The sequence below is a fragment of the Salmo salar genome, chromosome ssa25 (genome assembly GCF_905237065.1).
Source record: "Salmo salar chromosome ssa25, Ssal_v3.1, whole genome shotgun sequence".
Classification (NCBI taxonomy): domain Eukaryota; kingdom Metazoa; phylum Chordata; class Actinopteri; order Salmoniformes; family Salmonidae; genus Salmo; species Salmo salar.
In genome coordinates, this window is record NC_059466.1 from 53,525,847 (window position 1) to 53,597,071 (window position 71,225).

Genomic DNA, 71,225 nt, shown 5'->3' on the forward strand with positions numbered 1-71,225 from the left:
TCCCCCTCCCCCCCTCCTCCCTCTCTGCAGATGACTTCGTCAACCATTTTGAAAAGATGGTCGACGACATCCGATCCTCGTTTGCTAAGTCAAACGACACCACTGGTCCTGCTCACACTGCCCTACCCTGTGCTTTGACCTCTTTCTCCCCTCTCTCTCCAGATGAAATCTCGCGTCTTGTGACGGCCGGCCGCCCAACAACCTGCCCGCTTGACCCTATCCCCTCCTCTCTTCTCCAGACCATTTCCGGAGACCTTCTCCCTTACCTCACCTCGCTCATCAATTCATCCTTGACCGCTGGCTACGTCCCTTCCGTCTTCAAGAGATCGAGAGTTGCACCCCTTCTGAAAAAACCTACACTCGATCCCTCCGAAGTCAACAACTACAGACCAGTATCCCTTCTTTCTTTTCTCTCAAACTCTTGAACGTGCCGTCCTTGGCCAGCTCTCCTGCTATCTCTCTCAGAATGACCTTCTTTATCCAAATCAGTCAGGTTTCAAGACTGGTCATTCAACTGAGACTGCTCTTCTCTGTGTCACGGAGGCTCTCCGCACTGCTAAAGCTAACTCTCTCTCCTCTGCTCTCATCCTTCTAGACCTATCTGCTGCCTTTGATACGGTGAACCATCAGATCCTCCTCTCCACCCTCTCCGAGTTGGGTATCTCCGGCGCAGCCCACGCTTGGATTGCGTCCTACCTGACAGATCGCTCCTACCAGGTGGCGTGGCGAGAATCTGTCTCCGCACCACGTGCTCTCACCACTGGTGTCCCCCAGGGCTCTGTTCTAGGCCCTCTCCTATTCTCGCTATACACCAAGTCACTTGGCTCTGTCATATCCTCACATGGTCTCTCCTATCATTGCTATGCAGACGACACACAATTAATCTTCTCCTTTCCCCCTTCTGATAACCAGGTGGCGAATCGCATCTCTGCATGTCTGGCAGACATATCAGTGTGGATGACGGATCACCACCTCAAGCTGAATCCTCGGCAAGACGGAGCTGCTCTTCCTCCCGGGGAAGGACTGCCCATTCCATGATCTCGCCATCACGGTTGACAACTCCATTGTGTCCTCCTCCCAGAGTGCTAAGAACCTTGGCGTGACCCTGGACAACACCCTGTCGTTCTCTACCAACATCAAGGCGGTGACCCGATCCTGTAGGTTCATGCTCTACAACATTCGCAGAGTACGACCCTGCCTCACACAGGAAGCGGCGCAGGTCCTAATCCAGGCACTTGTCATCTCCCGTCTGGATTACTGCAACTCGCTGTTGGCTGGGCTCCCTGCCTGTGCCATTAAACCCCTACAACTCATCCAGAACGCCGCAGCCCGTCTGGTGTTTAACCTTCCCAAGTTCTCTCACGTCACCCCGCTCCTCCGCTCTCTCCACTGGCTTCCTGTTGAAGCTCGCATCCGCTACAAGACCATGGTGCTTGCCTACGGAGCTGTGAGGGGGAACGGCACCTCCGTACCTTCAGGCTCTGATCAGGCCCTACACCCAAACAAGGGCACTGCGTTCATCCACCTCTGGCCTGCTCGCCTCCCTACCTCTGAGGAAGCACAGTTCCCGCTCAGCCCAGTCAAAACTGTTCGCTGCTCTGGCACCCCAATGGTGGAACAAGCTCCCTCACGACGCCAGGACAGCGGAGTCAATCACCACCTTCCGGAGACACCTGAAACCCCACCTCTTTAAGGAATACCTGGGATAGGATAAAGTAATCCTTCTAACCCCCCCCCCTAAAAGATTTAGATGCACTATTGTAAAGTGGTTGTTCCACTGGATATCATAAGGTGAATCCACCAATTTGTAAGTCGCTCTGGATAAGAGCGTCTGCTAAATGACTTAAATGTAAATGTAAGAGGAAGAGGTCGGCATACCCCCAAATGTTTGTCCGCTGCTGTCTCCATACCTGGAAAAGAGCCCGGTCGGCTCTTCTCAAGACCTCCAGGTATCGACAACAAGCAGATCGTCTCAGGCAGAGGGTATGGCTGTCCCTCCGGTATCGTCTCAGGCAGAGGGTATGGCTGTCCCTCCGGTATCGTCTCAGGCAGAGGGTGTGGATGTCCCTCCGGTATCGTCTCAGGCAGAGGGTATGGCCGTCCCTCCGGTATCGTCTCAAGCAGAGGGTGTGGCCGTCCCTCCGGTATTGTCTCAGGCAGAGGGTATGGCCGTCCCTCCGGTATCGTCTCAGGCAGAGGGTATGGCCGGCCCTCCGGTATCGTCTCAGGCAGAGGGTATGGCTGTCCACCCGTTATCTGACCCTCCGTGTGGAGTCCCACAAACTTCCCCACTGCTTTATCGGCCCAAGATCTCCAAGATCATTTGCCCGTCTGTTGTCCGTATTCTGTTGCCCCGTACCCTCCGTATTCATCCCACTTTTGTGTGTCATTCTATGTCTGACAGCCCTTTGTCTCCTTTTTCCAGGCCCACCCCTCTCCTCCGTTTCATCGACGGCAAACCGGCGTACACAGTGAGGCGCCTCCTGAAGGTTTGACCGCTGGGCAGGGGATTCCAGTACCTGGTTGACTGGAAGGGGGTTATGGCCCAGAGGAGAGGTGCTGGGTCCCCGCTGGGGACATCCTGGACCAGGCCTCATCGCTGAGTTCCAACGCCGGCACCCCGGTCAACCAGGTATGCGCCAAGGGTAGGATGCCAGGTGGCGCCCCTGGGGGGGTACTGTCACACCATGATCTGTTTCACCTGTCTTTGTGCTTGTCTCCACCACTAGATGGAAGAACAAGAGACAGAACCACCCCTAGATGGAACTACAAGAGACAGAACCACCCCTAGATGGAACTACAAGAGACAGAACCACCACTAGATGGGACAACAAGAGACAGAACCACCACTAGATGAGAGAACAAGAGACAGAACCACCACTAGATGGAACAACAAGAGACAGAACCACCACTAGATGAGAGAACAAGAGACAGAACCACCACTAGATGGAACAACAAGAGACAGAACCACCACTAGATGGAACAACAAGAGACAGAACCACCACTAGATGAGAGAACAAGAGACAGAACCACCACTAGATGGACCAACAAGAGACAGAACCACCACTAGATGGACCAACAAGAGACAGAACCACCACTAGATGAGAGAACAAGAGACAGAACCACCACTAGATGGACCAACAAGAGACAGAACCACCACTAGATGGAACAACAAGAGACAGAACCACCACTAGATGGGACAACAAGAGACAGAACCACCACTAGATGGGACAACAAATCAAATCAAATGTATTTATATAGCCCTTCGTACATCAGCTGATATCTCAAAGTGCTGTACAGAAACCCAGCCTAAAACCCCAAACAGCAAGCAAAGCATGTGAAAGAAGCACGGTGGCTAGGAAAAACTCCCTAGGAAAAACTCCCTAGAAAGGCCAAAAACCTAGGAAGAAACCTAGAGAGGAACCAGGCTATGAGGGGTGGTCAGTCCTCTTCTGGCTGTGCAGGGTGGATATTATAACAGAACATGGTCAAGATATTAAAATGTTCATAAATGACCAGCATGGTAAAATAATAATAATCATAGTAGTTGTCGAGGGTGCAACAAGCACGTCCGGTGAACAGGTCAGGGTTCCATAGCCGCAGGCAGAACAGTTGAAACTGGAGCAGCAGCACGGCCAGGTGGACTGGGGACAGCAAGGAGTCATCATACCAGGTAGTCCTGAGGCATGGTCCTAGGGCTCAGGTCCTCCGAGAGAAAGACAGAAAGAGAGAACCACCACTAGATGGAACAACAAGAGACAGAACCACCACTAGATGGAACAACAAGAGACAGAACCACCACTAGATGGGACAACAAGAGACAGAACCACCACTAGATGGGACAACAAGAGACAGAACCACCACTAGATGGAACAACAAGAGACAGAACCACCACTAGATGGAACAACAAGAGACAGAACCACCACTAGATGGAACAACGAGACAGAACCACCACATCTGATTCAGGTCTCCTCAGGTTCCTGTGGTATTGGGATTCTCTTGGCTCCAGCGACACATCCCATCATAGACTGGACTGCTGGTGCCATTATGGGCTGGAGCCCATTCTGCCACGCCCATTGTCTGAAGTCAGCGCAGCCTGCCCCGGGACGTCTGCCTGTGGGCTCAGAGGTTGCCCCGGACCTCTCAGCCATTCCCGCAGAGTACCAGGACCTCCGGGAGGTTTTCAGTAAGGCCCGGGCCACGTCACTTCCTCTGCACCGACCCTATGACTGCGGGATCGACCTTCTCCCAGCACCACACCGCCCCGTGGACAACTGTACTCTCTGTCGGGTCCATAGACCAAGGCTATGGAGGCCTACAGGACTCCCTAGCTGCAGGGTGTATCCGTCCGCCTCCTCCGCCGGCGCAGGGTCCTTCTTTATGGAGAAGAAGGACAAAACCTTGCGCCCTGTGCATCAACTACCGGGGCCTCAATGACATCATGGGGAAGTTTCGCTACCGCTACTTCCTTCGAGCCGCTCCAGGGGGCCACCATTTTCTCTAAGTTGGACCTGCGGAAAGCCTACCATCTGGTGCGGATATGGGAAGAGGACGAGTGGAAGACTGCCTTCAACACGGCCAGCGGTCACTACGAATACCTGGTCATGCCATTTGGACTTACCAACACCCCTGCTGTGTTCCAGGCCCTGGTTAATGACGTTCTCCGTGACATGAAACGGTTTGTTTTTGTTCACCTCGATGACATCCTCGTTTTCTCCTGCTCCACCCAAGAACACGTCTGACAGGTCCTCCAGCGACTCATGGAGACCCAGATTTTTATGAAAGCAGAGAAGTGCGAATTCCATCGCTTCACCATCCCCTTCCTTGGTTACATCATCGCTGCAGGAGTGTACAGATCAATCGGAACAATCTCGGGAAGGTGAGAGCGGTGGTGGATTGGCCCCAGCCTACGTCCAGAGTGCAGCTGCAATGTTTCCTGGGATTTGCCAACTTCTATCGCCGCTTTAGCCGGGGTTACAGCACACCCCTGTCTGCACTCACCTCTCCCAAGGTTCCGTTCACGTGGTCCCCAGCTGCTGACCGGGTGTTCCGGGACCTCAAGCACCTCTTCACCACTGCTCCCATATTGGTTCATCCTGACCCGTCCCGTCAGTTCGTGGTGGAGGCCGATGCTTCGGATGTCGGAGTGGGAGCTGTCCTGTCCCAGCAATCTGCCCTGGACCTCAAGTTACATCCCTGCGCTTTCTCCCATCGCCTCAACGCCACAGAGAGGAACTGCGATTTGCTTTTCACCGGGTTTAACTTCTCCCTCTCCAACCGATCTAAGAATATCAAGCCGGATGCGCTGTCACACCCCGCGGCTACACCCTCGGACCCCAAGACCATCCTTCCCACCTTGTGTCTGGTGACGGCCCTCAGCTGGGGAAATAGGCAAGCAGGTACGTACGTGAGGCGCAGAGTTCCCAGTTCCCAGCCGAACCCTGGGGGGGCCCAGATAACCGGATGTTTGTGCCTGACGCTGTCCACTCCTCGGTCCTGGAGTGGGCCCACTCCTCCAGGCTTGCCTGTCACCTGGGCTCCAGTTGAACCCTGGCCTTTGTGCAACAATGCTTTTGGTGGCCTACCATGTTTCCGGACATCTCCGCGTTCGTCGCCGCCTGCGCGGTCTGTGTGCAGAACAAGACTCCTCTGCAAGCTCTGGCTGGTCTTCTTCAACCACTGCCTGTCCCTCACCGTCCCTAGTCTCACATATACCTGGACTTCGTCATGGTTCTTCCCCATGGTTCTTCCCCAGTCTGATGGCAACACCATCATCCTGTTTAAGACGGTCCCCTTTTCTAATAGAGGCCGGGATATGATCAATACCCATAGCTTGTAGGGAGGCAGGGTTGCCATGGTGTAAGGACTTGTAGTGCCTTGCCATGGGGTAGTCTTCATTGCCTACCCGTATAGCGTACTTGTGTTCCGCTAGGCGATCTTGAAGGCGTCTCTTGGTCCGTCCAATGTAGAACACCTTGCACTGTGGACATTCCAATCTATAGAAGACATGAGTGGTTTTGCAGTTAATGAAATGCTTGACGTAATACTCCATTTTGGAAGCTGTATCAACAAAGTACTTTTTCTGTGCAATATTTCTACAATGGTTGCACTGGTTACATTTAAAAGAGCACTTGGGTTTGTGGTCAAGCCACGTTTTTTTGAGAGTCACCCGGAAGATAACTGTGGACTAATTTGTCCTTTAGGGTAGGACATCTCTTAAAGCTTATGACTGGTGGCTCAGGGAAGACTTGGCGTAGTAGCGTATCACTTTGGATGATTCCTCAATTATTTTGAATTATTCTTTTAATGTTCTCTGCTTCAGTACTGTATTTTGTAACAAAATACACACTCTCTCTCTTCATGTATCACGAGGCACTCCCCTTCGCAACAAGTTCTCTCTGTCAAGTAATCCAGCCCTTATACCTGCGGTCTTTCAGGACCTGGACGCTGTAGCCCCGATTCAAGAAACGATTCTCCAATTCAGCAGATTTGACACTATAGTCTGTTTCCTGATCGCAAATGAGATCCCCTGTAATACATTAGGTTCTATAAATTGTTTGCTTTTCGAATGAACTTTGAGCTCTCTTCTCTCCCATGTTTCATTTGGGCATTCTGTACCTATTTGTTTTGTAAACAAAAGCCAGGAATGTTTTGGTACAGAGATTGTAGTTCAGCAGCTTCGATGTACCGTATGTGTTTTACTCTGCAATAAACAAACTGCTTCTTTAAACATGTTGTCCTATCATCAATACTTGATTTTTAAATTAAGATGAGAATTTTCCTTTATTTTCAAATGTCCTGTTATATTCATTGATATGAGTATTTTGGTAATACGTTTAGTTATTTGGGTGCTTAGCATTGTGTGGTAATGGTACAAGAGATATATATATATATATATATATACCAGTCATTACTTTACATTATATTTTCAATCATACTTATCATTCTGCAATTCTGTACCATATACATTTTGTACTCGAGAGTCATTACTATGCATGCGTTATCTACTCATTGATCCGGGTCACAGCACCAATGTAACAGTGTAGGTTCCGTCCCTCTCTTCGCCCCAACCTGGGCTCGAACCAGGGACCCTCTGCACACATCAACAACTGACACCCCACGAAGCATCGTTACCCATCGCGCCACAAAAGCCGCGGCCCTTTGCAACGCAAGTCTCAGAGCGAGTGACGTCACCGATTGAAACGCTATTAGCGCGCACCACCTGCTAACTGACTAGCCATTTCACATCGGTTACATTTGCATGCGTTATATCTACTCATTGGACAACATTAACATTATCCTGTGCACTGCTTCCCATTACAGTACATGACAGCATGTGCAGTAGCATGCACAACAAGCTTGTTACTCATTGGACAACATTAACATTCTCCTGTGTATTGCTTCCCCATACAGTACATGACATGAAGTACATGACAGGAAGTCCCTGTGCTTCCAAACCAGCCAATCCAAGGCCTGCAATACCTTGAGCATAGGTGTTACAATGTTTCCACACATTGTGATAAAGATTAGCGCAGTAATCATTAAATGCAATGATTCCATCATCATTTCACCATTATGCTTTCTCTGAAATCATTGTAGAAATTGAAGAACAATCCATTCTAATGAAAACATTAATCAGCATAATGACAGAGGTAGGGCTGATCAATATTTCCCAATTAAAAAATAAATAAAATACATCGTAGAGTACAACTGATAATTGAAAAACTATTTCAATCTAAAAAATGTTTAAAAAAACTGAAGACCTGAAACTGAAAGACGAGTGTTCATCCAATTGAACTATAGACCTTCACAGACCAGTGTTTGGGCCTAGCCAGTGTACATTAATCCACCTGGAATATCTGAAATACTTCCATAAACATGTCAGTGTAAAGGTGTAAGCTCCGTCCCTCTCTTCGCCCTTTACCATGCGTGTTCCTCTGTAAAGGAGAGTCGCCGTGCTTGGCTGTTCAGCGCCATGCAGCCTCTTGTGACTGTCCGGAGAGATTTCAGTAAAGGCTAGGGGCAAGCAGCTCAAATCCCTTCTCCTGTGCCTTCATCAATAGGACCGCTCGAACCAGGGATTATTCATTTATGGATTGAATGGTCCAGATTATCCCACATCCGGCCAGGTGTGAACATTTAATACAAACCATCTCCAGACAACGTCCATCAGAGGAATACTTTTTGGAGGACACGTTTTGTAGTGAAATCCATTTGTTTGTGATTTAAGTAATTTTACTTTTTTTTTTTAAATGTCCCTCTGCTCCTCTCATGGGGAGTCAGTGTCATAATGTGACGTATGTTATTAATCAAGGACTGATTGTTTTGGTAGCCTACCGTACCTGCCACGTTTCACTATATCCCAGACGTAGCAGTTCAGTAAAACCCTCCAGGTTTAACCTTCCATATGGTACTGATGCCACCGTTATACCTGCCTGCCGGCCATGATGTGGAAGCGCTGATGCTCCCGTCCAACAAACATCTCCAAACAATAGTTTTTATATTTCCAGTCAGATTCTATTTAGAGGCGGCGCTTGTTGGCTCCAGAGTGGCGTCGTAACGACACTTTTTCAACCCCAGTAAAAAAATTGTTTGTCCAGGAGCACATTTCGAGCTGGGGGTCGACTGCATCTTGGGGGGGGTTGAATGCTTATTTCTGCCAGATTTTTCTATTTTGTATTTTCTTATATATATAAAAAATAAATTTTTAAAATACTTTACAGTTGAATTTTATTTCCCTGTGATTTGATTCCATATCAAAGATTTGCCTTAAGATCATGAACAAACTATATGTGGGCAATTTGCAAGCAGCTCTTTGGCGAGAAGAAGCTTCCTGGGGCCGAGCAGGTTCTGCTCAAATCCGGCTATGCTTTTGTGGACTTCCCCGACCAAAACTGGGCCATAAAAGCTATTGAGACACTCTCTGGTAAGTGTCTATCTGCAGGGGCTGATGCAGGAATGTCTCCGCGACTGGGCTGAAACGCTCAAAACAATTATTTAGGGAAAAAAGAAATGATAAATTATTATTATTACCTTACCAGTTTCTGTTTCGGGAGGTATATTGGATACAGCGCTGTTACATCAGTGCCAGAGTTGACTCACACTCAACTCCGTCATTGTCAAACAAATATATCGCAAATTACAGATCATATACACTCACCAATGTCATCCCTGTATGCGTAACTAAAACAGGACAGGATTGTAACCTAATTATCGCATAATAGTTCTATTTGGTAAATTACAGATGAGCGCTACTTATTGAATGTACGGGATGCTCGGATGTTTCGAGTAGGCATCATTATATTTCACTATATTTTTCTTGATTTTATTGAAAAGAACCGACCGAAGTAACCGTAGAGAATGTGTCAAAGCCATGTTCCTATGATGCCTGGGTATGTTTTTACGAGGTGTCTTAAAGGTAGTTGACGGGGGTCCGGAGATAAGAAGGAATGAACAGGTAGCTGGAGGGGGACGAGGTGAGAGGTTTATTCTGAGCTGCGCCAGGCCACTGAGAGAGACAACGCTGCTGGAAGAGGGAAACATGTGGAGGGTTTAGTACTTGTACACATAGTTCTACACAGAATCACAACAGATTTATGGACCTAAAGAAAACATAGCCAAGAGAGCAAGGCATTCCTCTCTCTCTCTCTAAGGCTCACCTCTAATCTTGTAGCCATATGCATTATTACATTGTTAACAATGCCATATTCGTCTCATCCTTACAGGTAAAGTTGAATTACATGGGAAGGTGCTTGAGGTAGACTACTCTGTTCCCAAAAAGCTAAGGTAATTATTATTTTTTAATTAATGTTTCTTCATATCTGATTTCCTGGTTTATCTGTCTGTTGTCTCTGTCCGTTTAATTTTTTATTGAAACTTTATTTAACTGGGCAAGTCAGTTAAGAACAAACCCTAACCAGGATGACTCTGTCCTCAAACCTGTAGCGTAGCTGTCCAGGACGACGCTGTCCTCAAACCTGTAGCGTAGCTGTCCAGGACGACGCTGTCCTCAAACCTGTAGCGTAGCTGTCCAGGACGACGCTGTCCTCAAACCTGTAGCGTAGCTGTCCAGGACGACGCTGTCCTCAAACCTGTAGCGTAGCTGTCCAGGACGACGCTGTCCTCAAACCTGTAGCGTAGCTGTCCAGGACGACGCTGTCCTCAAACCTGTAGCGTAGCTGTCCAGGACGACGCTGTCCTCAAACCTGTAGCGTAGCTGTCCAGGACGACGCTGTCCTCAAACCTGTAGCGTAGCTGTCCAGGACGACGCTGTCCTCAAACCTGTAGCGTAGCTGTCCAGGACGACGCTGTCCTCAAACCTGTAGCGTAGCTGTCCAGGACGACGCTGTCCTCAAACCTGTAGCGTAGCTGTCCAGGACGACGCTGTCCTCAAACCTGTAGCGTAGCTGTCCAGGACGACGCTGTCCTCAAACCTGTAGCGTAGCTGTCCAGGACGACGCTGTCCTCAAACCTGTAGCGTAGCTGTCCAGGACGACGCTGTCCTCAAACCTGTAGCGTAGCTGTCCAGGACGACGCTGTCCTCATCCTGTAGCGTAGCTGTCCAGGACGACGCTGTCCTCAAACCTGTAGCGTAGCTGTCCAGGACGACGCTGTCCTCAAACCTGTAGCGTAGCTGTCCAGGACGACGCTGTCCTCAAACCTGTAGCGTAGCTGTCCAGGACGACGCTGTCCTCAAACCTGTAGCGTAGCTGTCCAGGACGACGGAGTGACATGTTGTGTTGTTTTGTTTGTAAAATGCATATATTATCTAAGTATTTGTATCAGTCCAGAAGTTATTTTATACTTAACGTTTTTGATGTAAATGCAAATGGAGTAACACTTTATACATTTATTATATATAAAATGGGCGAAGTGTAACACTTCCTGTTTCAATGGCCTCAGTGAGTTATGTAATCCATGTTCAGAGCCAACTCCTGCTTTTAGGTGGCCCGTACAAATACTAGATGATACACACATGTGCATACATTTGTCAACTTTTTGTAGTTCATTTTGTGTGCTGGTTTTTCGGAGTTGGTTTTGATTCATCGGCTCAGAAACACTTGATTGATTCATTGGCTCAGAAACACTTGATTGATTCATCGGCTCAGAAACACTGATTGATTCATCGGCTCAGAAACACTTGATTGATTCATCGGCTCAGAAACACTTGATTGATTCATCGGCTCAGAAACACTTGATTGATTCATCGGCTCAGAAACACTGATTGATTCATCAGCTCAGAAACACTTGATTGATTCATCGGCTCAGAAACACTTGATTGATTCATCGGCTCAGAAACACTTGATTGATTCATCGGCTCAGAAACACTTGATTGATTCATTGGCTCAGAAACACTTGATTGATTCATCGGCTCAGAAACACTTGATTGATTCATCGGCTCAGAAACACTTGATTGATTCATCGGCTCAGAAACACTTGATTGATTCATCGGCTCAGAAACACTTGATTGATTCATCAGCTCAGAAACACTTGATTGATTCATCAGCTCAGAAACACTTGATTGATTCATCGGCTCAGAAACACTTGATTGATTCATCGGCTCAGAAACACTTGATTGATTCATCGGCTCAGAAACACTTGATTGATTCATCGGCTCAGAAACACTTGATTGATTCATCGGCTCAGAAACACTTGATTGATTCATCAGCTCAGAAACACTTGATTGATTCATTGGCTCAGAAACACTTGATTGATTCATCGGCTCAGAAACACTGATTGATTCATCAGCTCAGGAACATTTAGTTGATAGCTGATGGTGTATAGTTAGATATAACAGTGGAATGCCTGTAGACCGATTCGCTTGGGCCTGTTGGAATGAATGATCATGTAAAGCAACAATTCCCTTCCTCATGCACATTACATTACATTTTACATTTTAGTCATTTTAGCAGACGCTCTTATCCAGAGCGACTTACAGTAGTGAATGCATACATTTCATTTCATGCATTTTTTTTTTAACGTCCTGGCCCCCCCGTGTCCCACCTCAGGGATTTCCAAAAGACTGCAATGTTTGACATGAAGGTAAATATTCAAACCCCTTGTGTGGGAAGGATACGTGACCTCTGCTTTATGTGTTTCTTCCCGCATCTCCCCCTCTCGCCAATGCTGGTAGCCTCTCCTGCATGCAGAATACCCCACTCACAGGGACAGGGACAGGGACAGGGCCAGGGACAGGGCCAACGCAGGGACAGGGCCAGGGACAGGGACAGGGCCAGGGACAGGGACAGGGCCAAGGACAGGGACAGGGCCAAGGACAGGGCCAGGGACAGGGCCAAGGACAGGGCCAGGGCAGGGCCAGGGCCAAGGCAGGGACAGGGACAGAGCCAAGGCAGGGACAGGGCCAAGGCAGGGACAGAGCCAAGGCAGGGACAGAGCCAAGGCAGGGACAGAGCCAAGGCAGGGACAGAGCCAAGGCAGGGACAGGGACAGGGCCAAGACAGGGACAGAGCCAAGGCAGGGACAGGGCCAGGGACAGACCTTTTTGGGAGCAGGTTAAAAAATAAATACATTTTTTAAAATAAAAGTAACAAATAATTACAGAGCAGCAGTAAAATAACAATAGCGAGGCTATATACGGGGTACCGGTACAGAGTCAATGTGCGGGGGCACCGGTTAGTCGAGGTAATTGAGGTAATATGTACATGTAGGTAGAGTTAAAGTTACTATGCAATGATAATAAACAGAGAGTAGCAGCAGCGTAAAAAGAGGGGGGGGGCAATGCAAATAGTCTGGGTAGCCATTTGATTAGCTGTTCAGGAGTCTTATGGCTTGGGGGTAGAAGCTGTTTAGAAGCCTCTTGGTCCTAGACTTGGAGCTCCAGTACCGCTTGCCGTGTGGTAGCAGAGAGAACAGTCTATGACTTTGGGTGGCTGGAGTCTCTGACAATTTTTAGGGCCTTCCTCTGACACCGCCTGGTATAGAGGTCCTGGATGGCAGGAAGCTTGGCCCAGGTGATGTACTGGGCCGTTTGCACTACCCTCTGTAGTGCCTTGCGGTCGGAGGCCGAGCAGTTGCCATACCAGGCAGTGATGCAACCAGTCAGGATGCTCTCGATGGCGCAGCTGTAGAACTTTTTGAGGATCTGAGGTCAAAAGTTTGGACCTACTCATTCAAGGGTTTTTCTTTATTTGTACTATTTTCTACATAGTAGAATAATAGTGAAGACGTCAACTATGAAATAACAAATATGGAATCATGTAGTAACCAAATAAGTGTTAAATCAAAATCTATTTTATATTTTAGATTCTTCAAAGTAGCCCCCCTAAGCGCGTTAGGCCAGTAACCAAAAGGTTGCTGGATCGAATCCCCGAGCTGAGATGGTACAAATCTGTTGTTCTGCCCCTGAGCAAGGCAGTTAACCCACTGTTCCCCGGGCCCTGAGCTAGGCAGTTAACCCACTGTTCCCCGGGCCCTGAGCAAGGCAGTTAACCCACTGTTCCCCGGGCCCTGAGCAAGGCAGTTAACCCACTGTTCCCCGGGCCCTGAGCAAGGCAGTTAACCCACTGTTCCCCGGGCCCTGAGCAAGGCAGTTAACCCACTGTTCCCCTGGCCCTGAGCAAGGCAGTTAACCCACTGTTCCCCGGGCCCTGAGCAAGGCAGTTCCTGTCAGTGTGTAGAGTCCTGTCAGAGTCCTGTCAGTGTGTAGAGTCCTGTCAGTGTGTAGAGTCCTGTCAGTGTGTAGAGTCCTGTCAGTGTGTAGAGTCCTGTCAGTGTGTAGAGTCCTGTCAGAGTCCTGTCAGTGTGTAGAGTCCTGTCAGTGTGTAGAGTCCTGTCAGAGTCCTGTCAGTGTGTAGAGTCCTGTTAGAGTCCTGTCAGAGTGTAGAGTCCTGTCGGTGTGTAGAGTCCTGTCGGTGTGTAGAGTCCTGTCAGAGTCCTGTCAGTGTGTAGAGTCCTGTGTGTGTAGAGTCCTGTCAGAGTCCTGTCGGTGTGTAGAGTCCTGTCAGTGTGTAGAGTCCTGCCAGAGTGTAGAGTCCTGCCAGAGTGTAGAGTCCTGCCAGAGTGTAGAGTCCTGTCAGTGTGTAGAGTCCTGTCAGTGTGTAGAGTCCTGTCTGTGTGTAGAGTCCTGTCAGAGTCCTGTCGGTGTGTAGAGTCCTGTCAGTGTGTAGAGTCATGTCAGAGTGTAGAGTCCTCTCAGTGTGTAGAGTCCTCTCAGTGTGTAGAGTCCTGTCAGAGTGTAGAGTCCTGTCAGAGTCCTGTCGGTGTATAGAGTCCTGTCAGTGTGTAGAGTCCTGTCTGTGTGTAGAGTCCTGTCAGTGTGTAGAGTCCTGTCAGAGTGTAGAGTCCTCTCAGTGTGTAGAGTCCTGTCAGAGTGTAGAGTCCTGTCAGAGTCCTGTCAGAGTCCTGTCAGAGTCCTGTCAGTGTGTAGAGTCCTGTCAGAGTGTAGAGTCCTGTCAGAGTCCTGCCAGTGTGTAGAGTCCTGTCAGAGTCCTGTCAGAGTGTAGAGTCCTGTCAGAGTGTAGAGTCCTGTCAGTGTGTAGAGTCATGTCAGTGTGTAGAGTCATGTCAGTGTGTAGAGTCCTGTCAGTGTGTAGAGTCCTGTCAGAGTCCTGTCAGAGTGTAGAGTCCCGTCAGAGTGTAGAGTCCCGTCAGAGTGTAGAGTCCCGTCAGAGTGTAGAGTCCCGTCAGAGTGTAGAGTCCCGTCAGAGTGTAGAGTCCCGTCAGAGTGTAGAGTCCCGTCAGAGTGTAGAGTCCCGTCAGAGTGTAGAGTCCCGTCAGTGTGTAGAGTCCCGTCAGTGTGTAGAGTCCCGTCAGAGTGTAGAGTCCCGTCAGAGTTCTGTCGGTGTGTAGAGTCCTGTCAGTGTGTAGAGTCCTGTCAGAGTCCTGTCAGTGTGTAGAGTCCTGTCAGAGTGTAGAGTCCTGTCAGAGTGTAGAGTCCTGTCAGAGTGTAGAGTCCTGTCAGAGTGTAGAGTCCCGTCAGTGTGTAGAGTCCTGTCAGAGTGTAGAGTCCTGTCAGAGTTCTGTCGGTGTGTAGAGTCCTGTCGGTGTGTAGAGTCCTGTCAGTGTGTAGAGTCCTGTCAGAGTCCTGTCTGTGTGTAGAGTCCTGTCTGTGTGTAGAGTCCCGTCAGTGTGTAGAGTCCTGTCAGAGTGTAGAGTCCTGTCAGAGTTCTGTCGGTGTGTAGAGTTCTGTCGGTGTGTAGAGTTCTGTCGGTGTGTAGAGTTCTGTCGGTGTGTAGAGTCCTGTCAGTGTGTAGAGTCCTGTCAGAGTGTAGAGTCCTGTCAGAGTGTAGAGTCCTGTCAGAGTGTAGAGTCCTGTCAGAGTGTAGAGTCCTGTCAGAGTCCTGTCTGTGTGTAGAGTCCCGTCAGAGTGTAGAGTCCTGTCAGAGTGCTGTCAGTGTGTAGAGTCCTGTCAGTGTGTAGAGTCCTGTCAGTGTGTAGAGTCCTGTCAGAGTGTAGAGTCCTGTCAGAGTCCTGTCAGAGTCCTGTCAGTGTGTAGAGTCCTGTCAGTGTGTAGAGTCCTGTCAGAGTCCTGTCAGTGTGTAGAGTCCTGTCAGTGTGTAGAGTCCTGTCAGAGTCCTGTCAGTGTGTAGAGTCCCGTCAGTGTGTAGAGTCCTGTCAGAGTTCTGTCGGTGTGTAGAGTCCTGTCAGTGTGTAGAGTCCTGTCAGTGTGTAGAGTCCTGTCAGAGTGTAGAGTCCTGTCAGAGTCCTGTCAGAGTGTAGAGTCCTGTCAGTGTGTAGAGTCCTGTCAGAGTGTAGAGTCCTGTCAGTGTGTAGAATCCTGTCAGAGTGTAGAGCCCTCTCAGTGTTCATAGAGAAAATAAAAGGTCAATAAAGATACAAGGTTAACTCAGATAGTCCGTGTTGCTGTATTGTAGCTATTTATCAGTCGTATTGCTTAGGGGGTAGAAGCTGTTCAAGAGCCTGTTGGTGCCAGACCTGATGCACCGGTACCGCCTGCCCTGCGGAAGCAGAGAGAACAGTCTAACAGTCTCCAGCTTGGGTGGCTGGTTTCCTGGCCTTCCTTTCACACCGCCTGGTATAGAGGTCCTGGATGGCAGGGAGCTCGGCCCCAGTGATATACTGGGCTGTCCTCACCACCGCCTGGTATAGAGGTCCTGGATGGCAGGGAGCTCGGCCCCACTGATATACTGGGCTGTCCTCACCACTGGGCTGTCCTCACCACCGCCTGGTATAGAGGTCCTGGATGGCAGGGAGCTCGGCCCCACTGATATACTGGGCTGTCCTCACCACCGCCTGGTATAGAGGTCCTGAATGGCAGGGAGCTCGGCCCCAGTGATATACTGGGCTGTCCTCACCACCGCCTGGTATAGAGGTCCTGGATGGCAGGGAGCTCGGCCCCACTGATATACTGGGCTGTCCTCACCACCGCCTGGTATAGAGGTCCTGGATGGCAGGGAGCTCGGCCCCACTGATATAGTGGGCTGTCCTCACCACCACCTGGTATAGAGGTCCTGGATGGCAGGGAGCTCGGCCCCACTGATATACTGGGCTGTCCTCACCACCGCCTGGTATAGAGGTCCTGGATGGCAGTGAGCTCGGCCCCACTGATATAGTGGGCTGTCCTCACCACCGCCTGGTATAGAGGTCCTGGATGGCAGTGAGCTCGGCCCCACTGATATAGTGGGCTGTCCTCACCACCGCCTGGTATAGAGGTCCTGGATGGCAGGGAGCTCGGCCCCACTGATATACTGGGCTGTCCTCACCACCGCCTGGTATAGAGGTCCTGGATGGCAGGGAGCTTGGCCCCACTGATAAACTGGGCTTAACTACACATTTTAGAGTGGCCTTTTTTTGTCACCAGCACAAGGTGCACCTGTGTAATGATCATGCTGTTTAATCAGCTAATTGATATGCCACATCTGTCAGGTGGATGGATTATCTTGGCAAAGGAGAAATGCTCACTAACTAGGATGTAAACTAATCTGTGCACAAAATGAGAGAAATTCATTTTTGTGGGTATGGAACATTTCTGGGATCTTTTATTTCAGTTCATGAAACATGGACCAACACTTTACATGTTGCGTTTTATATTTTTGTTCAGTGTAGTAAACTTGTTCTTCATATTTCTTCTTATTTCTAGTTTTTTTCCCTAGTATTACATTGTTATTTATCGCATTGTTGGGTTTTGAGTTTGAAAGAAAGGCATTTCACTGCACTTGGTCTTGTGACGTTAAGAACTTGAAAATAAATCGGTCCTTAGAATGTCCCCACGCGTGTGTTTGTTTATACTGTAAATATTACCCAACATGCCCTCACCTGGGATTTGAACTCACAACCTCTTGGTTCACAGTGTTACAATCTTCCTGCTAAACCACCACGTCTGTGTCAATGACTGATTTCACTTTGAACTTTAAAAGTAAATCTCAGCTTTGTTAAAAAAAAATACACTCACGAAAAACAATATATATCATAGTGATTCAGTAGTAACATTAAAACAGAACGATATGTCCCATTAACATTAGACAACTGTATAGAAAACCCTCAAATTGCTGAAATAAGTAATTGATCTCCATGATGACAGAACAGTCTGATCAAATGATAATATATATCAAATATTAGTACAGATGGAACTCTGTTGCTAAATGCAGAGATGTATTGTAAGTAATGAATCTGTAGGAGAGTTTTGAAAATGCTACAGACACAAATCCAGAGGTTGTGAGTTCAAATCCCAGACGGGGTCATATTGAAGGGTCGGTACGGGGTCATATTGAAGGGTCGGTACTATCCCAGACGGGGTCATATTGAAGGGTCGGTACTATCCCAGACGGGGTCATATTGAAGGGTCGGTATTATCCCAGACGGGGTCGTATTGAAGGGTCAGTACTCTCCCAGACGGGGTCGTATTGAAGGGTCAGTACTCTCCCAGACGGGGTCGTATTGAAGGGTCAGTACTATCCCAGACGGGGTCGTATTGAAGGGTCAGTACTATCCCAGACGGGGTCGTATTGAAGGGTCAGTACTATCCCAGACGGGGTCATATTGAAGGGTCAGTACTATCCCAGACGGGGTCATATTGAAGGGTCAGTACTATCCCAGACGGGGTCATATTGAAGGGTCAGTACTATCAAAGTCCATCAGTCTAACATCTGCTACTGAAAATTGTATTTGGTTATTGTACGTAAGAACAATGGTGCAACACAAATAAACATTTGTATTATTTTATAACAAATGCGCAAACTGGCTCTAACCAGAATAGAAAGTGGAGTGGGAGGCCCCGGTGCACAACTGAGCAAGAGGACCAGTACATTAGTGTCTAGTTTGAGAAACAGACGGCTCACAAGTCCTCAACTGCCAGCTTCATTAAATAGTACCCGCAAAACACCAGTCTCAACGTCAACAGTGTAGAGGCGACTCCGGGATGCTAAGAAAAAGCCATGTCTCAGACTGGCCAATAAAAAGAAAAGATTAAGATGGGCAAAAGAACACAGACACTGGACAGAGGAACTCTGCCTAGAAGGCCGGCATCCCGGAGTCGCCTCTTCACTGTTGACATAGAGACTGGTGTTTTGCCGTTACTATTTAATGAAGCTGCCGGTTGAGGACTTGAGAGGCGTCTGCTTCTCAATGGCCTTTAGTTTGTTTTGTTTTTAAATGTGAATCGTATTTGGCATACCCCCGACGGCGCACCTCCGTTTGGGAATACCTGGTGGAGACAACCGAGCACTGAAGATGATCCTTGGTAAAGATTGCCACTCCACAACCTTTTGAAGATCTATCTTGACAAAAAAGGTTATTTAACAGAAAGGTTAACATTAGTATTCAAAACACTCTTCCTGAACCACGCCTCAGTAATAAGCAACACATCTGGATTGGAGCTGTGAACCCACACTTTCAGTTGACACATTTTAGGTAATAAGCTTCTAGTGTTAATGTGCAGAAAACCCAGGCTTTTACGAGAGCAGAAATCAGTGAAACAGATATCAGAGCACAAGTCAGAATTGTTGCTAGCAACAGTAGATGGGCCAGGGTGTTCATGCACATTTCCAGATATCATCAGCAGTAATACAATCAGGGCCCGGCAGAGGACAGGGAGAGCTCTGCAGTGCTGATTTATTATTCCATTTGAATGTGCATCAGATGGCTACAAGATCATATTGTAACAGCAATTTCATCAGGTAACATGAACACAACGCCGCCTAGAGGTGGTTAGAATAGGATGGGAGGCCAAGAGTCTGTGTAACCAATAGAGTCACAGTGTGGGAACAAACATAGTCTGTCCCACGGTTGGGTAAACAAGCAAGTTCATAGTCAACAAAGCACGCAGGAGTCTTGAAGCAAATAGCATAAAACACAAGTAAAAAATATTACGACTTGGAGCTAGCCATTGTAAGTTCAAAGAGTCACTCGCCCCAACAAGATAACTTGAGAGAGTAGGCTATAAAAATCCAGTAGGCTAGTCGGTTATAAAAGTACAAGATAAAATAAATAAATAGTAGGCCTATACTAGTTAATTAAAGTGTTTCTGAGTAAGCGCACATAATACCCAGCTAGCACAGTGGGTCTGGGCCAATCCCGTCGGGGCACTCGGCCGGGGTCATGTGGTCCAAGACCGAGCCGCCTTCGGCAGTATTACTTATGGCTAGGATGCGGGGATTGAGCTCGGGCCGATTACGGTGTGAGTTATCTGGCCCAAATGTATTACTTGGGGCTCGGGTCGATTGGGGCTACTCTCTGGCAGATGATTGCTTTATATTATGGAAAGCCGCACACTCTAAGGGCTCAGATGCAAAAATGTAATAAACCAACGTTTCGACAGCGAAGCTGTCTTCATCAGGTTATCATCACAAACACTGCGAGATGAGTCGTTTATATAGTGTCAAGAGACACACAGGTGTTTGTAATCATGGCCAAGTATGGCCTAATATCATTGGTTAACTCAAATATTTTTTTAAAATGGCATACAAAGAACATACTTTTTCAAGGTCAGTCTCGCAAAAAGTCGCATTCTTGCGTTCTCACTGCCCGCTATTCAAAGTGCTCTGAACAAATTAAAGGAATCGTTCACAAACATTGGCACATTCTGAAATATGATGATAGTCTCGTTAATGTGTTTTCTGATCTTCCCCTGGTCGTATTCTCGCGGGGAAGAAATCTCAGAGACCAATTGGTACACTCTGATTTACCACCCCAAGATATTCCTGAACAACGTCTATGTGCGCCCTCTACTGGATGGAAATTACAAGTGTAATGGCTGTGCTCAATGCAATGGCACTTATAAATGTAGATCCTTCAAACACCCCCAAACAGGGAAAGGCAGATTTTCTGGAGGCAGATTCCTTGTGGAAAATCCCAGCTAGCTAGCTAACGTAGCTAAATCCCAGCTAGCTAGCTAACGTAGCTAAATCCCAGCTAGCTAGCTAACGTAGCTAAAGCCTCAGCTAGCTAGCTAACGTAGCTAAATCCCAGCTAGCTAGCTAACGTAGCTAGCAAGTCTCTGTCCTCTGTTTATTTTCCACTTGCAAAAGGAGGTTGTTAGCTAGCTATGTCTCTTCAGTTTCGGCGAATGGTCCTTTACGACGTCCAAACAAAGTTGTCCTGTGGCTGTTGTATTTTGGACATTGCGAGGAGGATATCTTCTGATGTGTTCAAAACAACAATATTGTTTCTTATTGAGGTAATTTACAATTGAAGTGTCCTGGCTGCATGTCAGTTCAGAATGATACGCTGTGCTGATTAGATTTCTGGTTCAAATTACAATTTTATTATTATTTATTACATTTTCAATTTCCCCAATTGTAAATAAAGGTACACCAACCTGACAGTAAAATAAGACATACATTTAAACATTAAGACGGACATGAATACCCGCGACACTGTACTAATGCGTCACTACAGGAAGAACTTCCCAGTGTATGAATGTACTTATCAAAACAAACTAAACAAACTAAACTATGCTTTCAACAAAATGAGTTGAAACTTACTTTGAATTCTATTGAAACCACGTGCCGATTGAATTCTACTCCATATTTATAGTGTTAACTGACAACGAAAATGCCATGTCAAGGAGTCATGAGGATTGTTTAACCGACGCTGTGGGCTAATTCAACCATTGCAGAGGAAACCATGAGGATTGTTTAACCGACCCTGTGGGCTAATTCAACCATCGCAGAGGAAACCATAAGGATTGTTTAACCGACGCTGTGGGCTAATTCAACCATCGCAGAGGAAACCATGAGGATTGTTTAACCGACGCTGTGGGCTAATTCAACCATCGCAGAGGAAACCATGAGGATTGTTTAACCGACGCTGTGGGCTAATTCAACCATCGCAGAGGAAACCATGAGGATTGTTTAACCGACGCTGTGGGCTAATTCAACCATCGCAGAGGAAACCATGAGGATTGTTTAACCGACGCTGTGGGCTAATTCAACCATCGCAGAGGAAACCATGAGGATTGTTTAACCGACGCTGTGGGCTAATTCAACCATCGCAGAGGAAACCATGAGGATTGTTTAACCGACGCTGTGGGCTAATTCAACCATCGCAGAGGAAACCATGAGGATTGTTTAACCGACGCTGTGGGCTAATTCAACCATCGCAGAGGAAACCATGAGGATTGTTTAACCGACGCTGTGGGCTAATTCAACCATCGCAGAGGAAACCATGAGGATTGTTTAACCGACACTGTGGGCTAATTCAACCGTCGCAGAGGAAACCATGAGGATTGTTTAACCGACTCTGTGGGCTAATTCAACCATCGCAGAGGAAACCATGAGGATTGTTTAACCGACGCTGTGGGCTAATTCAACCATCGCAGAGGAAACCATGAGGATTGTTTAACCGACGCTGTGGGCTAATTCAACCATCGCAGAGGAAACCATGAGGATTGTTTAACCGACGCTGTGGGCTAATTCAACCATCGCAGAGGAAACCATGAGGATTGTTTAACCGACGCTGTGGGCTAATTCAACCATCGCAGAGAAAACCATGATGTCACATTACTATTGCTGCTGCCATCACCACCAAACATGAAATGAATCGTCATGTCACAAATCAATTGCTGGTCAGACTCCCTCAGGTCATTTGTGCGTCTTAATTATTTAATCAAACTGTCTGCTTAAAGCATCAGACAAGCTCCGTGAATATAGTTGATTTCATTAAAACACGTAGGATGTGTCAATATATGGAAAAATACATGTTTAAAAATGTCAACCAATCGAATTGGTCAAAAGAACAGAAGACTCTTGTTTTAGTCCTGCACAGCCCTGTTATATTTACCACCTCGGTCCTGTTTCAGTAATAATGAAATCAGACTTTCTTGTTAAGTATCTGATAAGTGGTTAAAACATGCTAATAACGGTCCTCTGAGTACATCTAAAAAGGTCTGATATACCTCAACTGGTATGCCATCCAGCCCTGGAGTTTTCCTGGATTTAAAAGCTTTAATTGCATAAAGAAGTTCCTCCTCTGTAATTTCACCTTCACATGAGTCTTTCTGTTAATTTTACATTATTAATAAGAAGAAAATCCATACAATTAGCTTCGGTTAGAGAAGATGTTGGAGACTGAAATGAAAACATATACTTAAAGTACTTTTGCTTCCTCTTCGGGGAATCATAGGTGACTCCGTCAAGTTTCAGGAAATTATTTTTGGTAGCGTTTCTATGTTCAAGATGAAAAAAGAATTTGGTGCATTTTTCTCCATATTCCATCCAGTTTGCTTTATTATCAGGATATTAAACCTCCTCCATGTATATCTCACTAGGTCAGGGTATTAAACCTCCTCCATGTATATCTCACTAGGTCAGGATATTAAACCTCCTCCATGTATATCTCACTAGGTCAGGATATTAAACCTCCTCCATGTATATCTCACTAGGTCAGGGTATTAAACCTCCTCCATGTATATCTCACTAGGTCAGGATATTAAACCTCCTCCATGTATATCTCACTAGGTCAGGGTATTAAACCTCCATGTATATCTCACTAGGTCAGGATATTAAACCTCCTCCATGTATATCTCACTAGGTCAGGATATTAAACCTCCGCCATGTATATCTCACTAGGTCAGGATATTAAACCTCCTCCATGTATATCTCACTAGGTCAGGATATTAAACCTCCTCCATGTATATCTCACTAGGTCAGGATATTAAACCTCCGCCATGTATATCTCACTAGGTCAGGATATTAAACCTCCTCCATGTATATCTCACTAGGTCGGGGTATTAAACCTCCATGTATATCTCACTAGGTCAGGATATTAAACCTCCTCCATGTATATCTCACTAGGTCAGGATATTAAACCTCCTCCATGTATATCTCACTAGGTCAGGATATTAAACCTCCTCCATGTATATCTCACTAGGTCAGGATATTAAACCTCCTCCATGTATATCTCACTAGGTCAGGATATTAAACCTCCATGTATATCTCACTAGGTCAGGATATTAAACCTCCTCCATGTATATCTCACTAGGTCAGGATATTAAACCTCCTCCATGTATATCTCACTAGGTCAGGGTATTAAACCTCCTCCATGTATATCTCACTAGGTCAGGATATTAAACCTCCTCCATGTATATCTCACTAGGTCAGGATATTAAACCTCCTCCATGCATATCTCACTAGGTCAGGGTATTAAACCTCCTCCATGTATATCTCACTAGGTCAGGATATTAAACCTCCTCCATGTATATCTCACTAGGTCAGGATATTAAACCTCCTCCATGTATATCTCACTAGGTCAGGTTATTAAACCTCCTCCATGTATATCTCACTAGGTCAGGATATTAAACCTCCTCCATGTATATCTCACTAGGTCAGGATATTAAACCTCCGCCATGCATATCTCACTAGGTCAGGGTATTAAACCTCCTCCATGTATATCTCACTAGGTCAGGGTATTAAACCTCCTCCATGTATATCTCACTAGGTCAGGGTATTAAACCTCCGCCATGTATATCTCACTAGGTCAGGGTATTAAACCTCCTCCATGTATATCTCACTAGGTCAGGGTATTAAACCTCCTCCATGTATATCTCACTAGGTCAGGATATTAAACCTCCTCCATGTATATCTCACTAGGTCAGGATATTAAACCTCCATGTATATCTCACTAGGTCAGGATATTAAACCTCCTCCATGTATATCTCACTAGGTCAGGGTATTAAACCTCCTCCATGTATATCTCACTAGGTCAGGATATTAAACCTCCTCCATGTATATCTCACTAGGTCAGGATATTAAACCTCCTCCATGTATATCTCACTAGGTCAGGATATTAAACCTCCTCCATGTATATCTCATTAGGTCAGGGTATTAAACCTCCATGTATATCTCACTAGGTCAGGATATTAAACCTCCTCCATGTATATCTCACTAGGTCAGGATATTAAACCTCCTCCATGTATATCTCATTAGGTCAGGGTATTAAACCTCCATGTATATCTCACTAGGTCAGGATATTAAACCTCCTCCATGTATATCTCACTAGGTCAGGATATTAAACCTCCTCCATGTATATCTCACTAGGTCAGGATATTAAACCTCCTCCATGTATATCTCACTAGGTCAGGGTATTAAACCTCCGCCATGTATATCTCACTAGGTCAGGGTATTAAACCTCCTCCATGTATATCTCACTAGGTCAGGGTATTAAACCTCCTCCATGTATATCTCACTAGGTCAGGATATTAAACCTCCTCCATGTATATCTCACTAGGTCAGGATATTAAACCTCCGCCATGCATATCTCACTAGGTCGGGGTATTAAACCTCCTCCATGTATATCTCACTAGGTCAGGATATTAAACCTCCTCCATGTATATCTCACTAGGTCAGGATATTAAACCTCCTCCATGTATATCTCACTAGGTCAGGATATTAAACCTCCTCCATGTATATCTCACTAGGTCAGGATATTAAACCTCCTCCATGTATATCTCACTAGGTCAGGATATTAAACCTCCTCCATGTATATCTCACTAGGTCAGGATATTAAACCTCCTCCATGTATATCTCACTAGGTCAGGATATTAAACCTCCTCCATGTATATCTCACTAGGTCAGGGTATTAAACCTCCTCCATGTATATCTCACTAGGTCAGGGTATTAAACCTCCTCCATGTATATCTCACTAGGTCAGGATATTAAACCTCCTCCATGTATATCTCACTAGGTCAGGATATTAAACCTCCGCCATGCATATCTCACTAGGTCAGGATATTAAACCTCCTCCATGTATATCTCACTAGGTCAGGATATTAAACCTCCTCCATGTATATCTCACTAGGTCAGGGTATTTAAGCCTTAACCTTTATTTAACTAGACAAGTCAGTTAATAACACATTTTTATTTACAATGGCGGCCTACGCCGGCCAAACCCTGACGATGCTGAGCCGCCCTATGGGACTCCCAACTCACGACCAGCTATGATACAGCCTGGAATCGAACCAGGGTCTGTAGTGACGCCTCTAGCACTGAGATGCAGTGCCTTAGACCGCTGTGATACAGCCTGGAATCAAACCAGCGGGTCTGTAGTGACGCCTCTAGCACTGAGATGCAGTGCCTTAGACCGCTGTGCCACTCAGGAACACTCATTCATGATTTCCTTAAGAGCATGAGGGTGATAGTTTGTAGTGCGATTTCCTTTACGGTCCATTGAGGTATTTAAAACCACATTGTAATCTCCCACCATAATAAAAGTCTTGTATTGCTTGTGGCGTTGATCAATTATTATATATATATTTTCAAAGAAGCTTGGATCATCATTATTTGGACCGTATAGGTTAATGAGCCATATATGTTTATGGTCCAATAACATATTTAAAATCATCCATCTAACTTGCAGATCTGTTTGGACAATTTGCACATTCGGATCAATATTACTGTTAATCAATATCATCACCCCTTTTGAGTTTCTTTGCCCCATGGGAGAAGTATATTTTACCCCCCAGTCCATTTTCCACACCAAACTCAAATCAAATGTATTTATAAAGCCCTTCTTACATCAGCTGATATCTCAAAGTGCTGTACAGAAACCCAGCCTAAAACCCCAAACAGCAAGCAATGCAGGTGTAGAAGCACGGTGGCTAGGAAAAACTCCCTAGAAAGGCCAAAACCTAGGAAGAAACCTAGAGAGGAACCAGGCTATGAGGGGTGGCTAGGAAAAACTCCCTAGAAAGGCCAGAACCTAGGAAGAAACCTAGAGAGGAACCAGGCTATGAGGGGTGGCTAGGAAAAACTCCCTAGAAAGGCCAAAACCTAGGAAGAAACCTAGAGAGGAACCAGGCTATGAGGGGTGGCCAGTCCTCTTCTGGCTGTGCCGGGTGGATATTATAACAGAACATGGCCAAGATGTTCAAATGTTCATAAATTACCAGTATTGTCAAATAATAATAATCATAGTAGTTGTCGAGGGTGCAACAAGTCAGTAACACAAGAGTAAGTGTCAGTTGGCTTTTTCATAGCCGATCTTTGAGAGTATCTCTACCGCATCATCTACCACTGTTGAATGAGTTTCCTGTTAAAAATATATATATTCCTTCTCTTTGAGCCAGATAAACAATATTTATCTTTTCTTATCTGCTAAGCCATTACAATTAAAACTGGCTATACTTATTTCCCCATTTACCACAATGCACTGGCGTATTACATCATTTATGCAGCAGCGTAGAATACATTTTTTGGACTCACCTTGTTGTGCTGTTCTCACTTAGACAGGAAGGTGGCGCAGCGGTTGTTCTTGTGGGCAAAATGTTGTCATCAATGTCTGGCATTCTCTGGATTTATGGGGCTTTCAAGACAACTGGGAACTCGGAGAAAAACAAGGTTGAATCATGACGTCAGTGATCTTCAGGTCGGAGCTCTAGAAAGGAGGTCCGAATTCCCGACTTGGAATTCCGAGTTGGATGACCGTTCAAAGCGTATTTTCCCAGTCGGAGATCGGTTTTTATTTTTTTTTCCCCCCATAGTTCCCAGTTTTCTTGAAGTCACTGAAGTCTGAGATTTCTCAGTTTCCAGTTGTGTTGAAAGCGGCAGAAGTCATGCTGGATTGACAGCGTGGCCAATGTTGAACATTTCTCCTGTTAATTAAGCTTAGAAAAGAGACCCTTAAACCCAGATTTGGGACCACACACCCACTCCACTGAATAGCAGGCTGGTGATTGCTTTGCATTGCTTACAGTTAGCCACTGATTCCTTCCAAACCACTCATTGTTGAATTTGCTATTTCCAAGTTGTTGTGTAACGTTTATGTCCAATGGCCGATGAGCACCGATATGTTTTATCTATAAATTCTCTTCATATGACGAGGTTTGAAAAGGATTTGCCAGTAGATTGTCAACTTGATTCATGAAAATGACTGCTAGTGAAGATTTTGAAAGTATGATGTTGACATGATCAGTCCAATCAAAGCTACTGTAGATATAACGTGATTTGACGTCATTTTATCTGTGGCCAATGACCTTGAGCCTTCTTGGATGGGCACTTCTAATGTAACTCTACGGCAGCACCCGAGGGGCTTGACCTTGAGCTCTCCACGTAGATTTGGCGGTGAGTTTAGAATGAGGCTGTGACGTTACAAAATGGTGGAAAAAGTCAAGGGGTCTGAATACTTTCCGAATGCTCTGTATGGGCCATCCGAGATGACCTAAAAAAAAAAACAGGGCACTTCGATAGAGCCATGACCAGACGTGACTTTTTTTGTACCAGGTTAGGAGAATTTTCACCGCAGGTTAAGAGAATAAGGTTAAAGTTAGGAAAAGGGGGTACATTTTTTTTTTTTTATAATAATTGGTGGTTGTCCTATTTGAAACGTACAAGGTTAGGGGAAAGTGGAAGAGGTAAGAGGGTTTACTCCACCCAAAATCTATCCACGAAAATAAGACCATGAAGTGAGGAAGTGTGTTGCATTGAGAAATCCCATGCAGCCTTCAAGTTGAAACACTGGAATGTGAGATGGGAACATCCCAATCATTATTTCCTTGAATGATATTAAATTTGAGAGTCATTATTTCTATGTAGCCTTAATTTTCCACCTTCAAAACGTCTTCCATGCGGCTGCCTGCCCAGTTAACACTGAATCTGATTGAATTTAGGCCTCATGCTCTTTAAACTAACTCAGTGATGTTTGTGTTCGGGTGGATTTTGCAGAATAATGTATTCATGTATAAATTTGATATTTTGGTTTAAAGAATTTATTGAAGAAATGTAAGTACTCTTCAGAAAGCCAGTGGGACAGTAGAGTCCCAGTGTTATAGTGGGTCAATTATAACACTGGTTCAGATCTTATAGAGAAAAATACAAAAATATTATTTTATTAACTTGAGAGAATTCTACATAGACGTACAGACGCAAGTTCAGACGTAAATTCAGACCAATCATTTAAACCATACAGAGATATATTTTGACGTACTGCTCCAATGTGGCATTTCTTCAGTGATGCATCGATCTCGATCAACAAACCACCTGAACCGCTGTCCAGTCACTACTGAGGAAATGGTTTCAGTACTTGTATAGTGATAGTCTACATGTAGACTATCTAGACAGAGAGGGTGCTACTGTAATGTACAGGTTAAAGGGATACATTGGGTCATTTTGACAATGAAGCCAGTTATCTACTTCCACACAGTCAGATAAATGGTGTCCAGGGCAGATGGACAGTTGAAATCCGTTTGGTCACGTTTCCTTCATCCTCCACCCCGTCGTCTTCGACCTCACATCATGTCCAGCTGTAGGGGAAGAACCACGGTAATGAAGTCACAGATACCAACCGTTGATCTTTTTGGTTGTGTAGCCGCCAACCCCCAACGAACACACTTTCTCCCTGTAAATGTAAAAGGGTAAGACTCACCAGGTCGTCCACATCTCCCGTATCGTCCACCACAGCTGCTACGACCTCCTCTTTCTTCTCCTCTGCAGTCAGGAACTAAGGGCAGAGGCAGGCGTCAATCAGGAAATAGGACTGGACAACTTCTCGTCAGTCATAATACAACCACTCAGATATACTGAACAAAAAATATAAAAACGCAACAATTTCAAAGATTTTACTGAGTTACAGTTCATATAAGTAAAATCAGTCAATTGAAATAAATTCATTAGGTCCTAATCTATGGATGATTTCACATGATTGGGCAGTGGCACAGCCATGGGTGGGCCTGGGATGGCAGTGGCACAGCCATGGGTGGGCCTGGGATGGCAGGGGTGCAGCCATGGGTGGGCCTGGGATGGCATAAGCCCACCCACTGGGGAGGCAGGTCCAGCCAATTAGAATCAGTTTTTCCCCCCACAAAATGGTTTTATTACAAACAAAAATACTCATCAGCACCCCCCTTCAGACGATCCCACAGGTGAGGAAGCAGAATGTCCTGAGCTGGCGTGGTTACACGTGGTCTGCGGTTGAGGCCAAATACTCTAAAAATGACGTTGGAGGTGGCTTATGGTAGAGAAATTAACATTAAATTCTCTGGCAACAGTTCTGGTAGACCGTCTTTGCAGTCAGCATGCCAATTGCACTCTCCCTCATTGTATTTTTTTAGAGAGGCCTTTTATATACACACACAAGGTGCACCTGTGTAATGATCCTGCTGTTTAATCAGCTTCTTGATATGCCACACCTGTCAGGTGGATGGATTATCTTGGCAAATGAGAAACGCTCACAAACAGGGACGTAAACTAAATGTGCGCACAAAATTTGAGAGAAATAAGCTTTTTTTGTGAGTATGGAAAATTTCTGGGATCTTTTATTTCAGCTCATGAAACTAACACTTTACATGTTGCCTTTATATTTTTTTTTGTGGGTCTGTTTACTTCAATGGACCATTCTAACGCCTGGTCACCCAGGAGACAGCTGGTTCTCCTGTACCTGCTTGGCATCATGACTGGAGAACCGGCTCCCGTCAACTTCGTCCTTGTTGATCAGAGTCAGGGCATCTGTTAATCAATACCACAATCAATAACCTGCTCACAGAACGCTGCTTTAATGACGAGCGGTAACATGAGGCCTGCTACTGTACCTTGGACTAGCATATCCCAGAATTCCTGAAGGCCTCTAACGGGAATACTCGTCTTCAGAGACTGGATGTAGCTGTTGTAGTGATCAGCATTCCCAACCTGGAGAGGGAGTTACAATAGATCAGCATTACCTACCTACCTACCTACCTACCTACCTAGAGGGAGTTACAATAGATCAGCATTACCTACCTACCTACCATAGATCAGCATTACCTACCTACCTACCTACCTACCTAGAGGGAGTTACAATAGATCAGCATTACCTACCTACCTACCTACCTACCTACCTAGAGGGAGTTACAATAGATCAGCATTACCTACCTACCTACCATAGATCAGCATTACCTACCTACCTACCTACCTACCTAGAGGGAGTTACAATAGATCAGCATTACCTACCTACCTACCTAGAGGGAGTTACAATAGATCAGCATTACCTACCTACCTACCTAGAGGGAGTTACAATAGATCAGCATTACCTACCTACCTACCATAGATCAGCATTACCTACCTACCTACCTACCTACCTACCTACCTACCTACCTACCTACCTACCTAGAGGGAGTTACAATAGATCAGCATTACCTACCTACCTACCTAGAGGGAGTTACAATAGATCAGCATTACCTACCTACCTACCTAGAGGGGAGTTACAATAGATCAGCATTACCTACCTACCTACCATAGATCAGCATTACCTACCTACCTACCTACCTACCTACCTACCTACCTACCTAGAGGGAGTTACAATAGATCAGCATTACCTACCTACCTACCTAGAGGGAGTTACAATAGATCAGCATTACCTACCTACCTACAGTGTAACGTGTTGTATTGAATGGAGGGAGTTACCATATATACAGTGTAACGTGTTGTATTGAATGGAGGGAGTTACCATATATACAGTGTAACGTGTTGTATTGAATGGAGGGAGTTACCATATATACAGTGTAACGTGTTGTATTGAATGGAGGGAGTTACCATATATACAGTGTAACGTGTTGTATTGAATGGAGGGAGTTACCATATATACAGTGTAACGTGTTGTATTGAATGGAGGGAGTTACCATATATACAGTGTAACGTGTTGTATTGAATGGAGGGAGTTACCATACATACAGTGTAACGTGTTGTATTGAATGGAGGGAGTTACCATATATACAGTGTAACGTGTTGTATTGAATGGAGGGAGTTACCATATATACAGTGTAACGTGTTGTATTGAATGGAGGGAGTTACCATAGATCAGCATTACCTACCTACCTACCTAGAGGGAGTTACAATAGATCAGCATTACCTACCTACCTACCATAGATCAGCATTACCTACCTACCTACCTACCTACCTACCTACCTACCTACCTAGAGGGAGTTACAATAGATCAGCATTACCTACCTACCTACCTAGAGGGAGTTACAATAGATCAGCATTACCTACCTACCTACAGTGTAACGTGTTGTATTGAATGGAGGGAGTTACCATATATACAGTGTAACGTGTTGTATTGAATGGAGGGAGTTACCATACATACAGTGTAACGTGTTGTATTGAATGGAGGGAGTTACCATATATACAGTGTAACGTGTTGTATTGAATGGAGGGAGTTACCATATATACAGTGTAACGTGTTGTATTGAATGGAGGGAGTTACCATATATACAGTGTAACGTGTTGTATTGAATGGAGGGAGTTACCATATATACAGTGTAACGTGTTGTATTGAATGGAGGGAGTTACCATATATACAGTGTAACGTGTTGTATTGAATGGAGGGAGTTACCATACCTACAGTGTAACGTGTTGTATTGAATGGAGGGAGTTACCATACCTACAGTGTAACGTGTTGTATTGAATGGAGGGAGTTACCATAGATCAGCATTACCTACCTACCTACCTAGAGGGAGTTACCATATATACAGTGTAACGTGTTGTATTGAATGGAGGGAGTTACCATATATACAGTGTGACGTGTTGTATTGAATGGAGGGAGTTACCATACCTACAGTGTAACGTGTTGTATTGAATGGAGGGAGTTACCATATATACAGTGTAACGTGTTGTATTGAATGGAGGGAGTTACCATATATACAGTGTAACGTGTTGTATTGAATGGAGGGAGTTACCATATATACAGTGTAACGTGTTGTATTGAATGGAGGGAGTTACCATACCTACAGTGTAACGTGTTGTATTGAATGGAGGGAGTTACCATACCTACAGTGTAACGTGTTGTATTGAATGGAGGGAGTTACCATAGATCAGCATTACCTACCTACCTACAGTGTGACGTGTTGTATTGAATGGAGGGAGTTACCATATATACAGTGTAACGTGTTGTATTGAATGGAGGGAGTTACCATATATACAGTGTAACGTGTTGTATTGAATGGAGGGAGTTACCATATATACAGTGTAACGTGTTGTATTGAATGGAGGGAGTTACCATATATACAGTGTAACGTGTTGTATTGAATGGAGGGAGTTACCATATATACAGTGTAACGTGTTGTATTGAGTGGTCACCTGGACAGACTGCTCTCTGAAGGTCTGGATACAGGGAATGCACTTGATGTAGTAGTTCATGTTCTTGTTGCCAAGCAACTGCTCTATCCTGCCAGTCAGCTGTTGACACACTGGAGGACACATACAGACATGATGGGGTCATGATGGGGTCAGGATGGGGTCATGACAGGTCAAACGCTAGCCAGAGGGGTATCCTACCAAGCAAGCTACTCAGGGTTCTCTAAAGCTAGCCAGCTTCAGTTAGCTTCACATTCTATCTCAGGCTAATCAAAATAAAAACATTTTAATCTTTATATAACTACGCACATCAGTTAAGAACAAATTCTTATTTACAATGTCGGCCTAGGAACAGTGGGTTAACTGCCTTGTTCAGGGGCAGAACGACAGATTTTTACCTTGTCAGCTCGGGGATTCGATCCAGCAACCTTTCGTTTGCCCAACTCTCCAACCACTAGGCTACCTGCTGGTTACTGGCCCAACTCTCCAACCACTAGGCTACCTGCTGGTTACTGGCCCAACTCTCCAACCACTAGGCTACCTGCTGGTTACTGGCCCAACGCTCTAACCACTAGGCTACCTGCTGGTTACTGGCCCAACTCTCTAACCACTAGGCTACCTGCTGGTTACTGGCCCAGCGCTCTAACCACTAGGCTACCTGCTGGTTACTGGCCCAACACTCTAACCACTAGGCTACCTGCTGGTTACTGGCCCAACGCTCTAACCACTAGGCTACCTGCTGGTTACTGGCCCAACGCTCTAACCACTAGGCTACCTGCTGGTTACTGGCCCAACGCTCTAACCACTAGGCTACCTGCTGGTTACTGGCCCAACTCTCCAACCACTAGGCTACCTGCTGGTTACTGGCCCAACGCTCTAACCACTAGGCTACCTGCTGGTTACTGGCCCAACGCTCTAACCACTAGGGTACCTGCTGGTTACTGGCCCAACGCTCTAACCACTAGGCTGCCTGCTGGTTACTGGCCCAACACTCTAACCACAATGCTACCTGCTGGTTACTGACCCAACGCTCTAACCACCAGGCTACCTGCTGTTTACTGGCCCAACGCTCTAACCACTAGGCTACCTGCTGGTTACTGACCCAACGCTCTAACCACCAGGCTACCTGCTGGTTACTGGCCCAACGCTCTAACCGCTAGGCTGCTCTAACCACTAGGCTACCTGCTGGTTACTGGCCCAACACTAACAACTAGGCTGCCTGCTGGTTACTGGCCCAACTCTCTAACCACTAGGCTACCTGCTGGTTACTGGCCCGACGCTCTAACCACTAGGCTACCTGCTGGTTACTGGCCCGACGCTCTAACCACTAGGCTACCTGCTGGTTACTGGCCCAACGCTCTAACCACTAGGCTACCTGCTGGTTACTGGCCCAACGCTCTAACCACTAGGCTACCTGCTGGTTACTGGCCCAACGCTCTAACCACTAGGCTACCTGCTGGTTACTGGCCCAGCGCTCTAACCACTAGGCTACCTGCTGGTTACTGGCCCAGCGCTCTAACCACTAGGCTACCTGCTGGTTACTGGCCCAACGCTCTAACCACTAGGCTACCTGCTGGTTACTGGCCCAACGCTCTAACCACTAGGCTACCTGCTGGTTACTGGCCCAGCGCTCTAACCACTAGGCTACCTGCTGGTTACTGGCCCAACGCTCTAACCACTAGGCTACCTGCTGGTTACTGGCCCAGCGCTCTAACCACTAGGCTACCTGCTGGTTACTGGCCCAACGCTCTAACCACTAGGCTACCTGCTGGTTACTGGCCCAACGCTCTAACCACTAGGCTACCTGCTGGTTACTGGCCCAACGCTCTAACCACTAGGCTACCTGCTGGTTACTGGCCCAACGCTCTAACCACTAGGCTACCTGCTGGTTACTGGCCCAACGCTCTAACCACTAGGCTACCTGCTGGTTACTGGCCCAACGCTCTAACCACTAGGCTACCTGCTGGTTACTGGCCCAACGCTCTAACCACTAGGCTGCTCTAACCACTAGGCTACCTGCTGGTTAATGGCCCAACGCTCTAACCACTAGGCTGCTCTAACCACTAGGCTACCTGCTGGTTACTGGCCCAACGCTCTAACCACTAGGCTGCTCTAACCACTAGGCTACCTGCTGGTTACTGGCCCGACGCTCTAACCACTAGGCTACCTGCTGGTTACTGGCCCGACGCTCTAACCACTAGGCTACCTGCTGGTTACTGGCCCAACGCTCTAACCACTAGGCTACCTGCTGGTTACTAGCCCAACGCTCTAACCACTAGGCTACCTGCTGGTTACTGGCCCGACGCTCTAACCACTAGGCTACCTGCTGGTTACTAGCCCAACACTCTAACCACTAGGCTACCTGCTGGTTACTGGCCCAACGCTCTAACCACTAGGCTACCTGCTGGTTACTGGCCCAGCGCTCTAACCACTAGGCTACCTGCTGGTTACTGGCCCAGCGCTCTAACCACTAGGCTACCTGCTGGTTACTGGCCCAACGCTCTAACCACTAGGCTACCTGCTGGTTACTGGCCCAGCGCTCTAACCACTAGGCTGCTCTAACCACTAGGCTGCTCTAACCACTAGGCTACCTGCTGGTTACTGGCCCAACGCTCTAACCACTAGGCTACCTGCTGGTTACTGGCCCAGCGCTCTAACCACTAGGCTGCTCTAACCACTAGGCTGCTCTAACCACTAGGCTACCTGCTGGTTACTGGCCCAACGCTCTAACCACTAGGCTACCTGCTGGTTACTGGCCCAACGCTCTAACCACTAGGCTACCTGCTGGTTACTGGCCCAACGCTCTAACCACTAGGCTACCTGCTGGTTACTGGCCCAACGCTCTAACCACTAGGCTACCTGCTGGTTACTGGCCCAGCGCTCTAACCACTAGGCTACCTGCTGGTTACTGGCCCAGCGCTCTAACCACTAGGCTACCTGCTGGTTACTGGCCCAACGCTCTAACCACTAGGCTACCTGCTGGTTACTGGCCCAACGCTCTAACCACTAGGCTACCTGCTGGTTACTGGCCCAGCGCTCTAACCACTAGGCTACCTGCTGGTTACTGGCCCAACGCTCTAACCACTAGGCTACCTGCTGGTTACTGGCCCAGCGCTCTAACCACTAGGCTACCTGCTGTTTACTGGCCCAACGCTCTAACCACTAGGCTACCTGCTGGTTACTGGCCCAACGCTCTAACCACTAGGCTACCTGCTGGTTACTGGCCCAACGCTCTAACCACTAGGCTACCTGCTGGTTACTGGCCCAACGCTCTAACCACTAGGCTACCTGCTGGTTACTGGCCCAACGCTCTAACCACTAGGCTACCTGCTGGTTACTGGCCCAACGCTCTAACCACTAGGCTGCTCTAACCACTAGGCTACCTGCTGGTTAATGGCCCAACGCTCTAACCACTAGGCTGCTCTAACCACTAGGCTACCTGCTGGTTACTGGCCCAACGCTCTAACCACTAGGCTGCTCTAACCACTAGGCTACCTGCTGGTTACTGGCCCGACGCTCTAACCACTAGGCTACCTGCTGGTTACTGGCCCGACGCTCTAACCACTAGGCTACCTGCTGGTTACTGGCCCAACGCTCTAACCACTAGGCTACCTGCTGGTTACTAGCCCGACGCTCTAACCACTAGGCTACCTGCTGGTTACTGGCCCGACGCTCTAACCACTAGGCTACCTGCTGGTTACTAGCCCAACACTCTAACCACTAGGCTACCTGCTGGTTACTGGCCCAACGCTCTAACCACTAGGCTACCTGCTGGTTACTGGCCCAGCGCTCTAACCACTAGGCTACCTGCTGGTTACTGGCCCAGCGCTCTAACCACTAGGCTACCTGCTGGTTACTGGCCCAACGCTCTAACCACTAGGCTACCTGCTGGTTACTGGCCCAGCGCTCTAACCACTAGGCTGCTCTAACCACTAGGCTGCTCTAACCACTAGGCTCTAACCACTAGGCTGCTCTAACCACTAGGCTGCTCTAACCACTAGGCTACCTGCTGGTTACTGGCCCAACGCTCTAACCACTAGGCTGCTCTAACCACGAGGCTGCTCTAACCACTAGGCTGCTCTAACCACTAGGCTTCTCTAACCACTAGGCCTCTCTAACCACTAGGCCGCTCTAACCACTAGGCCGCTCTAACCACTAGGCCGCTCTAACCACTAGGCCGCTCTAACCACTAGGCCGCTCTAACCACTAGGCCGCTCTAACCACTAGGCCGCTCTAACCACTAGGCCGCTCTAACCACTAGGCCGCTCTAACCACTAGGCCGCTCTAACCACTAGGCTGCTCTAACCACTAGGCTCTAACCACTAGGCTGCTCTAACCACAAACCCACTCCTATCCAGAAAATATTTATCACAATTGTATTTGTCAAACAAAAGTTTAAAATGCGTTCTGTCATTGCTAAATAATATATATTTTAACTTATTATTAAAAAATTAAAAAAAATAAAAAAATAAACTCTCCCTCAAATGAAGGGGGTCATGGCGCAATCTTTGTGAGGGAGGGAATCTGATTGGTCCACAACTCACAGCTGAGACACTTCATTCAGGATAAATGGAGTTAGCCCTGAGTTAGCCTGCCCTGGACCAGGTTAGTTCTGAATGCAGGATAGTGGAGTTAGCCCTGAGTTAGCCCTGAGTTAGCCTGCCCTGGACCAGGTTAGTTCTGAATGCAGGATAGTGGAGTTAGCCCCGAGTTAGCCTGCCCTGGACTAGGTTAGTTCTGAATGCAGGATAGTGGAGTTAGCCCCGAGTTAGCCCCGAGTTAGCCCCGAGTTAGCCTGCCCTGGACCAGGTTAGTTCTGAATGCAGGATAGTGGAGTTAGCCCTGAGTTAGCCCTGAGTTAGCCTGCCCTGGACCAGGTTAGTTCTGAATGCAGGATAGTGGAGTTAGCCCTGAGTTAGCCCTGAGTTAGCCTGCCCTGGACCAGGTTAGTTCTGAATGCAGGATAGTGGAGTTAGCCCTGAGTTAGCCCTGAGTTAGCCTGCCCTGGACCAGGTTAGTTCTGAATGCAGGATAGTGGAGTTAGCCCTGAGTTAGCCCTGAGTTAGCCCTGAGTTAGCCCTGAGTTAGCCCTGAGTTAGCCTGCCCTGGACCAGGTTAGTTCTGAAGGATTCCTTGCTATAGAAATGTACCTGGCTAAAAGGTGAGCCACATTCAGATGACTAGTTATCCCGAGTTGAACTCATCAGTTAACATACAGTATTAGAACACCTGATTGGTAGGATACCCCCTCATGGTCATCTTGCCAATGACCATAAGAGCTGTCGAGACTGTACAAACAGATCTGGGACCAGGCTAGGCAGAAACTGTGGGCCATGAGACTCGTTTGAGAAGGAGAGACAGTAGAACCAGCCAATCATCATCTCACCCTCTCCAAACGGAAGACTCTTCTGGCGAATCAGAGTGCGGAAATCCCGTGCTGGATCTACACTGCCCACCTGGTAGAGGAACACACAGGTAAACATACAGCACACCTGGTAGAGGAACACCTGGTAGAGGAACACAGGTCAACATACAGAACACCTGGTAGAGGAACACCTGGTAGAGGAATACACAGGTAAACATACAGCACACCTGGTAGAGGAACACCTGGTAGAGGAACACAGGTCAACATACAGCACACCTGGTAGAGGAACACCTGGTAGAGGAACACAGGTCAACATACAGCACACCTGGTAGAGGAACACCTGGTAGAGGAATACACAGGTAAATATATGATATAATTGTAGTGGTAGGAGAACAGGTAAATATATAGTACACCTAGCAGGAGAACACCTGGACACACACACACACACACACTACCAGCCAAAAGTTCGAAGACACCTACTCATTCAAGGGTTTTTCTTAATTTTCTACATTGTAGAATAATAATGAAGACATCAAAACTATGAAATTACACATATGGAATCATGTAGCAACCAAAAGTGTTAAATCAAAATCAAAATATATTTTATTTTTGAGATTCTTCAAAGTAGCCACCCTTTGCCTTGATGACAACTTTGCACACTCTTGGCATTCTCTCAACCAGCTTTATGAGGTAGTCACCTGGAATGCATTTCAATTAACAGGTGTGACGCTGTCCTCAAACCTGTAGCGTAGCTGTCCAGGACGACGCTGTCCTCAAACCTGTAGCGTAGCTGTCCAGGACGACGCTGTCCTCAAACCTGTAGCGTAGCTGTCCAGGACGACGCTGTCCTCAAACCTGTAGCGTAGCTGTCCAGGACGACGCTGTCCTCAAACCTGTAGCGTAGCTGTCCAGGACGACTCTGGGCCAATTGTCCTCAAACCTGTAGCGTAGCTGTCCAGGACGACGCTGTCCTCAAACCTGTAGCGTAGCTGTCCAGGACGACGCTGTCCTCAAACCTGTAGCGTAGCTGTCCAGGACGACGCTGTCCTCAAACCTGTAGCGTAGCTGTCCAGGACGACGCTGTCCTCAAACCTGTAGCGTAGCTGTCCAGGACGACGCTGTCCTCAAACCTGTAGCGTAGCTGTCCAGGACGACGCTGTCCTCAAACCTGTAGCGTAGCTGTCCAGGACGACTCTGGGCCAACTGTCCTCAAACCTGTAGCGTAGCTGTCCAGGACGACGCTGTCCTCAAACCTGTAGCGTAGCTGTCCAGGACGACGCTGTCCTCAAACCTGTAGCGTAGCTGTCCAGGACGACGGAGTGACATGTTGTGTTGTTTTGTTTGTAAAATGCATATATTATCTAAGTATTTGTATCAGTCCAGAAGTTATTTTATACTTAACGTTTTTGATGTAAATGCAAATGGAGTAACACTTTATACATTTATTATATATAAAATGGGCGAAGTGTAACACTTCCTGTTTCAATGGCCTCAGTGAGTTATGTAATCCATGTTCAGAGCCAACTCCTGCTTTTAGGTGGCCCGTACAAATACTAGATGATACACACATGTGCATACATTTGTCAACTTTTTGTAGTTCATTTTGTGTGCTGGTTTTTCGGAGTTGGTTTTGATTCATCGGCTCAGAAACACTGATTGATTCATCGGCTCAGAAACACTGATTGATTCATCGGCTCAGAAACACTGATTGATTCATCAGCTCAGAAACACTGATTGATTCATCGGCTCAGAAACACTTGATTGATTCATCGGCTCAGAAACACTTGATTGATTCATCGGCTCAGAAACACTGATTGATTCATCGGCTCAGAAACACTTGATTGATTCATCGGCTCAGAAACACTTGATTGATTCATCGGCTCAGAAACACTTGATTGATTCATCGGCTCAGAAACACTGATTGATTCATCGGCTCAGAAACACTGATTGATTCATCGGCTCAGAAACACTTGATTGATTCATCGGCTCAGAAACACTTGATTGATTCATCGGCTCAGAAACACTTGATTGATTCATCGGCTCAGAAACACTTGATTGATTCATCGGCTCAGAAACACTTGATTGATTCATCGGCTCAGAAACACTTGATTGATTCATCGGCTCAGAAACACTGATTGATTCATCAGCTCAGAAACACTTGATTGATTCATCGGCTCAGAAACACTGATTGATTCATCGGCTCAGAAACACTTGATTGATTCATCGGCTCAGAAACACTTGATTGATTCATCGGCTCAGAAACACTTGATTGATTCATCGGCTCAGAAACACTTGATTGATTCATCAGCTCAGAAACACTTGATTGATTCATCAGCTCAGAAACACTTGATTGATTCATCGGCTCAGAAACACTGATTGATTCATTGGCTCAGGAACATTTAGTTGATAGCTGATGGTGTATAGTTAGATATAACAGTGGAATGCCTGTAGACCGATTCGCTTGGGCCTGTTGGAATGAATGATCATGTAAACTGAATGGCGGTATCACGTTTGAAGCAACAATTCCCTTCCTCATGCACATTACATTACATTTTACATTTTAGTCATTTAGCAGACGCTCTTATCCAGAGCGACTTACAGTAGTGAATGCATACATTTCATTTCATGCATTTTTTTTTTAACGTCCTGGCCCCCCGTGTCCCACCTCAGGGATTTCCAAAAGACTGTAATGTTTGACATGAAGGTAAATATTCAAACCCCTTGTGTGGGAAGGATACGTGACCTCTGCTTTATGTGTTTCTTCCCGCATCTCCCCCTCTCGCCAATGCTGGTAGCCTCTCCTGCATGCAGAATACCCCACTCACAGGGCCAAGGCAGGGCCAGGGACAGGGACAAGGCAGGGACAGGGCCAGGGACAGGGCCAAGACAGGGACAGGGACAGGGCCAAGGCAGGGCCAGGGACAGGGCCAAGGCAGGGACAGGGACAGGGCCAAGGCAGGGACAGGGCCAAGACAGGGGCAGGGCAGGGACAGGGACAGGGACAGGGCCAAGACAGGGACAGGGACAGGGCCAAGGCAGGGACAGGGACAGGGCCAAGACAGGGGCAGGGCAGGGACAGGGACAGGGGCAGGGCCAAGGCAGGGACAGGGACAGGGCCAAGGCAGGGACAGGGACAGGGACAGAGCCAAGGCAGGGACAGGGACAAGGCAGGGCCAGGGACAGGGACAGAGCCAAGGCAGGGACAGGGACAAGGCAGGGCCAGGGACAGGGACAAGGCAGGGCCAGGGACAGGGCTAAGGCAGGGACAAGGCCAAGGCAGGGCCAGGGGCAGGGCCAAGACAGGGACAGGGACAGGGACAGGGCCAAGGCAGGGACAGGGACAGGGACAGGGCCAAGACAGGGCCAGGGCCAAGACAGGGCCAGGGACAGGGCTAAGGCAGGGACAGGGACAGGGCTAAGGCAGGGACAGGGCCAAGACAGGGCCAGGGACAGGGCTAAGGCAGGGACAGGGACAGGGCCAAGGCAGGGACAGGGACAGGGACAGGGACAGGGCCAAGGCAGGGGCAGGGCCAAGACAGGGCCAAGGCAGGGACAGGGACAGGGACAGGGCCAAGGCAGGGACAGGGCCAAGACAGGGCCAAGGCAGGGACAGGGCCAAGACAGGGACAAGGCAGGGGCAGGGCCAAGACAGGGCCAAGGCAGGGACAGGGACAGGGACAGGGCCAGGGACAGGGCCAAGGCAGGGCCAGGGACAGGGACAGGGACAGGGCCAGGGACAGGGCCAAGGCAGGGCCAGGGACAGGGACAGGGCCAAGGCAGGGACAGGGCCAAGACAGGGCCAAGGCAGGGACAGGGCCAGGGACAGGGCCAGGGACAGGGCCAGGGCCAAGGCAGGGACAGGGCCAGGGACAGGGCCAGGGACAGGGCCAGGGACAGGGCAGGGACAGGGACAGGGCAGGGACAGGGCCAAGGCAGGGACAGGGCCAAGGCAGGGACAGGGCCAAGGACAGACCTTTTTGGGAGCAGGTTAAAAAATAAATACATTTTTTAAAATAAAAGTAACAAATAATTACAGAGCAGCAGTAAAATAACAATAGCGAGGCTATATACGGGGGGTACCGGTACAGAGTCAATGTGCGGGGGCACCGGTTAGTCGAGGTAATTGAGGTAATATGTACATGTAGGTAGAGTTAAAGTTACTATGCAATGATAATAAACAGAGAGTAGCAGCAGCGTAAAAAGAGGGGGGGGCAATGCAAATAGTCTGGGTAGCCATTTGATTAGCTGTTCAGGAGTCTTATGGCTTGGGGGTAGAAGCTGTTTAGAAGCCTCTTGGTCCTAGACTTGGAGCTCCAGTACCGCTTGCCGTGTGGTAGCAGAGAGAACAGTCTATGACTTTGGGTGGCTGGAGTCTCTGACAATTTTTAGGGCCTTCCTCTGACACCGCCTGGTATAGAGGTCCTGGATGGCAGGAAGCTTGGCCCAGGTGATGTACTGGGCCGTTTGCACTACCCTCTGTAGTGCCTTGCGGTCGGAGGCCGAGCAGTTGCCATACCAGGCAGTGATGCAACCAGTCAGGATGCTCTCGATGGCGCAGCTGTAGAACTTTTTGAGGATCTGAGGTCAAAAGTTTGGACCTACTCATTCAAGGGTTTTTCTTTATTTGTACTATTTTCTACATAGTAGAATAATAGTGAAGACGTCAACTATGAAATAACAAATATGGAATCATGTAGTAACCAAATAAGTGTTAAATCAAAATCTATTTTATATTTTAGATTCTTCAAAGTAGCCCCCCCTAAGCGCGTTAGGCCAGTAACCAAAAGGTTGCTGGATCGAATCCCCGAGCTGAGATGGTACAAATCTGTTGTTCTGCCCCTGAGCAAGGCAGTTAACCCACTGTTCCCCGGGCCCTGAGCTAGGCAGTTAACCCACTGTTCCCCGGGCCCTGAGCAAGGCAGTTAACCCACTGTTCCCCGGGCCCTGAGCAAGGCAGTTAACCCACTGTTCCCCGGGCCCTGAGCAAGGCAGTTAACCCACTGTTCCCCGGGCCCTGAGCAAGGCAGTTAACCCACTGTTCCCCTGGCCCTGAGCAAGGCAGTTAACCCACTGTTCCCCGGGCCCTGAGCAAGGCAGTTCCTGTCAGTGTGTAGAGTCCTGTCAGAGTCCTGTCAATGTGTAGAGTCCTGTCAGTGTGTAGAGTCCTGTCAGTGTGTAGAGTCCTGTCAGAGTCCTGTCAGTGTGTAGAGTCCTGTCAGTGTGTAGAGTCCTGTCAGTGTGTAGAGTCCTGTCAGTGTGTAGAGTCCTGTCAGTGTGTAGAGTCCTGTCAGAGTCCTGTCAGTGTGTAGAGTCCTGTCAGTGTGTAGAGTCCTGTCAGTGTGTAGAGTCCTGTCAGAGTCCTGTCAGTGTGTAGAGTCCTGTTAGAGTCCTGTCAGACTGTAGAGTCCTGTCGGTGTGTAGAGTCCTGTCGGTGTGTAGAGTCCTGTCAGAGTGTAGAGTCCTGTCAGAGTCCTGTCGGTGTGTAGAGTCCTGTCAGTGTGTAGAGTCCTGTCAGTGTGTAGAGTCCTGTCAGTGTGTAGAGTCCTGTCAGTGTGTAGAGTCCTGTGTGTGTAGAGTCCTGTCAGAGTCCTGTCAGTGTGTAGAGTCCTGTCAGTGTGTAGAGTCCTGCCAGAGTGTAGAGTCCTGCCAGAGTGTAGAGTCCTGCCAGAGTGTAGAGTCCTGCCAGAGTGTAGAGTCCTGCCAGAGTGTAGAGTCCTGTCAGTGTGTAGAGTCCTGTCTGTGTGTAGAGTCCTGTCAGAGTCCTGTCGGTGTGTAGAGTCCTGTCAGTGTGTAGAGTCCTGTCAGTGTGTAGAGTCATGTCAGAGTGTAGAGTCCTCTCAGTGTGTAGAGTCCTCTCAGTGTGTAGAGTCCTGTCAGAGTCCTGTCAGTGTGTAGAGTCCTGTCTGTGTGTAGAGTCCTGTCAGTGTGTAGAGTCCTGTCAGTGTGTAGAGTCCTGTCAGTGTGTAGAGTCCTGTCAGAGTGTAGAGTCCTCTCAGTGTGTAGAGTCCTCTCAGTGTGTAGAGTCCTGTCAGAGTGTAGAGTCCTGTCAGAGTCCTGTCAGAGTCCTGTCAGTGTGTAGAGTCCTGTCAGTGTGTAGAGTCCTGTCAGTGTGTAGAGTCCTGTCAGTGTGTAGAGTCCTGTCAGAGTCCTGTCAGTGTGTAGAGTCCCGTCAGAGTGTAGAGTCCCGTCAGAGTGTAGAGTCCCGTCAGTGTGTAGAGTCCCGTCAGTGTGCAGAGTCCCGTCAGTGTGTAGAGTCCCGTCAGAGTGTAGAGTCCCGTCAGAGTGTAGAGTCCCGTCAGAGTGTAGAGTCCCGTCAGAGTGTAGAGTCCCGTCAGAGTGTAGAGTCCCGTCAGAGTGTAGAGTCCCGTCAGAGTGTAGAGTCCCGCCAGAGTGTAGAGTCCCGCCAGAGTGTAGAGTCCCGCCAGAGTGTAGAGTCCTGCCAGAGTGTAGAGTCCTGCCAGAGTGTAGAGTCCTGCCAGAGTGTAGAGTCCTGTCAGTGTGTAGAGTCCTGTCTGTGTGTAGAGTCCTGTCAGAGTCCTGTCGGTGTGTAGAGTCCTGTCAGTGTGTAGAGTCCTGTCAGTGTGTAGAGTCATGTCAGAGTGTAGAGTCCTCTCAGAGTCCTGTCGGTGTATAGAGTCCTGTCAGTGTGTAGAGTCCTGTCTGTGTGTAGAGTCCTGTCAGTGTGTAGAGTCCTGTCAGTGTGTAGAGTCCTGTCAGAGTGTAGAGTCCTCTCAGTGTGTAGAGTCCTCTCAGTGTGTAGAGTCCTGTCAGAGTGTAGAGTCCTGTCAGAGTCCTGTCAGAGTCCTGTCAGTGTGTAGAGTCCTGTCAGTGTGTAGAGTCCTGTCAGTGTGTAGAGTCCTGTCAGTGTGTAGAGTCCTGTCAGAGTCCTGTCAGTGTGTAGAGTCCTGTCAGAGTGTAGAGTCCCGTCAGAGTGTAGAGTCCCGTCAGAGTGTAGAGTCCCGTCAGAGTGTAGAGTCCCGTCAGAGTGTAGAGTCCCGTCAGTGTGTAGAGTCCCGTCAGTGTGCAGAGTCCTGTCAGTGTGCAGAGTCCTGTCAGAGTGTAGAGTCCCGTCAGAGTGTAGAGTCCCGTCAGAGTGTAGAGTCCCGTCAGAGTGTAGAGTCCCGTCAGAGTGTAGAGTCCCGTCAGTGTGTAGAGTCCTGTCAGTGTGTAGAGTCCTGTCAGAGTCCTGTCAGTGTGTAGAGTCCTGTCAGTATGTAGAGTCCTGTCAGTGTGTAGAGTCCTGTCAGAGTCCTGTCTGTGTGTAGAGTCCTGTCTGTGTGTAGAGTCCCGTCAGTGTGTAGAGTCCCGTCAGAGTGTAGAGTCCCGTCAGAGTGTAGAGTCCTGTCAGAGTTCTGTCGGTGTGTAGAGTCCTGTCGGTGTGTAGAGTCCTGTCAGTGTGTAGAGTCCTGTCAGTGTGTAGAGTCCTGTCAGTGTGTAGAGTCCTGTCAGTGTGTAGAGTCCTGTCAGTGTGTAGAGTCCTGTCAGTGTGTAGAGTCCTGTCAGTGTGTAGAGTCCTGTCAGAGTGTAGAGTCCTGTCAGTGTGTAGAGTCCTGTCAGTGTGTAGAGTCCTGTCAGTGTGTAGAGTCCTGTCAGAGTCCTGTCAGTGTGTAGAGTCCTGTCAGTGTGTAGAGTCCTGTCAGTGTGTAGAGTCCTGTCAGTGTGTAGAGTCCTGTCAGTGTGTAGAGTCCTGTCAGAGTCCTGTCAGTGTGTAGAGTCCTGTCAGTGTGTAGAGTCCTGTCAGAGTCCTGTTAGAGTCCTGTCAGAGTGTAGAGTCCTGTCGGTGTGTAGAGTCCTGTCGGTGTGTAGAGTCCTGTCAGAGTCCTGTCAGTGTGTAGAGTCCTGTCAGAGTGTAGAGTCCTGTCAGAGTCCTGTCGGTGTGTAGAGTCCTGTCAGTGTGTAGAGTCCTGTCAGTGTGTAGAGTCCTGTCAGTGTGTAGAGTCCTGTCAGTGTGTAGAGTCCTGTGTGTGTAGAGTCCTGTCAGAGTCCTGTCGGTGTGTAGAGTCCTGTCAGTGTGTAGAGTCCTGCCAGAGTGTAGAGTCCTGTCAGTGTGTAGAGTCCTGTCAGAGTGTAGAGTCCTCTCAGTGTGTAGAGTCCTCTCAGTGTGTAGAGTCCTCTCAGTGTGTAGAGTCCTGTCAGAGTGTAGAGTCCTGTCAGAGTCCTGTCAGAGTCCTGTCAGAGTCCTGTCAGTGTGTAGAGTCCTGTCAGTGTGTAGAGTCCTGTCAGTGTGTAGAGTCCTGTCAGTGTGTAGAGTCCTGTCAGTGTGTAGAGTCCTGTCAGTGTGTAGAGTCCTGTCAGAGTCCTGTCAGTGTGTAGAGTCCTGTCAGTGTGTAGAGTCCTGTCAGTGTGTAGAGTCCTGTCAGTGTGTAGAGTCCCGTCAGTGTGTAGAGTCCCGTCAGTGTGTAGAGTCCCGTCAGAGTGTAGAGTCCCGTCAGAGTGTAGAGTCCCGTCAGAGTGTAGAGTCCCGTCAGAGTGTAGAGTCCCGTCAGAGTGTAGAGTCCCGTCAGAGTTTAGAGTCCCGTCAGTGTGTAGAGTCCCGTCAGTGTGTAGAGTCCCGTCAGTGTGTAGAGTCCTGTCAGTGTGTAGAGTCCTGTCAGAGTCCTGTCAGTGTGTAGAGTCCTGTCAGTGTGTAGAGTCCTGTCAGAGTCCTGTCTGTGTGTAGAGTCCTGTCTGTGTGTAGAGTCCCGTCAGTGTGTAGAGTCCCGTCAGAGTGTAGAGTCCTGTCAGAGTCCTGTCGGTGTGTAGAGTCCTGTCAGTGTGTAGAGTCCTGTCAGTGTGTAGAGTCCTGTCAGAGTGTAGAGTCCTGTCAGAGTGTAGAGTCCTGTCAGAGTGTAGAGTCCTGTCAGTGTGTAGAGTCCTGTCAGAGTCCTGTCAGAGTCCTGTCAGTGTGTAGAGTCCTGTCAGTGTGTAGAGTCCTGTCAGTGTGTAGAGTCCTGTCAGTGTGTAGAGTCCTGTCAGTGTGTAGAGTCCTGTCAGAGTCCTGTCAGTGTGTAGAGTCCTGTCAGTGTGTAGAGTCCTGTCAGAGTCCTGTCAGTGTGTAGAGTCCTGTTAGAGTCCTGTCAGAGTGTAGAGTCCTGTCGGTGTGTAGAGTCCTGTCGGTGTGTAGAGTCCTGTCAGAGTCCTGTCGGTGTGTAGAGTCCTGTCAGAGTGTAGAGTCCTGTCAGAGTCCTGTCGGTGTGTAGAGTCCTGTCAGTGTGTAGAGTCCTGTCAGTGTGTAGAGTCCTGTCAGTGTGTAGAGTCCTGTCAGTGTGTAGAGTCCTGTGTGTGTAGAGTCCTGTCAGAGTCCTGTCGGTGTGTAGAGTCCTGTCAGTGTGTAGAGTCCTGCCAGAGTGTAGAGTCCTGTCTGTGTGTAGAGTCCTGTCAGTGTGTAGAGTCCTGTCAGAGTGTAGAGTCCTCTCAGTGTGTAGAGTCCTCTCAGTGTGTAGAGTCCTCTCAGTGTGTAGAGTCCTGTCAGAGTGTAGAGTCCTGTCAGAGTCCTGTCAGAGTCCTGTCAGTGTGTAGAGTCCTGTCAGTGTGTAGAGTCCTGTCAGTGTGTAGAGTCCTGTCAGTGTGTAGAGTCCTGTCAGAGTCCTGTCAGTGTGTAGAGTCCTGTCAGAGTGTAGAGTCCCGTCAGAGTGTAGAGTCCCGTCAGAGTGTAGAGTCCCGTCAGTGTGTAGAGTCCCGTCAGTGTGTAGAGTCCTGTCAGTGTGTAGAGTCCTGTCAGTGTGTAGAGTCCTGTCAGAGTCCTGTCAGTGTGTAGAGTCCTGTCAGTGTGTAGAGTCCTGTCAGTGTGTAGAGTCCTGTCAGAGTCCTGTCTGTGTGTAGAGTCCTGTCTGTGTGTAGAGTCCCGTCAGTGTGTAGAGTCCCGTCAGAGTGTAGAGTCCTGTCAGAGTTCTGTCGGTGTGTAGAGTCCTGTCAGTGTGTAGAGTCCTGTCTGTGTGTAGAGTCCTGTCAGTGTGTAGAGTCCTGTCAGTGTGTAGAGTCCTGTCAGAGTGTAGAGTCCTCTCAGTGTGTAGAGTCCTCTCAGTGTGTAGAGTCCTGTCAGAGTCCTGTCAGAGTCCTGTCAGAGTCCTGTCAGAGTCCTGTCAGTGTGTAGAGTCCTGTCAGTGTGTAGAGTCCTGTCAGTGTGTAGAGTCCTGTCAGTGTGTAGAGTCCTGTCAGAGTCCTGTCAGTGTGTAGAGTCCTGTCAGAGTGTAGAGTCCCGTCAGAGTGTAGAGTCCCGTCAGAGTGTAGAGTCCCGTCAGAGTGTAGAGTCCCGTCAGAGTGTAGAGTCCCGTCAGTGTGTAGAGTCCCGTCAGTGTGCAGAGTCCTGTCAGTGTGCAGAGTCCTGTCAGAGTGTAGAGTCCCGTCAGAGTGTAGAGTCCCGTCAGAGTGTAGAGTCCCGTCAGAGTGTAGAGTCCCGTCAGAGTGTAGAGTCCCGTCAGAGTGTAGAGTCCCGTCAGTGTGTAGAGTCCTGTCAGTGTGTAGAGTCCTGTCAGAGTCCTGTCAGTGTGTAGAGTCCTGTCAGTGTGTAGAGTCCTGTCAGAGTCCTGTCTGTGTGTAGAGTCCTGTCTGTGTGTAGAGTCCTGTCTGTGTGTAGAGTCCCGTCAGTGTGTAGAGTCCCGTCAGAGTGTAGAGTCCCGTCAGAGTGTAGAGTCCTGTCAGAGTTCTGTCGGTGTGTAGAGTCCTGTCAGTGTGTAGAGTCCTGTCAGTGTGTAGAGTCCTGTCAGTGTGTAGAGTCCTGTCAGTGTGTAGAGTCCTGTCAGAGTCCTGTCAGTGTGTAGAGTCCTGTCAGTGTGTAGAGTCCTGTCAGTGTGTAGAGTCCTGTCAGTGTGTAGAGTCCTGTCAGTGTGTAGAGTCCTGTCAGTGTGTAGAGTCCTGTCAGAGTCCTGTCAGTGTGTAGAGTCCTGTCAGTGTGTAGAGTCCTGTCAGAGTCCTGTTAGAGTCCTGTCAGAGTGTAGAGTCCTGTCGGTGTGTAGAGTCCTGTCGGTGTGTAGAGTCCTGTCAGAGTCCTGTCAGTGTGTAGAGTCCTGTCAGAGTGTAGAGTCCTGTCAGAGTCCTGTCGGTGTGTAGAGTCCTGTCAGTGTGTAGAGTCCTGTCAGTGTGTAGAGTCCTGTCAGTGTGTAGAGTCCTGTCAGTGTGTAGAGTCCTGTGTGTGTAGAGTCCTGTCAGAGTCCTGTCGGTGTGTAGAGTCCTGTCAGTGTGTAGAGTCCTGCCAGAGTGTAGAGTCCTGTCAGTGTGTAGAGTCCTGTCAGAGTGTAGAGTCCTCTCAGTGTGTAGAGTCCTCTCAGTGTGTAGAGTCCTCTCAGTGTGTAGAGTCCTGTCAGAGTGTAGAGTCCTGTCAGAGTCCTGTCAGAGTCCTGTCAGAGTCCTGTCAGTGTGTAGAGTCCTGTCAGTGTGTAGAGTCCTGTCAGTGTGTAGAGTCCTGTCAGTGTGTAGAGTCCTGTCAGTGTGTAGAGTCCTGTCAGTGTGTAGAGTCCTGTCAGAGTCCTGTCAGTGTGTAGAGTCCTGTCAGTGTGTAGAGTCCTGTCAGTGTGTAGAGTCCTGTCAGTGTGTAGAGTCCTGTCAGTGTGTAGAGTCCTGTCAGTGTGTAGAGTCCCGTCAGAGTGTAGAGTCCCGTCAGAGTGTAGAGTCCCGTCAGAGTGTAGAGTCCCGTCAGAGTGTAGAGTCCCGTCAGTGTGTAGAGTCCCGTCAGTGTGTAGAGTCCCGTCAGTGTGTAGAGTCCTGTCAGTGTTTAGAGTCCTGTCAGAGTCCTGTCAGTGTGTAGAGTCCTGTCAGTGTGTAGAGTCCTGTCAGTGTGTAGAGTCCTGTCAGAGTCCTGTCTGTGTGTAGAGTCCCGTCAGTGTGTAGAGTCCCGTCAGAGTGTAGAGTCCTGTCAGAGTTCTGTCGGTGTGTAGAGTCCTGTCAGTGTGTAGAGTCCTGTCAGTGTGTAGAGTCCTGTCAGTGTGTAGAGTCCTGTCAGTGTGTAGAGTCCTGTCAGTGTGTAGAGTCCTGTCAGAGTGTAGAGTCCTGTCAGAGTGTAGAGTCCTGTCAGTGTGTAGAGTCCTGTCAGTGTGTAGAGTCCTGTCAGAGTCCTGTCAGTGTGTAGAGTCCTGTCAGTGTGTAGAGTCCTGTCAGTGTGTAGAGTCCTGTCAGTGTGTAGAGTCCTGTCAGTGTGTAGAGTCCTGTCAGAGTCCTGTCAGTGTGTAGAGTCCTGTCAGTGTGTAGAGTCCTGTCAGAGTCCTGTCAGTGTGTAGAGTCCTGTTAGAGTCCTGTCAGAGTGTAGAGTCCTGTCGGTGTGTAGAGTCCTGTCGGTGTGTAGAGTCCTGTCAGAGTCCTGTCGGTGTGTAGAGTCCTGTCAGAGTGTAGAGTCCTGTCAGAGTCCTGTCGGTGTGTAGAGTCCTGTCAGTGTGTAGAGTCCTGTCAGTGTGTAGAGTCCTGTCAGTGTGTAGAGTCCTGTGTGTGTAGAGTCCTGTCAGAGTCCTGTCGGTGTGTAGAGTCCTGTCAGTGTGTAGAGTCCTGCCAGAGTGTAGAGTCCTGTCTGTGTGTAGAGTCCTGTCAGTGTGTAGAGTCCTCTCAGTGTGTAGAGTCCTCTCAGTGTGTAGAGTCCTCTCAGTGTGTAGAGTCCTGTCAGTGTGTAGAGTCCTGTCAGTGTGTAGAGTCCTGTCAGTGTGTAGAGTCCTGTCAGTGTGTAGAGTCCTGTCAGAGTCCTGTCAGTGTGTAGAGTCCTGTCAGAGTGTAGAGTCCCGTCAGAGTGTAGAGTCCCGTCAGAGTGTAGAGTCCCGTCAGAGTGTAGAGTCCCGTCAGTGTGTAGAGTCCCGTCAGTGTGTAGAGTCCTGTCAGTGTGTAGAGTCCTGTCAGTGTGTAGAGTCCTGTCAGAGTCCTGTCAGTGTGTAGAGTCCTGTCAGTGTGTAGAGTCCTGTCAGTGTGTAGAGTCCTGTCAGAGTCCTGTCTGTGTGTAGAGTCCTGTCTGTGTGTAGAGTCCCGTCAGTGTGTAGAGTCCCGTCAGAGTGTAGAGTCCTGTCAGAGTTCTGTCGGTGTGTAGAGTCCTGTCAGAGTGTAGAGTCCTGTCAGAGTGTAGAGTCCTGTCAGAGTGTAGAGTCCTGTCAGAGTGTAGAGTCCTGTCAGAGTGTAGAGTCCTGTCAGAGTGTAGAGTCCTGTCAGAGTCCTGTCTGTGTGTAGAGTCCCGTCAGTGTGTAGAGTCCTGTCAGAGTGTAGAGTCCTGTCAGAGTGCTGTCAGTGTGTAGAGTCCTGTCAGTGTGTAGAGTCCTGTCAGTGTGTAGAGTCCTGTCAGTGTGTAGAGTCCTGTCAGAGTGTAGAGTCCTGTCAGAGTGTAGAGTCCTGTCAGAGTCCTGTCAGTGTGTAGAGTCCTGTCAGTGTGTAGAGTCCTGTCAGTGTGTAGAGTCCTGTCAGTGTGTAGAGTCCTGTCAGAGTCCTGTCAGTGTGTAGAGTCCTGTCAGAGTGTAGAGTCCTGTCAGAGTGTAGAGTCCTGTCAGAGTCCTGTCAGTGTGTAGAGTCCTGTCAGTGTGTAGAGTCCTGTCAGTGTGTAGAATCCTGTCAGAGTGTAGAGCCCTCTCAGTGTTCATAGAGAAAATAAAAGGTCAATAAAGATACAAGGTTAACTCAGATAGTCCTTGTTGCTGTATTGTAGCTATTTATCAGTCGTATTGCTTAGGGGGTAGAAGCTGTTCAAGAGCCTGTTGGTGCCAGACCTGATGCACCGGTACCGCCTGCCCTGCGGAAGCAGAGAGAACAGTCTAACAGTCTCCAGCTTGGGTGGCTGGTTTCCTGGCCTTCCTTTCACACCGCCTGGTATAGAGGTCCTGGATGGCAGGGGAGCTCGGCCCCAGTGATATACTGGGCTGTCCTCACCACCGCCTGGTATAGAGGTCCTGGATGGCAGGGAGCTCGGCCCCACTGATATACTGGGCTGTCCTCACCACTGGGCTGTCCTCACCACCGCCTGGTATAGAGGTCCTGGATGGCAGGGAGCTCGGCCCCACTGATATACTGGGCTGTCCTCACCACCGCCTGGTATAGAGGTCCTGAATGGCAGGGAGCTCGGCCCCAGTGATATACTGGGCTGTCCTCACCACCGCCTGGTATAGAGGTCCTGGATGGCAGGGAGCTCGGCCCCACTGATATAGTGGGCTGTCCTCACCAACGCCTGGTATAGAGGTCCTGGATGGCAGGGAGCTCGGCCCCACTGATATACTGGGCTGTCCTCACCACCGCCTGGTATAGAGGTCCTGGATGGCAGGGAGCTCGGCCCCACTGATATAGTGGGCTGTCCTCACCACCGCCTGGTATAGAGGTCCTGGATGGCAGGGAGCTCGGCCCCACTGATATAGTGGGCTGTCCTCACCACCGCCTGGTATAGAGGTCCTGGATGGCAGGGAGCTCGGCCCCACTGATATACTGGGCTGTCCTCACCACCGCCTGGTATAGAGGTCCTGGATGGCAGGGAGCTTGGCCCCACTGATAAACTGGGCTTAACTACACATTTTAGAGTGGCCTTTTTTTTGTCACCAGCACAAGGTGCACCTGTGTAATGATCATGCTGTTTAATCAGCTAATTGATATGCCACATCTGTCAGGTGGATGGATTATCTTGGCAAAGGAGAAATGCTCACTAACTAGGATGTAAACTAATCTGTGCACAAAATGAGAGAAATTCATTTTTGTGGGTATGGAACATTTCTGGGATCTTTTATTTCAGTTCATGAAACATGGACCAACACTTTACATGTTGCGTTTTATATTTTTGTTCAGTGTAGTAAACTTGTTCTTCATATTTCTTCTTATTTCTAGTTTTTTTCCCTAGTATTACATTGTTATTTATCGCATTGTTGGGTTTTGAGTTTGAAAGAAAGGCATTTCACTGCACTTGGTCTTGTGACGTTAAGAACTTGAAAATAAATCGGTCCTTAGAATGTCCCCACGCGTGTGTTTGTTTATACTGTAAATATTACCCAACATGCCCTCACCTGGGATTTGAACTCACAACCTCTTGGTTCACAGTGTTACAATCTTCCTGCTAAACCACCACGTCTGTGTCAATGACTGATTTCACTTTGAACTTTAAAAGTAAATCTCAGCTTTGTTAAAAAAAAATACACTCACGAAAAAACAATGATATTTGTCATAGTGATTCAGTAGTAACATTAAAACAGAACGATATGTCCCATTAACATTAGACAACTGTATAGAAAACCCTCAAATTGCTGAAATAAGTAATTGATCTCAATAATGACAGAACAGTCTGATTAAATGATAATATATATCAAATATTAGTACAGATGGAACTCTGTTGCTAAATGCAGAGATGTATTGTAAGTAATGAATCTGTAGGAGAGTTTTGAAAATGCTACAGACACAAATCCAGAGGTTGTGAGTTCAAATCCCAGACGGGGTCATATTGAAGGGTCGGTACGGGGTCATATTGAAGGGTCGGTACTATCCCAGACGGGGTCGTATTGAAGGGTCGGTACTATCCCAGACGGGGTCGTATTGAAGGGTCGGTACTATCCCAGACGGGGTCATATTGAAGTGTCAGTACTATCCCAGATGGGGTCATATTGAAGGGTCAGTACTATCCCAGACGGGGTCATATTGAAGGGTCAGTACTCTCCCAGACGGGGTCGTTTTGAAGGGTCAGTACTCTCCCAGACGGGGTCGTTTTGAAGGGTCAGTACTCTCCCAGACGGGGTCGTATTGAAGGGTCAGTACTATCCCAGACGGGGTCATATTGAAGGGTCAGTACTATCCCAGACGGGGTCATATTGAAGTGTCAGTACTATCCCAGACGGGGTCATATTGAAGGGTCAGTACTATCAAAGTCCATCAGTCTAACATCTGCTACTGAAAATTGTATTTGGTTATTGTACGTAAGAACAATGGTGCAACACAAATAAACATTTGTATTATTTTATAACAAATGCGCAAACTGGCTCTAACCAGAATAGAAAGTGGAGTGGGAGGCCCCGGTGCACAACTGAGCAAGAGGACAAGTACATTAGAGTGTCTAGTTTGAGAAACAGACGGCTCACAAGTCCTCAACTGCCAGCTTCATTAAATAGTACCCTGCAAAACACCAGTCTCAACGTCAACAGTGTAGAGGCGACTCCGGGATACTGACCTTCTAGGCAGACTTGCTAAGAAAAAGCCATGTCTCAGACTGGCCAATAAAAAGAAAAGATTAAGATGGGCAGAAGAACACAGACACTGGACAGAGGAACTCTGCCTAGAAGGCCGGCATCCCGGAGTCGCCTCTACACTGTTGACGTTGAGACTGGTGTTTTGCGGGTACTATTTAATGAAGCTGCCGGTTGAGGACTTGAGAGGCGACTGCTTCTCAATGGCCTTTATTTTGTTTTGTTTTTAAATGTGAATCACATTTGTATTTGGCATACCCCCGACGGCGCACCTCCGTTTGGGAATACCTGGTGGAGACAACCGAGCACTGAAGATGATCCTTGGTAAAGATTGCCACTCCACAACCTTTTGAAGATCTATCTTGACAAAAAAGGTGATACGCTGTGCTGATTAGATTTCTGGTTCAAATTACAATTTTATTATTATTTATTACATTTTCAATTTCCCCAATTGTAAATAAAGGTACACCAACCTGACAGTAAAATAAGACATAGATTTAAACATTAAGACGGACATGAATACCCGCGACACTGTACTAATGCGTCACTACAGGAAGAACTTCCCAGTGTATGAATGTACTTATCAAAACAAACTAAACAAACTAAACTATGCTTTCAACAAAATGAGTTGAAACTTACTTTGAATTCTATTGAAACCACGTGCCGATTGAATTCTACTCCATATTTATAGTGTTAACTGACAACGAAAATGCCATGTCAAGGAGTCATGAGGATTGTTTAACCGACGCTGTGGGCTAATTCAACCATCGCAGAGGAAACCATGAGGATTGTTTAACCGACCCTGTGGGCTAATTCAACCATCGCAGAGGAAACCATGAGGATTGTTTAACCGACGCTGTGGGCTAATTCAACCATCGCAGAGGAAACCATGAGGATTGTTTAACCGACGCTGTGGGTTAATTCAACCATCGCAGAGGAAACCATGAGGATTGTTTAACCGACGCTGTGGGCTAATTCAACCATCGCAGAGGAAACCATGAGGATTGTTTAACCGACGCTGTGGGTTAATTCAACCATCGCAGAGGAAACCATGAGGATTGTTTAACCGACGCTGTGGGCTAATTCAACCATCGCAGAGGAAACCATGAGGATTGTTTAACCGACGCTGTGGGCTAATTCAACCATCGCAGAGGAAACCATGAGGATTGTTTACCCGACGCTGTGGGCTAATTCAACCATCGCAGAGGAAACCATGAGGATTGTTTAACCGACGCTGTGGGCTAATTCAACCATCGCAGAGGAAACCATGAGGATTGTTTAACCGACGCTGTGGGCTAATTCAACCATCGCAGAGGAAACCATGAGGATTGTTTAACCGACGCTGTGGGCTAATTCAACCATCGCGAGAGGAAACCATGAGGATTGTTTAACCGACGCTGTGGGCTAATTCAACCATCGCAGAGGAAACCATGAGGATTGTTTAACCGACGCTGTGGGCTAATTCAACCATCGCAGAGGAAACCATGAGGATTGTTTAACCGACGCTGTGGGCTAATTCAACCATCGCAGAGGAAACCATGAGGATTGTTTAACCGACGCTGTGGGCTAATTCAACCATCGCAGAGGAAACCATGAGGATTGTTTAACCGACGCTGTGGGCTAATTCAACCATCGCAGAGGAAACCATGAGGATTGTTTAACCGACGCTGTGGGCTAATTCAACCATCGCAGAGGAAACCATGAGGATTGTTTAACCGACGCTGTGGGCTAATTCAACCATCGCAGAGAAAACCATGATGTCACATTACTATTGCTGCTGCCATCACCACCAAACATGAAATGAATCGTCATGTCACAAATCAATTGCTGGTCAGACTCCCTCAGGTCATTTGTGCGTCTTAATTATTTAATCAAACTGTCTGCTTAAAGCATCAGACAAGCTCCGTGAATATAGTTGATTTCATTAAAACACGTAGGATGTGTCAATATATGGAAAAATACATGTTTAAAAATGTCAACCAATCGAATTGGTCAAAAGAACAGAAGACTCTTGTTTTAGTCCTGCACAGCCCTGTTATATTTACCACCTCGGTCCTGTTTCAGTAATAATGAAATCAGACTTTCTTGTTAAGTATCTGATAAGTGGTTAAAACATGCTAATAACGGTCCTCTGAGTACATCTAAAAAGGTCTGATATACCTCAACTGGTATGCCATCCAGCCCTGGAGTTTTCCTGGATTTAAAAGCTTTAATTGCATAAAGAAGTTCCTCCTCTGTAATTTCACCTTCACATGAGTCTTTCTGTTAATTTTACATTATTAATAAGAAGAAAATCCATACAATTAGCTTCGGTTAGAGAAGATGTTGGAGACTGAAATGAAAACATATACTTAAAGTACTTTTGCTTCCTCTTCGGTGAATCATAGGTGACGCCGTCAAGTTTGAGGGAAATTATTTTTGGTAGCGTTTCTATGTTCAAGATTAAAAAAGAATTTGGTGCATTTTTCTCCATATTCCATCCAGTTTGCTTTATTATCAGGGTATTAAACCTCCTCCATGTATATCTCACTAGGTCAGGGTATTAAACCTCCTCCATGTATATCTCACTAGGTCAGGATATTAAACCTCCTCCATGTACATCTCACTAGGTCAGGTTATTAAACCTCCATGTATATCTCACTAGGTCGGGATATTAAACCTCCTCCATGTATATCTCACTAGGTCAGGATATTAAACCTCCTCCATGTATATCTCACTAGGTCAGGATATTAAACCTCCTCCATGTATATCTCACTAGGTCAGGATATTAAACCTCCTCCATGTATATCTCACTAGGTCAGGATATTAAACCTCCTCCATGTATATCTCACTAGGTCAGGGTATTAAACCTCCTCCATGTATATCTCACTAGGTCAGGATATTAAACCTCCTCCATGTATATCTCACTAGGTCAGGGTATTAAACCTCCTCCATGTATATCTCACTAGGTCAGGGTATTAAACCTCCATGTATATCTCACTAGGTCAGGATATTAAACCTCCTCCATGTATATCTCACTAGGTCAGGATATTAAACCTCCTCCATGTATATCTCACTAGGTCAGGATATTAAACCTCCTCCATGTATATCTCACTAGGTCAGGATATTAAACCTCCTCCATGTATATCTCACTAGGTCAGGATATTAAACCTCCTCCATGTATATCTCACTAGGTCAGGATATTAAACCTCCTCCATGTATATCTCACTAGGTCAGGGTATTAAACCTCCTCCATGTATATCTCACTTGGTCAGGATATTAAACCTCCTCCATGTATATCTCACTAGGTCAGGGTATTAAACCTCCTCCATGTATATCTCACTAGGTCAGGGTATTTAAGCCTTAACCTTTATTTAACTAGACAAGTCAGTTAATAACACATTTTTATTTACAATGGCGGCCTCACGCCGGCCAAACCCTGACGATGCTGAGCCGCCCTATGGGACTCCCGACTCACGACCAGCTATGATACAGCCTGGAATCGAACCAGGGTCTGTAGTGACGCCTCTAGCACTGAGATGCAGTGCCTTAGACCGCTGTGATACAGCCTGGAATCAAACCAGCGGGTCTGTAGTGACGCCTCTAGCACTGAGATGCAGTGCCTTAGACCGCTGTGCCACTCAGGAACACTCATTCATGATTTCCTTAAGAGCATGAGGGTGATAGTTTGTAGTGCGATTTCCTTTACGGTCCATTGAGGTATTTAAAACCACATTGTAATCTCCCACCATAATAAAAGTATTGTATTGCTTGTGGCGTTGATCAATTATTATATATATATTTTCAAAGAAGCTTGGATCATCATTATTTGGACCGTATAGGTTAATGAGCCATATCTGTTTATGGTCCAATAACATATTTAAAATCATCCATCTAACTTGCAGATCTGTTTGGACAATTTGCACATTCGGATCAATATTACTGTTAATCAATATCATCACCCCTTTTGAGTTTCTTTGCCCCATGGGAGAAGTATATTTTACCCCCCAGTCCATTTTCCAGACCAAACTCAAATCAAATGTATTTATATAGCCCTTCTTACATCAGCTGATATCTCAAAGTGCTGTACAGAAACGCAGCCTAAAACCCCCAAACAGCAAGCAATGCAGGGGTAGAAGCACGGTGGCTAGGAAAAACTCCCTAGAAAGGCCAGAACCTAAGAAGAAACCTAGAGAGGAACCAGGCTATGAGGGGTGGCTAGGAAAAACTCCCTAGAAAGGCCAAAACCTAGGAAGAAACCTAGAGAGGAACCAGGCTATGAGGGGTGGCCAGTCCTCTTCTGGCTGTACTGGGTGGAGATTATAACAGAACATGGCCTAGATGTTCAAATGTTCATAAATTACCAGTATTGTCAAATAATAATAATCGTAGTAGTTGTCGAGGGTGCAACAAGTCAGTAACACAAGAGTAAGTGTCAGTTGGCTTTTTCATAGCCGATCTTTGAGAGTCTCTACCGCATCATCTACCACTGTTGAATGAGTTTCCTGTTAAAAATATATATATTCCTTCTCTTTGAGCCAGATAAACAATATTTATCTTTTCTTATCTGCTAAGCCATTACAATTAAAACTGGCTATACTTATTTCCCCATTTACCACAATGCACTGGCGTATTACATCATTTATGCAGCAGCGTAGAATACATTTTTTGGACTCACCTTGTTGTGCTGTTCTCACTTAGACAGGAAGGTGGCGCAGCGGTTGTTCTTGTGGGCAAAATGTTGTCATCAATGTCTGGCATTCTCTGGATTTATGGGGCTTTCAAGACAACTGGGAACTCGGAGAAAAACAAGGTTGAATCATGACGTCAGTGATCTTCAGGTCGGAGCTCTAGAAAGGAGGTCCGAATTCCCGACTTGGAATTCGAGTTGGATGACCGTTCAAAGCGTATTTTCCCAGTCGGAGATCGTTTTTTATTTTTTTTTCCCCCCCATAGTTCCCAGTTTTCTTGAAGTCACTGAAGTCTGAGATTTCTCAGTTTCCAGTTGTGTTGAAAGCGGCAGAAGTCATGCTGGATTGACAGCGTGGCCAATGTTGAACATTTCTCCTGTTAATTAAGCTTAGAAAAGAGACCCTTAAACCCAGATTTGGGACCACACACCCACTCCACTGAATAGCAGGCTGGTGATTGCTTTGCATTGCTTACAGTTAGCCACTGATTCCTTCCAAACCACTCATTGTTGAATTTGCTATTTCCAAGTTGTTGTGTAACGTTTATGTCCAATGGCCGATGAGCACCGATATGTTTTATCTATAAATTCTCTTCATATGACGAGGTTTGAAAAGGATTTGCCAGTAGATTGTCAACTTGATTCATGAAAATGACTGCTAGCGAAGATTTTGAAAGTATGATGTTGACATGATCAGTCCAATCAAAGCTACTGTAGATATAACGTGATTTGACGTCATTTTATCTGTGGCCAATGACCTTGAGCCTTCTTGGATGGGCACTTCTAATGTAACTCTACGGCAGCACCCGAGGGGCTTGACCTTGAGCTCTCCACGTAGATTTGGCGGTGAGTTTAGAATGAGGCTGTGACGTTACAAAATGGTGGAAAAAGTCAAGGGGTCTGAATACTTTCCGAATGCTCTGTATGGGCCATCCGAGATGACCTAAAAAAAAAAACAGGGCACTTCGATAGAGCCATGACCAGACGTGACTTTTTTTGTACCAGGTTAGGAGAATTTTCACCGCAGGTTAAGAGAATAAGGTTAAAGTTAGGAAAAGGGGGTAAAATTTTTTTTTACAAATAATTGGTGGTTGTCCTATTTCAAACGTACAAGGTTAGGGGAAAGTGGAAGAGGTAAGAGGGTTTACTCCACCCAAAATCTATCCACGAAAATAAGACCATGAAGTGAGGAAGTGTGTTGCATTGAGAAATCCCATGCAGCCTTCAAGTTGAAACACTGGAATGTGAGATGGGAACATCCCAATCATTATTTCCTTGAATGATATTAAATTTCAGAGTCATTATTTCTATGTAGCCTTAATTTTCCACCTTCAAAACGTCTTCCATGCGGCTGCCTGCCCAGTTAACACTGAATCTGATTGAATTTAGGCCTCATGCTCTTTAAACTAACTCAGTGATGTTTGTGTTCGGGTGGATTTTGCTGAATAATGTATTCATGTATAAATTTGATATTTTGGTTTAAAGAATTTATTGAAGAAATGTAAGTACTCTTCAGAAAGCCAGTGGGACAGTAGAGTCCCAGTGTTATAGTGGGTCAATTATAACACTGGTTCAGATCTTATAGAGAAAAATACAAAAATATTATTTTATTAACTTGAGAGAATTCTACATAGACGTACAGACGCAAGTTCAGACGTAAATTCAGACCAATCATTTAAACCATTTAAACCAAGCAGATATATTTTGACGTACTGCTCCAATGTGGCATTTCTTCAGTGATGCATCGATCTCGATCAACAAACCACCTGAACCGCTGTCCAGTCACTACTGAGGAAATGGTTTCAGTACTTGTATAGTGATAGTCTACATGTAGACTATCTAGACAGAGAGGGTGCTACTGTAATGTACAGGTTAAAGGGATACATTGGGTCATTTTGACAATGAAGCCAGTTATCTACTTCCACACAGTCAGATAAATGGTGTCCAGGGGTTCATGTCTGTGTGCAGTTTGAAGGAAGTTGCTAACTGGAGTTAGCACAACGGACAGGAAGTACAGCACCTTCGGAAAGTATTCAGACTCCTCGACTTTTTCCACATTTTGTTACGTTCTAAAATGGATTAAATAAATAACCATTCTCAGCAATCTACACCCAATACCCAATAACGTCAAAGCGGAAATAGGTTTAGACATTTTTGCAAATGTATTAAAAATAAAAACAGAAATACCTTATTTACATAAGTATTCAGACCCTTTGCTATGAGACTCTAAATTGAGCTCAGGTGCATCCTGTTTCCATTGATCATCCTTGAGATGTTTCTACAACTTGACTGGAGTTCACCTGTGATAAATTCAACTGATTGGACATGATTTGGAAAGGCACACACCTGTCTATATAAGGTCCCACAGTTGACAGTGCATGTCAGAGCAAAAATGGCAGGTAGCCTTGTGGTTAGAGCGTTGGGACAGTAACTAGCAGGTAGCCTTGTGGTTAGAGCGTTGGGACAGTAACTAGCAGGTAGCCTAGTGGTTAGAGCATTGGGCCAGTAACCAGCAGGTAGCCTAGTGGTTAGAGCGTTGGGCCAGTAACCAGCAGGTAGCCTAGTGGTTAGAGCGTTGGGCCAGTAACCAGCAGGTAGCCTTGTGGTTAGAGCGTTGGGACAGTAACTAGCAGGTAGCCTAGTGGTTAGAGCATTGGGCCAGTAACCAGCAGGTAGCCTAGTGGTTAGAGCGTTGGGCCAGTAACCAGCAGGTAGCCTAGTGGTTAGAGCATTGGGACAGTAACTAGCAGGTAGCCTAGTGGTTAGAGCATTGGGCCAGTAACCAGCAGGTAGCCTAGTGGTTAGAGCGTTGGGCCAGTAACCAGCAGGTAGCCTAGTGGTTAGAGCATTGGGCCAGTAACCAGCAGGTAGCCTAGTGGTTAGAGCGTTGGGCCAGTAACCAGCAGGTAGCCTAGTGGTTAGAGTGTTGGACCAGTAACCAGCAGGTAGCCTAGTGATTAGAGCGTTGGGCCAGTAACCAGCAGGTAGCCTAGTGGTTAGAGCGTTGGGCCAGTAACCAGCAGGTAGCCTAGTGGTTAGAGCCTTGGGCCAGTAACCAGCAGGTAGCCTAGTGTTTAGAGGAGGCAGGTAGCCTAGTGGTTAGAGCGTTGGGCCAAAAACCAGCAGGTAGCCTAGTGGTTAGAGCGTTGGACTAGTAACCAGCAGGTAGCCTAGTGGTTAGAGTGTTGGCCAGTAACCAGCAGGTGGCCTAGTGGTTAGAGTGGAGGGGCGGCAGGTAGCCTAGTGGTTAGAGTGTTGGACCAGTAACCAGCAGGTAGCCTAGTGGTTAGAGCGTTGGGCCAGTAACCAGCAGGTAGCCTAGTGGTTAGAGCATTGGGCCAGTAACCAGCAGGTAGCCTAGTGGTTAGAGCATTGGGCCAGTAACCAGCAGGTAGCCTAGTGGTTAGAGCGCTGGGCCAGTAACCAGCAGGTAGCCTAGTGGTTAGAGCGTTGGGCCAGTAACCAGCAGGTAGCCTAGTGGTTAGAGCGTTGGGCCAGCAGGTAGCCTAGTGGTTAGAGCGTTGGGCCAGTAACCAGCAGGTAGCCTAGTGGATAGAGCGTTGGGCCAGTAACCAAAAGGTTGCTAGATTGAATCCCCGAGCTGACAAGATAAAAATCTGTCGTTCTGCCCCTGAACAAGGCAGTTAACCCGCTGTCATTGTAAATAAGAATGTGAACTAACTTGCCTAGTTCAATAAAAATAAAAAACCAAGCCATGAGGTTGAAGGAAATGTCCGTAGAGCTCCAGAACAGAATTGTGTCGAGGCACAGATCTGGGGAAGGGTACCTAAACATTTCTGAAGCGTTGAAGGTCCCCAATAACACATCATTCTTAAATGGAAGTTTGGAACCACCAAGAGTCTTCCTAGAGCTGGCTGCCCGGCCAAACTGAGCAATCGGGGGAGAAGGACCTTGGTCAGGGAGGTGACTAACAGCCCGAGGGTCATTCTGAAAGAGCTCCAGCGTTCCTCCGCTGAAAAACATCCCCACAGCATGATGCTGCCACCACCATGATTTGATTCGAGGCTGTAATGACCGCCAAAGGTGCTTCAACAAAGTACTGAATACTTATGTAAATGTGATACGTTTTTATTTTTAATACATTTGCCAAAATCTTTAAAAAAAACTGTTTTTGCTTTGTCATTATGGGGTATTGTGATGTCGTTATGGGGTATTGTGACGTCATTATGGGGTATTGTGACGTCATTATGGGGTATTGTGACGTCATTATGGGGTATTGTGATGTCATTATGGGGTATTGTGATGTCATTATGGGGTATTGTGACGTCATTATGGGGTATTGTGACGTCATTATGGGATATTGTGATGTCATTATGGGGTATTGTGACGTCATTATGGGGTATTGTGATGTCATTATGGGGTATTGTGATGTCATTATGGGATATTGTGTGTAGATTGATGAGGAAAGACAACAATATAATCAATTTTAGAATACGGCTGTAACGTAACAAAAAGTGGGAAAAGCTAAGGGGTCTGAATACTTTCTGAATACCCTGTATGTGATATCAGCTAGCATTACCTCTAACTTTCCTTCATACTGGATGCAGAGACATAAAAATGGCATCCACATGGTATTCATCTGACTCTGGGGAAGTCAATAAATTGTCAAAATCCCGAAGTATGCCGTTAACTCCAGGTGGCAGATGGACAGTTGAAATCCGTTTGGTCACGTTTCCTTCATCCTCCACCCCGTCGTCTTCGACCTCACATCATGTCCAGCTGTAGGGGGAGGAGAAGAACCACGGTAATGAAGTCACAGATACCAACCGTTGATCTTTTTGGTTGTGTAGCCGCCAACCCCCAACGAACACACTTTCTCCCTGTAAATGTAAAAGGGTAAGACTCACCAGGTCGTCCACATCTCCCGTATCGTCCACCACAGCTGCTACGACCTCCTCTTTCTTCTCCTCTGCAGTCAGGAACTAAGGGCAGAGGCAGGCGTCAATCAGGAAATAGGACTGGACAACTTCTCGTCAGTCATAATACAACCACTCAGATATACTTAACAAAAAATATAAAAACGCAACAATTTCAAAGATTTTACTGAGTTACAGTTCATTTAAGTAAAATCAGTCAATTGAAATTAATTCATTAGGTCCTAATCTATGGATGATTTCACATGATTGGGCAGTGGCACAGCCATGGGTGGGCCTGGGATGGCAGGGGTGCAGCCATGGGTGGGCCTGGGATGGCAGTGGCACAGCCATGGGTGGGCCTGGGATGGCAGGGGCGCAGCCATGGGTGGGGCCTGGGATGGCATAAGCCCACCCACTGGGGAGGCAGGTCCAGCCAATTAGAATCAGTTTTTCCCCCCACAAAATGGCTTTATTACAAACAAATATACTCATCAGCACCCCCCTTCAGACGATCCCACAGGTGAGGAAGCAGAATGTCCTGAGCTGGCGTGGTTACACGTGGTCTGCGGTTGAGGCCAAATACTCTAAAAATGACGTTGGAGGTGGCTTATGGTAGAGAAATTAACATTAAATTCTCTGGCAACAGTTCTGGTAGACCGTCTTTGCAGTCAGCATGCCAATTGCACTCTCCCTCATTGTATTTTTTAGAGAGGCCTTTTATATACACACACAAGGTGCACCTGTGTAATGATCCTGCTGTTTAATCAGCTTCTTGATATGCCACACCTGTCAGGTGGATGGATTATCTTGGCAAATGAGAAACGCTCACAAACAGGGACGTAAACTAAATGTGCGCACAAAATTTGAGAGAAATAAGCTTTTTTTGTGAGTATGGAAAATTTCTGGGATCTTTTATTTCAGCTCATGAAACTAACACTTTACATGTTGCCTTTATATATTTTTTTGTGGGTCTGTTTACTTCAATGGACCATTCTAACGCCTGGTCACCCAGGAGACAGCTGGTTCTCCTGTACCTGCTTGGCATCATGACTGGAGAACCGGCTCCCGTCAACTTCGTCCTTGTTGATCAGAGTCAGGGCATCTGTTAATCAATACCACAATCAATAACCTGCTCACAGAACGCTGCTTTAATGACGAGCGGTAACATGAGGCCTGCTACTGTACCTTGGACTAGCATATCCCAGAATTCCTGAAGGCCTCTAACGGGAATACTCGTCTTCAGAGACTGGATGTAGCTGTTGTAGTGATCAGCATTCCCAACCTGGAGAGGGAGTTACAATAGATCAGCATTACCTACCTACCTACCTACCTACCTACCTACCTAGAGGGAGTTACAATAGATCAGCATTACCTACCTACCTACCATAGATCAGCATTACCTACCTACCTACCTACCTACCTAGAGGGAGTTACAATAGATCAGCATTACCTACCTACCTACCATAAATCAGCATTACCTACCTACCTACCTACCTACCTAGAGGGAGTTACAATAGATCAGCATTACCTACCTACCTACCTAGAGGGAGTTACAATAGATCAGCATTACCTACCTACCTACCTAGAGGGAGTTACAATAGATCAGCATTACCTACCTACCTACCTACCTACCTACCTAGAGGGAGTTACAATAGATCAGCATTACCTACCTACCTACCATAGATCAGCATTACCTACCTACCTACCTAGAGGGAGTTACAATAGATCAGCATTACCTACCTACCTACCATAGATCAGCATTACCTACCTACCTACCTACCTAGAGGGAGTTACAATAGATCAGCATTACCTACCTACCTACCATAAATCAGCATTACCTACCTACCTACCTACCTAGAGGGAGTTACAATAGATCAGCATTACCTACCTACCTACCTACCTACCTAGAGGGGAGTTACAATAGATCAGCATTACCTACCTACCTACCATAGATCAGCATTACCTACCTACCTACCTACCTACCTACCTAGAGGGAGTTACAATAGATCAGCATTACCTACCTACCTACCATAAATCAGCATTACCTACCTACCTACCTACCTACCTAGAGGGAGTTACAATAGATCAGCATTACCTACCTACCTACCTAGAGGGAGTTACAATAGATCAGCATTACCTACCTACCTACCTAGAGGGGAGTTACAATAGATCAGCATTACCTACCTACCTACCATAGATCAGCATTACCTACCTACCTACCTACCTACCTACCTACCTACCTACCTACCTACCTAGAGGGAGTTACAATAGATCAGCATTACCTACCTACCTACCTAGAGGGAGTTACAATAGATCAGCATTACCTACCTACCTACAGTGTAACGTGTTGTATTGAATGGAGGGAGTTACCATATATACAGTGTAACGTGTTGTATTGAATGGAGGGAGTTACCATATATACAGTGTAACGTGTTGTATTGAATGGAGGGAGTTACCATATATACAGTGTAACGTGTTGTATTGAATGGAGGGAGTTACCATATATACAGTGTAACGTGTTGTATTGAATGGAGGGAGTTACCATATATACAGTGTAACGTGTTGTATTGAATGGAGGGAGTTACCATATATACAGTGTAACGTGTTGTATTGAATGGAGGGAGTTACCATATATACAGTGTAACGTGTTGTATTGAATGGAGGGAGTTACCATATATACAGTGTAACGTGTTGTATTGAATGGAGGGAGTTACCATACATACAGTGTAACGTGTTGTATTGAATGGAGGGAGTTACCATACATACAGTGTAACGTGTTGTATTGAATGGAGGGAGTTACCATATATACAGTGTAACGTGTTGTATTGAATGGAGGGAGTTACCATATATACAGTGTAACGTGTTGTATTGAATGGAGGGAGTTACCATATATACAGTGTAACGTGTTGTATTGAATGGAGGGAGTTAGAATAGATCAGCATTACCTACCTACCTACCTACAGTGTAACGTGTTGTATTGAATGGAGGGAGTTACCATAGATACAGTGTGACGTGTTGTATTGAATGGAGGGAGTTACCATATATACAGTGTAACGTGTTGTATTGAGTGGTCACCTGGACAGACTGCTCTCTGAAGGTCTGGATACAGGGGATGCACTTGATGTAGTAGTTCATGTTCTTGTTGCCAAGCAACTGCTCTATCCTGCCAGTCAGCTGTTGACACACTGGAGGACACATACAGACATGATGGGGTCATGATGGGGTCAGGATGGGGTCATGACAGGTCAAACGCTAGCCAGAGGGGTATCCTACCAAGCAAGCTACTCAGGGTTCTCTAAAGCTAGCCAGCTTCAGTTAGCTTCACATTCTATCTCAGGCTAATCAAAATAAAAACATTTTAATCTTTATATAACTACGCACATCAGTTAAGAACAAATTCTTATTTACAATGTCGGCCTAGGAACAGTGGGTTAACTGCCTTGTTCAGGGGCAGAACGACAGATTTTTACCTTGTCAGCTCGGGGATTCGATCCAGCAACCTTTCGTTTGCCCAACTCTCTAACCACTAGGCTACCTGCTGGTTACTGGCCCAACTCTCCAACCACTAGGCTACCTGCTGGTTACTGGCCCAACTCTCCAACCACTAGGCTACCTGCTGGTTACTGGCCCAACGCTCTAACCACTAGGCTACCTGCTGGTTACTGGCCCAACTCTCTAACCACTAGGCTACCTGCTGGTTACTGGCCCAACGCTCTAACCACTAGGCTACCTGCTGGTTACTGGCCCAACGCTCTAACCACTAGGCTACCTGCTGGTTACTGGCCCAACGCTCTAACCACTAGGCTACCTGCTGGTTACTGGCCCAACTCTCCAACCACTAGGCTACCTGCTGGTTACTGGCCCAACGCTCTAACCACTAGGCTACCTGCTGGTTACTGGCCCAACGCTCTAACCACTAGGCTACCTGCTGGTTACTGGCCCAACGCTCTAACCACTAGGCTGCCTGCTGGTTACTGGCCCAACACTCTAACCACTAGGCTACCTGCTGGTTACTGACCCAACGCTCTAACCACCAGGCTACCTGCTGTTTACTGGCCCAACGCTCTAACCGCTAGGCTGCTCTAACCACTAGGCTACCTGCTGGTTACTGACCCAACGCTCTAACCACCAGGCTACCTGCTGGTTACTGGCCCAACGCTCTAACCGCTAGGCTGCTCTAACCACTAGGCTACCTGCTGGTTACTGGCCCAACGCTCTAACCACTAGGCTACCTGCTGGTTACTGGCCCAACACTAACAACTAGGCTGCCTGCTGGTTACTGGCCCAACGCTCTAACCACTAGGCTACCTGCTGGTTACTGGCCCAACGCTCTAACCACTAGGCTACCTGCTGGTTACTGGCCCAGCGCTCTAACCACTAGGCTACCTGCTGGTTACTGGCCCAGCGCTCTAACCACTAGGCTACCTGCTGGTTACTGGCCCAGCGCTCTAACCACTAGGCTACCTGCTGGTTACTGGCCCAGCGCTCTAACCACTAGGCTACCTGCTGGTTACTGGCCCAACGCTCTAACCACTAGGCTACCTGCTGGTTACTGGCCCAACGCTCTAACCACTAGGCTACCTGCTGGTTACTGGCCCAACGCTCTAACCACTAGGCTACCTGCTGGTTACTGGCCCAACGCTCTAACCACTAGGCTACCTGCTGGTTACTGGCCCAACGCTCTAACCACTAGGCTACCTGCTGGTTACTGGCCCAACGCTCTAACCACTAGGCTACCTGCTGGTTACTGGCCCAACGCTCTAACCACTAGGCTACCTGCTGGTTACTGGCCCAACGCTCTAACCACTAGGCTACCTGCTGGTTACTGGCCCAACGCTCTAACCACTAGGCTACCTGCTGGTTACTGGCCCAACGCTCTAACCACTAGGCTACCTGCTGGTTACTGGCCCAACGCTCTAACCACTAGGCTACCTGCTGGTTACTGGCCCAACGCTCTAACCACTAGGCTACCTGCTGGTTACTGGCCCAACGCTCTAACCACTAGGCTACCTGCTGGTTACTGGCCCAACGCTCTAACCACTAGGCTACCTGCTGGTTACTGGCCCAACGCTCTAACCACTAGGCTGCTCTACCCACTAGGCTACCTGCTGGTTACTGGCCCAAGGCTCTAACCACTAGGCTGCTCTAACCACTAGGCTACCTGCTGGTTACTGGCCCAACGCTCTAACCACTAGGCTACCTGCTGGTTACTGGCCCAACGCTCTAACCACTAGGCTACCTGCTGGTTACTGGCTCAACGCTCTAACCACTAGGCTACCTGCTGGTTACTGGCCCAACGCTCTAACCACTAGGCTACCTGCTGGTTACTGGCCCAACGCTCTAACCACTAGGCTACCTGCTGGTTACTGGCCCAACGCTCTAACCACTAGGCTACCTGCTGGTTACTGGCCCAACGCTCTAACCACTAGGCTACCTGCTGGTTACTGGCCCAACGCTCTAACCACTAGGCTACCTGCTGGTTACTGGCCCAACGCTCTAACCACTAGGCTACCTGCCGCCCCTACACTCTAACCACTAGGCTACCTGCCTCCCCTACACTCTAACCACTAGGCTACCTGCCGCCCCTACACTCTAACCACTAGGCTACCTGCCTCCCCTACACTCTAACCACTAGGCTAGCTGCTGGTTACTGGCCCAGCGCTCTAACCACAAGGCTGCTCTAACCACTAGGCTACCTGCTGGTTACTGGCCCAACGCTCTAACCACTAGGCTACCTGCTGGTTACTGGCCCAACGCTCTAACCACTAGGCTGCTCTAACCACTAGGCTACCTGCTGGTTACTGGCCCAACACTCTAACCACTAGGCTACCTGCTGGTTACTGGCCCAATGCTCTAACCACTAGGCTGCTCTAACCACTAGGCTACCTGCTGGTTACTGGCCCAACGCTCTAACCACTAGGCTACCTGCTGGTTACTGGCCCAACGCTCTAACCACTAGGCCGCTCTAACCACTAGGCTACCTGCTGGTTACTGGCCCAACGCTCTAACCACTAGGCTACCTGCTGGTTACTGGCCCAACGCTCTAACCACTAGGCTACCTGCTGGTTACTGGCCCAACGCTCTAACCACTAGGCTACCTGCTGGTTACTGGCCCAACGCTCTAACCACTAGGCTGCTCTAACCACTAGGCTACCTGCTGGTTACTGGCCCAAGGCTCTAACCACTAGGCTGCTCTAACCACTAGGCTACCTGCTGGTTACTGGCCCAACGCTCTAACCACTAGGCTACCTGCTGGTTACTGGCCCAACGCTCTAACCACTAGGCTACCTGCTGGTTACTGGCTCAACGCTCTAACCACTAGGCTACCTGCTGGTTACTGGCCCAACGCTCTAACCACTAGGCTACCTGCTGGTTACTGGCCCAACGCTCTAACCACTAGGCTACCTGCTGGTTACTGGCCCAACGCTCTAACCACTAGGCTACCTGCTGGTTACTGGCCCAACGCTCTAACCACTAGGCTACCTGCTGGTTACTGGCCCAACGCTCTAACCACTAGGCTACCTGCTGGTTACTGGCCCAACGCTCTAACCACTAGGCTACCTGCCGCCCCTACACTCTAACCACTAGGCTACCTGCCTCCCCTACACTCTAACCACTAGGCTACCTGCCGCCCCTACACTCTAACCACTAGGCTACCTGCCTCCCTACACTCTAACCACTAGGCTAGCTGCTGGTTACTGGCCCAGCGCTCTAACCACTAGGCTGCTCTAACCACTAGGCTACCTGCTGGTTACTGGCCCAACGCTCTAACCACTAGGCTACCTGCTGGTTACTGGCTCAACGCTCTAACCACTAGGCTGCTCTAACCACTAGGCTACCTGCTGGTTACTGGCCCAACACTCTAACCACTAGGCTACCTGCTGGTTACTGGCCCAATGCTCTAACCACTAGGCTGCTCTAACCACTAGGCTACCTGCTGGTTACTGGCCCAACGCTCTAACCACTAGGCTACCTGCTGGTTACTGGCCCAACGCTCTAACCACTAGGCCGCTCTAACCACTAGGCTACCTGCTGGTTACTGGCCCAACGCTCTAACCACTAGGCCGCTCTAACCACTAGGCTACCTGCTGGTTACTGGCCCAGCGCTCTAACCACTAGGCTGCTCTAACCACTAGGCTCTAACCACTAGGCTGCTCTAACCACTAGGCTCTAACCACTAGGCTCTAACCACTAGGCTACCTGCTGGTTACTGGCCCAGCGCTCTAACCACTAGGCTCTAACCACTAGGCTGCTCTAACCACTAGGCCGCTCTAACCACTAGGCCGCTCTAACCACTAGGCCGCTCTAACCACTAGGCCGCTCTAACCACTAGGCCGCTCTAACCACTAGGCCGCTCTAACCACTAGGCTGCTCTAACCACTAGGCTGCTCTAACCACTAGGCTGCTCTAACCACTAGGCCGCTCTAACCACTAGGCCGCTCTAACCACTAGACCGCTCTAACCACTAGGCTGCTCTAACCACTAGGCTGCTCTAACCACTAGGCTCTAACCACTAGGCTGCTCTAACCACGAGGCTCTAACCACAAACCCACTCCTATCCAGAAAATATTTATCACAATTGTATTTGTCAAACAAAAGTTTCAAATGCGTTCTGTCATTGCTAAATAATATATATTTTAACTTATTATTAAAAAATTAAAAAAAAAATTAAAAAAAAACTCTCCCTCAAATGAAGGGGGTCATGGCGCAATCTTTGTGAGGGAGGGAATCTGATTGGTCCACAACTCACAGCTGAGACACTTCATTCAGGAT

General features: G+C 47.5%; 2 protein-coding genes and 2 long non-coding RNA genes across 8 annotated transcripts in view; all 4 read right to left on the reverse strand.

Annotated features, from left to right (window-relative positions):
- Positions 1 to 28,099: 28,099 nt before the first annotated feature.
- Positions 28,100 to 37,990, reverse strand: LOC106592031 (X-ray repair cross-complementing protein 5). Its single transcript, XM_045707306.1, has 6 exons — positions 37,840 to 37,990; positions 32,457 to 32,566; positions 29,936 to 30,032; positions 29,785 to 29,852; positions 28,774 to 28,848; positions 28,100 to 28,651 (listed from the first exon to the last, which is right to left on the reverse strand). Exons 1-6 carry the CDS (start codon positions 37,934 to 37,936, stop codon positions 28,637 to 28,639), a joined length of 462 nt encoding a protein of 153 aa, XP_045563262.1. The 5' UTR covers positions 37,937 to 37,990; the 3' UTR covers positions 28,100 to 28,636.
- Positions 30,040 to 32,443, reverse strand: LOC106586963 (uncharacterized). 5 transcript variants are annotated; one of them, XR_006761921.1, is made up of 4 exons: positions 30,616 to 32,443; positions 30,425 to 30,572; positions 30,295 to 30,382; positions 30,040 to 30,258 (listed from the first exon to the last, which is right to left on the reverse strand). It is a non-coding gene; the product is annotated as an uncharacterized lncRNA (long non-coding RNA). The 5 variants fall into 5 exon arrangements; XR_006761922.1 differs by having other exon boundaries at positions 30,040 to 30,420; positions 30,485 to 30,572; XR_006761919.1 differs by having other exon boundaries at positions 30,040 to 30,382.
- Positions 37,991 to 62,828: 24,838 nt separating the features above from the next.
- LOC106586961 (X-ray repair cross-complementing protein 5-like) overlaps positions 62,829 to 71,225 on the reverse strand; it is a 36,768-nt gene continuing 28,371 nt past the window's right edge. Inside the window, 5 exon segments of the mRNA XM_045707308.1 lie at positions 62,829 to 63,315; positions 63,444 to 63,518; positions 64,487 to 64,554; positions 64,638 to 64,734; positions 66,528 to 66,637. Coding sequence (XP_045563264.1) covers positions 63,301 to 63,315; positions 63,444 to 63,518; positions 64,487 to 64,554; positions 64,638 to 64,734; positions 66,528 to 66,637 — 365 coding nt within the window. The 3' untranslated portion in view covers positions 62,829 to 63,300.
- LOC123730486 (uncharacterized) lies at positions 65,445 to 65,689 on the reverse strand. The gene is made up of 3 exons (XR_006761923.1): positions 65,645 to 65,689; positions 65,514 to 65,601; positions 65,445 to 65,477 (listed from the first exon to the last, which is right to left on the reverse strand). It is a non-coding gene; the product is annotated as an uncharacterized lncRNA (long non-coding RNA).

Coding starts and splice junctions, on each gene's coding strand:
- LOC106592031 (XM_045707306.1), bottom strand. CDS start 37,936: ATGTTTACCTGTGTGTTCCTCTACCAGGTGGGCAGTGTAGATCCAGCA. Junction 32,567..37,839: donor GAGTCTTCCGTTTGGAGAGG/GTGAGATGATGA, acceptor TGTGTCCTCCAG/TGTGTCAACAGCTGACTGGC. Junction 29,853..29,935: donor CTGGGATATGCTAGTCCAAG/GTACAGTAGCAG, acceptor ATTGATTAACAG/ATGCCCTGACTCTGATCAAC.